This window comes from Triticum urartu, chromosome 3, assembly GCF_003073215.2.
Source record: "Triticum urartu cultivar G1812 chromosome 3, Tu2.1, whole genome shotgun sequence".
NCBI lineage: Eukaryota > Viridiplantae > Streptophyta > Magnoliopsida > Poales > Poaceae > Triticum > Triticum urartu.
In genome coordinates, this window is record NC_053024.1 from 476,041,265 (window position 1) to 476,113,353 (window position 72,089).

Sequence of the window (72,089 nt, forward strand, 5' to 3'; positions counted from 1 at the left end):
GGACTGGTGCAAGCATCTCGGAGTTGGAATATACGCTTTGATAAATTGATCAAAGCATATAGTTTTATACAGACTTCCGGTGAAGCCTGTATTTACAAGAAAGTGAGTGGGAGCACTACAGCATTTCTGATAAGTATATGTGTATGACACATTGTTGATCGGAAATAATGTAGAATTATTCTGCAAAGCATAAAGGAGTGTTTGAAAGGATTTTTTTCAAGAAAGGCCTCGGTGAAGCTGCTTACATATTGAGCATCAAGATCTATAGAGATAGATCAAGACGCTTGATAAGTTTTTTCAATGAGTACATACCTTGACAAGATTTTGAAGTAGTTCAAAATGGAACAGTCAAAGAAAAGAGTTCTTGGCTGTGTTACAAGGTATGAAATTGAGTAAGACTCAAAGCCTGACCACGGCAGAAGATAGAAAGAGAATGAAAGTCATTCCCTATGCCTCAGCCATAGGTTCTATAAAGTATGCCATGATGTGTACCAGATCTATTGTATACCCTACACTGTATTAAGCAAGGGAGTACAATAGTGATCTAAGAGTAGATCACTGGACATTGGTCAAATTATCCTTAGTGGAATAAGGAAATATTTCTCGATTATGGAGGTGACAAAAGGTTCGTCGTAAAAAGTTAAGTCGATGCAAGTTTTGAAACAGATCTGGATGACTCTAAGTCTCGATCTAGATACATATTGAAAGTGGGAGCAATTAGCTAGAGTAGCTCCGTGCAGAGCATTGTAGACATAGAATTCGCAAAATACTTACGGATCTGTATGTGACAGACCCGTTGACTAAAATTATCTCACAAGCAAAACATGATCACACCTTAGTACTCTTTGGGTGTTAATCACATAAATGATGTGAACTAGATTATTGACTCTAGTAAACCCTTTGGGTATAGGTCACATGACGATGTGAACTATGGGTGTTAATCACATGGTGATGTGAACTCTTAGTGTTGAATCACATGGCGATGTGAACTAGATTATTGACTCTAGTGCAAGTGGGAGACTGAAGGAAATATGCCCTAGAGGCAATAATAAAGTTATTATTTATTTCCTTATATCATGATAAATGTTTATTATTCATGCTAGAATTGTATTAACCGGAAACATAATACATGTGTGAATACATAGACAAACAGAGTGTCACTAGTATGCCTCTACTTGACTAGCTCGTTAATCGAAGATGGTTATGTTTCCTAACCATAAACAAAAGAGTTGTTATTTGATTAACGGGATCACATCATTAGGTGAATGATCTGATTGACATGACCCATTCCATTATCTTAGCACCCGATCGTTTAGTATGTTGCTATTGCTTTCTTCATGACTTATACATGTTCCTATGACTATGAGATTATGCAACTCCCGTTTGCCGGAGGAACACTTTGTGTGCTACCAAACGTCACAACGTAACTGGGTGATTATAAAGGAGCTCTACAGGTGTCTCCAAAGGTACATGTTGGGTTGCGTATTTAGAGATTAGGATTTGTCACTCCGATTGTCGGAGAGGTATCTCTGGGCCCTCTCGGTAATGCACATCACATAAGCCTTGCAAGCATTGCAACTAATGAGTTAGTTGTGAGATGATGTATTACGGAACGAGTAAAGGGACTTGCCGGTAACGAGATTGGACTAGGTATTAAGATACCGACGATCGAATCTCGGGCAAGTAACATACCGATGACAAAGGGAACAACGTATGTTGTTATGCGGTCTGACCGATAAAGATCTTCGTAGAATATGTGGGAGCCAATATGAGCATCCAGGTTCCGCTATTGGTTATTGACTGGAGACGTGTCTCGGTCATGTCTACATTGTTCTCAAACTCGTAGGGTCCGCACGCTTAAGGTTTCAATGACAGTTATATTATGAGTTTATGAGTTTTGATGTACCGAAGGAGTTCGGAGTCCCGGATGAGATCGGGGACATGACGAGGAGTCTCGAAATGGTCGAGACGTAAAGATCGATATATTGGACGACTATATTCGGACATCGGAAAGGTTCCGAGTGATTCGGGTATTTTTCGGAGTACCGGAGAGTTACGGGAATACGTATTGGGCCTTATTGGGCCATACGGGAAAGAAGAAAGGGCCTCAAGGGTGGCCGCACCCCTCCCCTTGGTCTGGTCCGAATTGGACTAGGGAAGGGGGGCGCCCCCTTCCTTCCTTCTCCTTTCCTTCCTCTTTTCCTATTCCATATGGGAGGTGGAATCCTACTAGGACTAGGGAGTCCTAGTAGGACTCCACACTTGCGCGCCCCTCCTAGGGCCGGCCTCCTCCCCCTTGCTCCTTTATATACGGGGGCAGGGGGCACCCCTAGACACACAAGTTGATCCACGTGATCATATTCTTAGCCGTGTGCGGTGCCCCCTTCCACCATAATCCTCGATAATATTGTAGCGGTGCTTAGGCGAAGCCCTGCGACGGTAGTACATCAAGATCGTCACCACGCCGTCGTGCTGACGGAACTCTTCCCCGACACTTTGCTGGATCGGAGTCCGGGGATCGTCATCGAGCTGAACGTGTGCTAGAACTCGGAGGTGCCGTAGTTTCGGTGCTTGATCGGTCGGGCCGTGAAGACGTACGACTACATCAACCGCGTTGTGCTAACGCTTCCGCTGTCGGTCTACAAGGGTACGTAGATGACACTCTCCCCTCTCGTTGCTATGCATCACCATGATCTTGCGTGTGCGTAGGAATTTTTTTGAAATTACTACGTTCCCCAACAGTACCGCGTCCCTACGGTAGTGCCGCATGGCCTTGTGTAGTACCGCTGGTCAGGGGCGGTAGTACCGCGTGGCCTTACGGTAGTACCGCTGGTCAGGGGCGAGTACCGCATGTCGCGGCTGTTAGGTGGATAACGGTTGGATTTTGTCCACAGCTATATAAGGGGTATCTTCTTCCTTTACTTGACTACCTCTTCTAACCATAAGCTCCATTGTTGCTCCAAGCTCCATTTCGCCCGATCTCACTCCCTAGCCAATCAAACTTGTTGATTTGCTCGGGAGTGGTTGAGAAGGCCCCGATCTACACTTCCACCAAGAGAAATTTGATTCCCCCCACTAATCCCTTGCGGATCTTGTTACTCTTGGGTGTTTGAGCACCCTAGACGGTTGAGGTCACCGCGGAGCCATAGTCCATTGTGGTGAAGCTTCGTGGTGTCATTGGGAGCCTCTAATTAAGTTGTGGAGATTGCCCGAACCTTGTTTGTAAAGGTTCGGTCGCCTCCTCCAAGGGCACCAATAGTGGAATCACGGCATCTCGCATTGTGTGAGGGCGTGAGGAGAATACGGTGGCCCTAGTGGCTTCTTGGGGAGCATTGTGCCTCCACACCGCTCCAACAGATACGTACTTCCCCTCAAAGGGAAGGAACTTCGGTAACACATCCTCGTCTCCACCGGCTCCACTCTTGGTTATCTCGTGCCTTTACTTGTGCAAGCTTATCTGTGATGTATCTCTTGCTTGCTTGTGTACTTATCTATTGTTGCATCATATAGGTTGCTCACTTAGTTGCATATCTAGACAACCTACTTTGATGCAAAGTTTAAATTGTTAAAGAAAAGCTAAAAATTGTTAGTTGCCTATTCACCCCCCTCTAGTCAACTATATCGATCCTTTCAATTGGTATCAGAGCCTCGTCTCTTTATTAAGGACTTTACCGTCCGAAGAGTATGGTTGACGTCGTAGAAGGTGAGGAGGAGCACTCCGGTGCAAATCCGGTATCTTCTACGGGAGATGGGGGAACCGCGGTCTCTCGTGAGGAGTTCAATGTGGCGTTGGACACATTGAAAACCTCCATGACGACCGAGGTCAAAAGCATGTTTAAATGATTCTTAGAAGAGCTTAAACTTTCCACCGCACCGTTGAAAGTGGGTGATCCCGCCAACAAGGTGACGGATGCTACCTCCGACAAGGGGGAAGCTACTAGCGAGAAAGCCCTTCCTTCTAGTGGAAGTGGCACCGGCATCTTTGCCCATGTGGAACCTCCACTTGTCTATGGTGGACCTCTCCCTTCCACTCATTTGAATCATGCCGGCCCGGCCCCTAAGATTGAGAAGAATGTAGAATTTGATTCTTGGGTCTATCGTTTTAAGCGTCATTTAAATCATGTGAACACTAACCTTTGGAGAATCATTGAAGAAGGTTTCTATCCGCATGACCGAAGCAACTTCACTCCTAGAGAAGCCGTGGATAATCAATTCAATGAGAATGCTCTCTTCATCATTCAAGAAGCAATTCCACCCGAAGACTTCCTCATCTCCGCCCTACTCCTTGGCCAAAGATGCATGGCGCCAAGTGTTTCCTCTCCGGGAAGCGCAAGCATTCAACGCTCCAACTATGAAGTGGTGCAAGATGAAGCGATGAGTTTGCAATGAAAGAAGATGAAGAACCTCGTGAGCTTTATCGGAGGAGTAACCAAACTCGCGTCTCACTCCGAGATCATGGGAGCAAGGACACGGATGACAATTGGATCAAGTGCAAATTCCTCAAGGCAATGATGCCTTACCACAAGGCCATGTCTCTGTCATTTTCAAAGGCCGGACTTCCACACCTTGTCCTCAAGTGAAGTGTTAGATGCGGTCTTCGCGAGATCATGGAAGCAAGGACACAGATGACAATTGGATCAAGCGCAAATTCCTCAAGGCAATGATGCCCTACCACAAAGCCATGTCCTCCGTCATTCGTCAAAGGCCGGACTTCCACACCTTGTCCTCAAGTGATGTGTTGGATGAGTTCGTTGCTAGAGCATCTTGGACAAGACCGCCGACAATGCGGTACTTCGCTCTCAAAGAGTAAAGAAACCCAACCTTGCTCTAAAGGCCAAGGTTAGTATGGAGGAAGAGGACGAAGAGGAAGAAGAGGAGAGCAACCTCGAAGATACGAAGTATGCCTATCATGAACACATGGCCCTTGCTTCAAGGCAATTTTGGAGCAAGAAGAACTCAAGGCCCAACTTCAACAAGAACAATTCAAGTGGCACAAAGGGCAAGCAACGAGTGAGGACTTGTTTCAATTGTGGCAATGTAGCCACTTTGTTGCGGAGTGCCCTTATGAGAAGAGGGAAGACAATGGTGGCAAGCTCATCCGTAAAGGACAAGGCCAAGTCGTTCCCCAACAAGAGCAACTTCACCAAGAAGACTCCTCCCAAGGCATTGGTGGTACAAGAAGAGTACAATGAGGATGATGACGATGATGAAGATGGTGAGTCGGTTGCCATGGCCTCCGTTGCCATTGCGACGACTCCACGGGTGTCTCTCTTTGACTCACCCAATGAGAGCATCACCGCCAAGTGCCTCATGGCTAAAGCCACCAACAAGGTAACCCCCAACATCAAAACTACCATCATTAATCATCCTTCTTCGACGGATAGCATTGATGAACATGAGGGAACTAATGTGGAGGTGAATGAGTTTGAGGCCTTTATGGGTAAACTCAAGGGTAAATCCAAGAAGCACTTTGTTGCTCTCTTGGAACAACTTGGTGAAGCCAATGACATGATCGAGGCTCACGAAGATACCATCTCTAAGATGGAGCATAGTCTGACTATGCCGATGAGATTTCGGATCTTTCCAATGCTCTTGAGGAAGAGCGTGGTCTTCGTTTGGCTCTTGAGGAGTCTCACAACGATGATCATGCTAAATTAAAGAAAGATCTTGATCATGCGCTTGTTGTTTCTCGTGTGCTAAACTCCGAGAAGGCAAAGCTTGGGGTTGATCTTGCTAGACTCAAAGAGGAGTTTGACATATCGACAAGGCTCACAAAGTCTTGAAGGGTGTTCATGCTAGCCTCAAGGAGTCTCATGATCCACTCCAAGTGAAGCTAACCAAGGAGAAAGCCACATTTCCTCATATGGTGTTAATTGATAATGCAAATGCTACTAAACCTTGTTGTGAGCATGTGCATCTTGTTGAGGAGAATGTTAAGTTGAAGGAGCAACTTGAGAAAGGCCTTGTGTCATGCATACAAGGTGAGAAGAACCTAAATGACCTTTTGAGAAATCAAAAGGAAGTTGTGGCCAAGGAGGGGATTGGGTTCGCACCCAAGCCCAAGAACAAGAAGAAGGATAACAAGACCAAACGACCTCCTCCTCTCAAGAAAACTTTTGTGAAGGAGGGAGAGAGTGCTTCCAAGGAGAAGAAGAACAATGCGAAGGGTGGCGGTGTCAAAAAGGGCAATGCCACCCCTCCCAACAAAGCCGGCGACTTTAATCCTTCTTATGTGTTATGTCGTGCTAGTGATGGGCAATGTCTATGCCAAATTTGTTGGTTATCCTCATGAGTACATTGAATGGTCTATTTGGGTTCCTAAGACCCTTGTTACTAACATCAAAGGACCCATTACAAAATGGGTACCTAAAACCAAGCATTGATCTCTTGTAGGTGTTTGCTTCGGGGGATCATGGTTGCTCGATAGTGGAGCTACATCATATGACCGGAAGCAAGGACTTGGTGGTGGACGTGCACAAGATTCCATCTATGCCCACCAATGTCGAGTGGGGTGATGCCTCATCTTCTAAGGTATTGGGACTTGGCAAGGTTGTCATCTCTCATGATCTCACGATCGAGAAGGTCATGCTTGTTGAGTCCCTTGCATACAATTTACTTTCCATTCGTCAACTTGCAATCATGGGCTTTGCCACTTTCTTTGATATTGATACCGTGGCCCTCTTGTGGAGCAAGACTCTTAAAGTAGCCTTTGTTGGGCATGTCGAGAACGGTCTATATGTGATTAACTTTTCGGAGCGACCCACTAAGACCACGACATGCCTAATGGCTAAAGTTGATGTGGGATGGATTTGGCATCGCCGTTTAGCCCATGTCAATATGAGATCTTTGCAAAGTCTTCTCAAGGGGGACCATGTCCGTGGACTAACGAATGTTAGTTTTGCTAAAGATCGTGCTTGCAGTGCTTGTATCAAAGGAAAGCTTCATGAGAAGGCTCATCCCCCACGACTATCATTTACTCAGAGAGGCCTTTGGAGCTCCTTCACTTGGATCTCTTTGGGCCTCCATCCTTTGATAGTCTTGGGGGTAGGAAGTATTGCTTGGTGATTGTGGATGACTACTCAAGATATACTTGGGTGTATTTCTTCAAGAGGAAGAGTGAGACCCAACAAACCGTCATTGACTTTGCAAATGAAGCACAACGTCAACACAATGCAAAGATCTTGACAATAAGAAGTGACAACGCACCGAGTTCAAGAACTACACCTTGGATGAGTTTCTTAGTGATGAGGGATCAAGCATCAATATTCCGCACCTTACACCCCTCAACAAAACGTGTTGTGGAGAGGAAGAACCGGACGTTGATGGATGCGGCAAGGACCATGATGGCGGAGTTCAAGTCTCCGTACAACTTTTGGGCCGAAGCCATCAACACCGCGTGTCATGCATCAAATCGGCTCTACCTCCGCAAGGGTTTGAACAAGACCCATATGAGATACTCACTGGTAACAAGCCCAACCTCAAGTACTTTCGGGTATTCGGGTGTAAGTGTTTCATTCTCAAGAAAGGTGTTCGGTTGTCTAAATTTGAGGCTAGAGCTTATGAGGGCATATTTGTTGGTTATGCTACAAACTCTCATGCTTACCGTGTCCTCAATAAATCCACGAGGACTTATTGAGGAGACGTGTAACGTGGAGTTTGATGAGAATAACGGCTCCCAAGTGGAGCAAAGTGGCACTTGTGATGTAGGTGATGAAATTCCTCCTCAAGCCATAAGAAGAATGGGTGTTGGTTTTATCCTACCCATTGAGGAACCCCTTGTGGCCGAAGGAGAAGGACAATGCTCCACTCAGTGGAGCCATCACCAACCCAAGGCCCACATGCTTCCGAAGAACAAAGTGAAGGCCCTCATCCTCATGAACAAGACCAAGGGCAAGATCATGCTCAAGACGGTGTTGACACACCAAGTGATGCCCAAGGTCAAGTTCTCTCCTCCGAGCAAGTTCAAGATCAAGAACAAGCTCAAGACGTCGCTCAAGATGATCAAGCGACTGCTCCTCAACTCACCACCGAGGAGGATTGGAGCGTCGTGCCGACAAGATTGCTTCCAAGATCTCCACCAAGGGTCATCTCATGAAGAATGTACTTGAAGCATTCAAAAGGGGGTAAGCACTCGTAGACAATGCAAACTGAAAGCACAAGTGCTCCCTAGGTGGTTTTGATAATTGATGACAACATATCTCTTGTTGGACTAACACCTCTATCTAGCATGTTTCAGACAAGTTCAACAATGGAGTGGCATGGACTAAAGGTTGTGGGAACTTCTTAGATGCTAAGGACAAAGGATTGGCTAAAGCTTCAAGCTCAAGACTCTTCATTTTACATTTTAGTGATCCAAGATCACATTGAGTCCATAGGAAAAGCCAATACTATTAAGGAGGGATGAGGTGTTGCTTAATGAGCCTCTTGCTTCATGTGCTTAGTGATATGCTCCAAAACCCTCAACTACTTTCCCATATCCACATTTGACCTAAACCCTAAGCCAAACTCGGTCCTACCGATTCTTCCTATCCGCGCCACGAGTTTCACTTGTTCATTAGCCAATGCAAACTTAGCAATTCGGTTCCACCGATAAGATCTCGGTCTCACCGAGATGGGGGTTGCAAACTCTCTGTTTCCCTTTTCATTTTTTCGAGAATCGGTCCCACCGAGATTGCAATGTAAACTCAGTGTTTCCCCTTTGTAACTTTTCGGTCTCACCGAGTTCCACTCGGTCCCACCGAAAGAGCAAATCGGTCCCACCGAGTTTGCCTGACCAACTCTCTGGTTAGCTAATTACCAAACTTAGTCTCACCGAGTTTGTGTAATCGGTCTCACCGAGATTACGTTATGCCCAAACCCTAACTGAATCGGTCCTACCGAGTTGCATGTCAGTCCCACCGAAATTCCTAACGGTCACTAGGTTTACTATTTCGGTCAGACCGAGTTTATTGATTCGGTCCCACCGAGATTGGAAAACTGTGTAACGGTTTGGATTTTGTGTGGAGCTATATATACCCCTCCACCTCTTTCTCATTTAGTGAGAGAGCCATCAGAACACACACATCATTCCAACTCATTTGTTCTGAGAGAGAACCACCTACTCATGTGTTGAGATCAAGACATCCTATTCCTATCATATGAATCTTGATCTCTAGCCTTCCCAAGTTGCTTTCCACTCAAATCTTCTTTCCACCAAATCCAAATCCTATGAGAGAGAGTTGAGTGTTGGGGAGACTATCATTTGAAGCACAAGAGCAAGGAGTTCATTACCTACACACCATTTGTTACTTCTTGGAGAGTGGTGTCTCCTAGATTGGCTAGGTGTCACTTGGGAGCCTCCGACAAGATTGTGGAGTTGAACCAAGGAGTTTGTAAGGGCAAGGAGATCGCCTACTTCGTGAAGATCTACCGCTAGTGAGGCAAGTCCTTCGTGGGCGATGGCCATGGTGGGATAGACAAGGTTGCTTCTTCGTGGACCCTTTGTGGGTGGTTGCTTCTTCGTGGACCCTTCGTGGGTGGAGCCCTTCGTGGACTCGCGCAACCCTTGCCCTTGGTTGGAGCCCTATTTGGACTCGCGCAACCGTTACCCTTCGTGGGTTGAAGTCTCCATCAACGGATGTAGGATAGCACCACCTATTCCGAACCACGGGAAAAACATCCGTGTCTCAATTGCGTGATCTCTCCAAACCTTCCCGTTACATTCTTGCAAGTTGCATGCTTTACATCCGCTGCTCATACTCATTGCATGCTTGCTTGATATGTATGTGTGTTGAATGGTGCATAAACTCCTAAACCGAAAAAGCTTAAAAATTGCAACTTAGCACTAAGTGTCTAATCACCCCCCCCTCTAGACACATCTACTTCTAGATCCTACAAGTGGTATCAGAGCTTTGGTCTCCATTGCCTTGGTTTAATCACCATTGGACGAAGATGGATGTGTCTACTCTAGGGAGTCTTAGACATAGAGTGCCTATTCTTGATGGAAAGTATTTTCATGAGTGGAAAAATGAGATGCTTGTAATCTTCAATCAATATCATTTGAACAAGTATATTGCTAGCCCTTGTGCACCCCATATTGATCCCTTGCATCCTACCCTAGATGAAGATATTGACATGATTCGCAATCTTAGAACTATTGAGCTCATCATTAGAGGATTGCCCAAAAATTTGATTGCTAGTTTGCCTACTCAAAATTGCGCCTATACTATATGGAAATTTCTTGAGGAAAGGTTTCCCAATCATTCCTTGAAAACTTTGGATGAAATTCTCCATAAATCTATTGCCTTGAGTAAGATGAACTCTAGTGATCCTAGTTTTGGTAAATGTCTTCTTGAACTTGCCAATCTTAAGCATGCTAAAGGAGATGTTGGAATCATTAATGATATCATATTCAAAGCTATAAGAATTCATAAAAGTAACCACTTTGATCATTTATCTAATGAATTGCCCTCTCTAGGAAATGATGAGTCACAAGATCATGATGAACATGAATATTATGATGATGATGATAGTGACTTCGATCTCGATGATGCAATGAGACATTTTGGTCTTATGGCAAATCTTCGGGGATATGAATCAGGAGGAAAGGAATGGGTTCTTGATAGTGGATGTACTGATCATATGACCGGAGATGAAGAGATGTTTCGTGAGCTTGCTGAAAACAACGGCCCTCGAAAATATGTCACCTTTGGTGATAATTCAAAGGGTAAAGTGGTTGGCCTTGGTAAGGTGGCCATCTCACATGATAGTTCCATTCAAAATGTCATGCTCGTTGAATCTCTTGGCTACAACTTACTTTCAGTATCTAGACTTGCTGATTTCGGTTTGAATGTCCTATTTACTAAGGTAGATTGCCAAGTATTTCGTCGAGACAATCATAAAATGGTCTTTACGGGTATGCGTAGAGGTGATCTTTACATTGTCGATTTCTCTAAAAAGGCACAACCTAAAACTTGCTTTGTTGCTAAATCCTCAAAAGGTTGGTTGTGGCATAGACGACTAGGTCACGTTGGCATGAGAAACCTTGACAAGCTTATTAAAGGAAATCATATCCTTGGAGTTAACGATGTCATATTTGATAAGGATAGACTTTGCAGTGCTTGTCAAGCAGGTAAACAGGTTGGAGGAAGACATCCCGTGAAGAACATCATGACCACAAGGAGGCCACTCGAGCTGCTTCACATGGATCTTTTTGGTCCCAATGCCTACAAGAGTCTCGGTGGAAATTCTTTTGGTCTAGTTATAGTTGATGATTTTTCAAGATTTACGTGGGTGTTCTTTCTTAATGACAAGTCGCAGGTCCAGAAGATCTTCAGAAACTTCGCTAGGAAAGCCCAAAATCAGTTTGATGTGAAGATCAAGAAGGTTCGGAGTGACAACGGAACGGAGTTCAAGAACGCAAATGTGGACACCTTTCTTGACGAAGAAGGGATTTCACACGAGTTCTCGGCTACATACACACCTCAACAAAATGGAGTTGTTGAGAGGAAGAACCGGACGCTCATCGAAATGGCAAGAACGATGCTTGATGAATACAAGACGCCAAAGCACTTTTGGGCAGAAGCGGTTGAGACAGCTTGTCACGCAACAAATCGCTTATATCTTCACAAGCTACTCGGCAAGACGGCATACGAGCTCCTCACCGGTAACAAGCCTCAAGTTGGATACTTTCGAGTATTCGGCTCAAAGTGCTACATTCTTGATAAGCATCGTCGTTCAAAGTTTGCTCCTAAATCTCATGAAGGTTTTCTACTTGGTTATGGATCAAACTCTCACACTTACCGTGTCTACAACAATTTCACCTGAAAGGTTGAAGAGACGGTAGATGTGAAGTTTGATGAATCTAATGGCTCGCAAGTAGAGCAACTGCCAATTGATGTAGGAGACAAAGACCCTTCAGAAGCAATTCGAGACTTGTCCATTGGCAAAATTCGTCCAACGGAGGTGAAGGAGAGTACTTCATTCGTCCAAGTGGAAGCTTCTACTTCACGACAAGGTGAACCAAGAATCGACATGGAAGCATCCACAAGTGGGACACATCAAGATGAAGAAAACGAGGAAATACGTCAAGACGAACATCAACAACCTCCTTCTCCACCACGACAAGAGAACGACGACGTCAACAATGAAGAAGGCCAAGAAGAAGAACAGGATGAAGAAGATGTTCAACGAAGACCCAAGCAAAAGCTCTCACGAGTTTGAGCAAGAATTGCCAAAGATCATCCCGTCGAGCAAATCCTCAATGATATACAAACCGAGAGAATCACTCGCTCAAAAACTCATTTAGCTAACTTTTGTGAAAACTATTCATTCATCTCTAGCATTGAACCAATGAAGGTATAAGAAGCATTGGAAGATCCGGATTGGATAAACGCTATGCATGAAGAGCTACATAATTTTGAGAGAAACCAAGTTTGGACATTGGTCGAGAAGCCCGACAACAACCACAACATCATTGGTACCAAATGGGTGTTTCGCAACAAGCAAGATGAAGATGGACAAGTGGTCCGCAACAAAGCACGTCTCGTCGCCCAAGGGTACACACAAGTCGAAGGTATGGACTATGGTGAGACATATGCTCCCGTTGCTAGACTTGAGTCCATTCGCATCTTACTTGCCTATGCTAATCACCATAATATCACCTTGTACCAAATGGACATTAAACGTGCTTTTCTAAATGGAGAAATAGAGGAGGGAGTTTATGTCAAACAACCTCCCGGCTTTGTCAATCCTAAGAAACCAAATCATGTTTACAAACTTCACAAAGCTCTTTATGGTCTTAAACAAGCTCCCAGAGCATGGTATAAATGCTTGACCAAGTTCCTTACTACAAGTGGTTTTGAAATTGGTAAAATTGACTCTACTCTCTTTACTAAAAGGGTTAATGGAGAACTATTTGTATGCCAAATTTATGTTGATGACATCATATTTGGTTCAACTAACCCTCTCTTTAGTGAAAAGTTTGGAAAGCTAATGTCAGAAAAGTTTGAGATGTCTATGATGAGTGAACTCAAATTCTTTCTTGGGTTGCAAATCAAGCAAACTAAGGAAGGTACATTTGTCTCTCAAACAAAGTACACCAAGGACTTATTCAAGAAGTTCAATATGCAAGAATGCAAAGGTATGTCTACACCCATGCCTACTAGTGGACATAATGATTTAACCAAAGATGGTGAACCAGTTGATCAAAAGGTTTATCGCTCTATGATTGGTTCATTGTTATACCTATGTGCTTCACGTCCCGATATTATGCTAAGTGTATGCATGTGTGCTCGATATCAAGCTGCTCCTAAAGACTGTCATCTTAAGGCTGTGAAAAGGATAGTGAGATATTTAATCCATACACCAAATTTTGGCATTTGGTATCCTAAGAGGTCTTCTTTTGATCTTGTTGGCTATTCCGACTCGGATTATGCCGGAGACAAGGTTGATAGAAAGTCCACTTCGGGTACTTGTCAATTTCTTGGTAGATCTCTTGTGTCTTGGTCTTCCAAGAAACAAAACTCGGTATCCTTATCCACCGCCGAAGCTGAATACATTGCCGCTGGTTCATGTTGCGCTCAATTACTTTGGATGACTCAAACTCTTAAAAATTATGGGATTTATGTGAAACATGTTCCACTGCTTTGTGACAATGAAAGTGCTATCAAAATTGGTCATAATCCTGTACAACATTCTCGAACTAAGCATATTGAAGTTCGTCATCATTTCATTCGAGATCATGTTGCTAAGGGTGACATCAATCTTAAGCATGTTCGCACCGATAAGCAATTAGCGGATATATTCACTAAACCGCTTGATGAGAAAGTGTTTTGCAGGTTGAGAGGAGAATTGAACATCATTGATGCTTTGAACTTGGAGTAGAAACTCCATTGGATACATGCAAGACATGAGCTTATGACTAATCCATGATATATCTCTTATGATAACTATCTTATGTCTTGGATATATTTGTACCTTGCATGTTGTCTAACCCATGTAGGTGCTTGGTTGAATCTAATTCCATGAGATTGCGACTCACTCACATCTTGAGCAATCTCTACATCACCAAGACTCTACACAATGGTGGTTGAAGACAAGGAAGCACAAAACCATTCAAACATATCCTTTGACAAATTCTATGTTGAGCTTCATGATTATCATTTTTGGATACACAAGTGCTCTTCCTTGCAAAGAACTAACCCATGTAGGTAGATGAAATCAAACTCCAAGTGGTGCTCCCAACTCTTGATGAGCTACATCAACCTTGAGCACCCACACAAGTTCAACTACATGAGCAAGAACCACACCACCACCCAAGGTATGTTATTCCATCTTAGAGAAGCTTTACTCCAAGACATGAGTCAAAGCAACTTAACAAGATGAGAATACATCAAGATGCTTAAACGAAAAATGGTAACCCCATTTTGAGCTTAAACGATGAGTATGACCTATGATCAAGTGTTCTCACTTGACTCCTAAGTCAATATACTCTAACATAGGTGACTATGTCACCGCCCAATTCTAGGTGAAGTTCTCTTGTGTTCTTTTCTGAGTTATTGCATTTGTTCCTTGCATGTTTGTTTCCTTCTCTCTCAAAACAAAAAAAACTTCATCTAGAAACTTTCACTCTTTTCCTTTTTGCTCTTGTTCTGCATATTTATGCATCAAATTGCTTGCAAATCCTTCAGCTAATTCATTGCAAATCTTTGTGAGATCTTACTTGCCTAGTGAGCTGAGGTGACAAGTGTTTTTCTCTGTGTAAACTCGGTTTCACCGACTTGCAAATTTCGGTCCAACCTAATCTTTTCGGTACCACCGAAATATGCCACTCGGTGCCACCGACTTTGCAATCAGAGAAACAGTTTGCCACTTGTTCTACATTTCTTCTGATCCTGCTCCACTCAATGAATCTTGTCCTCCACAAGCATCACAATTTTATCCTCTGCTTTGTGCTGAATCTCAAGGACCAAACCTATTCGACGGATTCCAGGAAAAACCTTCTTGGAAATTGATGTCAAAGGGGGAGAGAGAGATCACATCAAAGCTTGTAGGAGAGAGAGATCACATCAAGGGAGAGAAACAGTCTCAAGGACCAAACCTACAAGAGAGAAAGTATTAAGGGGGAGAGAGAGACCTCAAGGGGGAGAGAAAGTCTCAAGGATCCCAGATGTTGTTAAGGGGGAGAGAGAGATTTCCAGGGAGAGAAAACACTCGAGGATCCCAAATGCTTGATGCTCAAGAGGAGAGATGCCACATGTCTTTTTGGGGGAAAGACATGTTCATATGAACTCATTTGAATTTAGTTCTACTCAGCTCTGATTTTCTGTTTCCTATCTTCTCCCAATATCCCATGTAAGATTCAGGGGGAGCAAGACACCTAAGGAAAAGAAATCAGTCAAATTCATTGCATATCTTTATTCTTGGGGACATGTTGAATCCAATGTGGTACCTTGTACTCACTCTCTACATGTCATCCCAGTCTTGGTATTCTTGTGGTTTCTTTTCTTTGCTCTGGCTAGTGGACGTACATGTGTTATCTAACCTTGTTTGTGCAGGTTCATTCCATCCTAAGCCAACTCGAGACCACAAGGTAAGTATATGCATCAAAATCATGAGTATGAGGAGTTCTTGCTTATGTACATACTGTTTGCAAGAAGGACTCATGAGCATGAAGGTATTTTCCTTGATAATCTTTTGCTCTGATGCATATGGCCAAGATACATGTAACACATTGCCTACTCTGTCATGTTTATGCCCTCACATGCCTCTATATTTCATATTTACATGAGTGCATACATGTAGGGGGAGCCTATGCTTGCTACATGTTCTTCCAAAGCTTTACTTGTTGTTCTTTATATCCTTATCTAAAGCTTTGATGTATGTTGCCATCAATTACCAAAAAGGGGGAGATTGAAAGCACAAGTGCTCCCTAGGTGGTTTTGATAATTGATGACAACATATCTCTTGTTGGACTAACACTTCTATCTAGCATGTTTCAGATAAGTTCAACAATGGAGTGGCATGGACTAAAGGTTGTGGGAACTCCTTCAAGATGCTAAGGACAAGGGATTGGCTAAAGCTTCAAGCTCAAGACTCTTCACTTTTACATTTTAGTGATCCAAGATCACATTGAGTCCATAGGAAAAGCCAATACTATCAAGGAGGGATGAGGTGTTGCTTAATGAGCCTCTTGCTTCATATGCTTAATGATATGCTCCAAAATCCTCAACTACTTTCCCATATCCACATATGACCTAAACCCTAAGCCAAACTCGGTCCTACCGATTCTTCCTATCCGGCGCCACCGAGTTTCACTTGTCATTAGCCACTGCCAAACCCTAGCAATTCGGTTCTACCGATAAGGATCTCGGTCTCACCGAGATGGGCTTGCAAACTCTCTGTTACCCATTGCAATATTCTCGTGCAATCGGTCCCACCGAGATTGCAATGTAAACTCAGTGTTTCCCCTTTGTAACTTTTCGGTCTCACCGAGTTCCACTCGGTCTCACCGAAAGAGCAAATCGGTCCCACCGAGTTTGCCTGACCAACTCTCTGGTTAGCTAATTACCAAATTCGGTCTCACCGAGTTTGTGTAATCGGTCTCACCGAGATTACGTTATGCCCAAACCCTAACCGAATCGGTCCTACCGAGTTGCATGTCAGTCCCACCGAAATTCCTAACGGTCACTAGGTTTACTACTTCGGTCAGACCGAGTTTATTGATTCGGTCCCACCGAGATTGGAAAACTGTGTAACAGTTGGATTTTGTGTGGAGGCTATATATACCCCTCCACCTTCTTCTCATTTGAGGAGAGAGCCATCAGAACACACACACCATTCCAACTCATATGTTCTGAGAGAGAACCACCTACTCATGTGTTGAGACCAAGACAGTCCATTCCTACCATATGAATCTTGATCTCTAGCCTTCCCAAGTTGCTTTCCACTCAAATCTTCTTTCCACCAAATCCAAATCCTATGAGAGAGAGTTGAGTGTTGGGGAGACTATCATTTGAAGCACAAGAGCAAGGAGTTCATTACCTACACACCATTTGTTACTTCTTGGAGAGTGGTGTCTCCTAGATTGGCTAGGTGTCACTTGGGAGCCTCCGACAAGATTGTGGAGTTGAACCAAGGAGTTTGTAAGGGCAAGGAGATCGCCTACTTCGTGAAGATCTACCGCTAGTGAGGCAAGTCCTTCGTGGGCGATGGCCATGGTGGGATAGACAAGGTTGCTTCTTCGTGGACCCTTTTGTGGGTGGTTGCTTCTTCGTGGACCCTTCGTGGGTGGAGCCCTGTGTGGACTCGCGCAACCGTTGCCCTTGGGTGGAGCCCTGGGTGGACTCGCGCAACCGTTACCCTTCGTGGGTTGAAGTCTCCATCAACGTGGATGTAGGATAGCACCACCTATCCGAACCACGGGAAAAACATCCGTGTCTCCAATTGCGTTTGATCTCTCCAAACCCTTCCCTTTACATTCTCGCAAGTTGCATGCTTTACATTCCGCTGCTCATATACTCTTTGCATGCTTGCTTGATATGTATTGTGTATTGAAATTGTGCCTAAACTCCACTTAAACCGAAAAAGCTTAAAAATTGCAACTTTAGCACTAAGTGTCTAATCACCCCCCCTCTAGACACATCTACTTCTAGATCCTACACAAACTATTGTGAACATCACGCGTTTGTCTCTTGTGTTGAACCCCAAAAGGTATATTAAGCACTCGAAGGTCCGGATTGGCTTAATGCCATGCATGAAGAACTCAACAACTTCGAGTACAACAAGGTGTGGAGATTGGTTCCAAGGCCAACGGGGAACCATAATGTCATTGGAACCAAGTGGATATTTAAGAACAAGCAAGATGCTCATGGGACCATCATTCACAACAAGGCAAGATTGGTGGCACAAAGCTACTCCCAAGTCGAGAGTATCGACTACGGTGAAACCTTTGCTCCCGTTGCTCGCCTTGAATCCATTCGTTTGTTGATTGCTTATGCTTCTCATCACAACTTTAAGTTGCAACAAATGGATGTGAAGAGTGCTTTTCTTAATGGTCCTATTAATGAGTTGGTCTATGTCAAGCAACCCCCCGGGTTCGAGGATCCCTACTTTCCCGATCATGTGTATCAACTCGATAAGGCACTCTATGGGCTTAAACAAGCCCCACGTGCGTGGTATGACCACCTTACCGAGTTGTTACAAGATCGTGGGTTTGAAGTTGGGCTAATCGACCCCACTCTTTTTAGTAAGAAGGTTAAAGGGGAGTTGTTTGTATGCCAACTATATGTTGATGACATTACCTTTGGTTCCCCTAACAAAGCTTTCAATGAGGAATTCACCGCTCTCATGACCTCTTCCATGGGAGAGTTGAAATTCTTTCTAGGGTTCGAAGTGAAGCAAAGAAGAGAAGGAACCTTCGTCAACCAAGCCAAATACACTCAAGACATGCTCAAGAGATTCAAGTTAAGTGATGTCAAGCCGGCTTCCACTCCAATGCCCACCAAGTGCCAACTTGACATCTATCCCAATGGTAAAACGGTGGATCAAAAGGTATATCGCTCCATGATTGGATCCTTGCTTTACCTTTGTGCATCTAGACCGGATATCATGTTGAGTGTGGGAATTTATGCACGGTTTCAAGCCGCACCTAAGGAAAGTCACTTTGTGGCGGTCAAGCGAATCTTTCGATATTTGGCTCATACCCCAAACTTTGGCTTATGGTACCCAAGAGGAGCAAACTTCAAGCTTGTAGGGTATTCGGACTCCGATTGGGCGGGAGACAAAGTGGATAGGAAGTCCACTTCCGGAGGGTGCCAATTCCTTGGTTGCTCTTTGGTAAGTTGGTCTTCCAAAAAGCAAAGTTGTGTGTCTCTCTCGTCCACCGAAGCGGAGTATGTAGCGGCCGGTAGTTGTTGTGCACAACTCTTATGGATGAGGCAAACTTTAAAGGATTACGATGTCATTTGTGACAAAGTGCCTCTTTGGTGTGACAGTGAAAGTGCCATCAAGATTTCTCTCAACCCGGTGCAATACTTCAAGACGAAGCATATTGAGATTCGGTATCACTTCATCCGGGATCACATTAGGCGAGGGGAGATCGAGCTCAACTACGTCAACACTCATGATAACCTTGCAGATATTTTCACGAAGCCATTGGATGAAGCAAGATTTCGCGAGTTAAGGCATGAGCTAAATATCATTGATTCGAGCAATGTTGCTTGAACCCTTGCACACCCCACCATACTCAACTTGCTTTCTTGTTTAGATGTAGGCATGGACATAGGGGGAGTGTTGTTCTCTCAATGAACTCTCCCTCCCCCCCCATTATGCATAAATTGATCAACCCTTCCACATTCGCCATTTTTGATGGTAATTGTGCTTCAAAGACAAGTTTTGGTCATGGGCCCAAGGATAGTTCTTCGCGGTGTCATACCAATTGACTCAAACATAGATGGCTCCGGCCACCGCCCTCTCTTTGGAGAGGTTGTGTGTAACGCCCTCGATACGGCTATATCTCCCACGTGTCGAAGCACGACTTAGAGGCATAACCGCATTGAAAGCAATGTCGCAAGTGAGGTAATCTTCACACAACCCATGTAATATATAAGGGGAAGAGATACATAGTTGGCTTACAATCGCCACTTCACACAAATACATGAATAAAGCATTACAACATCCAAATACAATCAAGGCCCGACTACGGAACCAAAATAAAAGAAGAACCCCAAATGCGACACGGTCCCCGATCGACCCCAACTGGGCTCCACTACTGATCAACTAGAACGAAACAACACAAAGGACAAGATCTTCATCAAGCTCCTTCTGAGCTTGGTTGCGTCATCTGCTCGGTATCCTCGGCACCTGTAAGCTGGTTTTGGAAGTATCTGTGAGTCACGGGGACTCAGCAATCTTACACCCTCGCGATCAAGACTATTTAAGCTTATAGGTAAGGCAAGGTAGTATGTGAAGCTGCAGCAAGCGACTAGCATATATGGTGGCTAAACATACGCAAATGAGAGCGAGAAGAGAAGGCAAAGCACGATCGTGAAACTATGATCAAGAAGTGATCCTAGAACAACCTACATCAAGCATAACTCCAACACCGTGTTCACTTCCCGGACTCCGCCGGAAAGAGACCATCATGGTTACACACGCGATTGATGTATTTTAATTAAGGTCAACTTCAGGTTTTCTACAACCGGACGTTAACAAATTCCCATCTGCCCATAACCGCGGGCACGGCTTTCGAAAGTTCAAATCCCTGCAGGGGAGTCCCAACTTAGCCCATGACAAGCTCTCACGGTCAACGAAGGATATACCTTCTCCCGAGACATTTCGATCAGACTCGGTATCCCGGTTCTACAAGACAACTTCGACAAGTTAAAACAAATCCAGCAACACCGCCCGAATGTGCCGACAAATCCCGATAGGAGCTGCACATATCTCGTTCTCAGGGCACACTCAGATGAACACTACGTACAACTAAAACCAAACCTCGAGTTTCCCCGAGGTGGCGCTGCAAGTGGCTCTGTTAGGACCAACACTCAGAGGAGCACTGGCCCGGGGGGGTTAAATAAGATGACCCTTGAGTCCGCGGAACCCACGGGAAAAAGAGGCTAGGTGGCGAATGGTAAAACCAATGTTGGGCATTGCTGGAAGAGTTTTAATCAAGGCAAACTGTCAAGGGGTTCCCATTATTACCCAACCACGTAAGGAACGCAAAATCCGGGAACATAACACCGATATGACGGAAACTAGGGCGGCAAGAGTGGAACAAAACACTAGGCAAAAGGCCGAGCCTTTCACCCTTTACCAAGTATATAGATGCATTAATTAAATAAGAGATATTGTGATATCCCAACAAGTAAACATGTTCCAACAAGGAACAACATCTCCATGTTCCAACAAGGAACAAACTTCAATCTTCACCTGCAACTAACAATGCTATAAGAGGAGCTGAGCAAAGCGGTAACATAGCCAAACAACGGTTTGCTAGGATAAGGTGGGTTAGAGGCTTGGTTCAACAATATAGGAGGCATGATAATCAAGTGGTAGGTATCGCGGCATAGGCATAGCAAAAGAGCGAGCAACTAGCAAGCAAAGATAGAAGTGATTTCGAGGGTATGGTCATCTTGCCTGAGATCCCGCAAGGAAGAAGAACGAGTCATGAAGAAGACACACGGACGAAGTCGAACGGATCCTCACAACTCCGGAACGGAACCGAAGCTCACGAGAAAGGCAACCCGGAAAGAAGCAAACAACATAGTAAACAACCATCACATAATCATGGCACGATGCACAATCAAGTATGATGCATGTCCGGTTTAAAGAGGCATGGCATGGCAAAGTGCACAAACAAAACTACAAATTAAGTGGAGCTGAATATGCAACGAGTTGCATATTGACGGACACCACAATAATTATTTAGTTCTCTCTCGTTTAGGTACCCAACAATATAAAATGGTGATTAACATGGCAAGAGGTGAGGCATAACAAAACTACACCATCTAAACAATTTAAATGGAGCCGGATATAACAAATAACGAATCCGGTAAATCCCCATATGCATTAGTAATTTAAAAGCAAACAATAATTTTAACCATCTAAATGTTATTATCATGATGCGAATGACATGAACAAGTTTATGCAATTTTTATTAAAAGTTGACATGAGCATAAAGAAGCATTTGTCATCGTGGCGGAAACAAAAGGGGTGCCATGACAATGACAACGGAAATGGTGCCATGGCAACATTCCGGTTCCGATAGCTCACGGAGATACCGGTGCAAAAGGAAAAGTGACGGGAGCGTGACATGCGATAGAAGGTGGGGTGATCCCGGCAACCTGGTTCTCACGAAACGACGGCATGGCAACGGGGAACATGCAAGAAACACGTCGGGCACGGTGCAACCGCGAGCATTTCATACAACATATGCATTCGTCCACGGGCGGTCGTTTCGGGGTTATACCTTCGAAGCGTGCAAACGGGCCGGTTCTCGTTCGGTGCCAAGTAGATGAAGTATACGTTCTCGGGACGTGGTGGAAGTAGGGGGTACACGACGACGGTAGAGGTACTCGCGACGGTAGAGGTACACGTTTTCGTAGAAGGACTTGACGAATCCGAGTCACTTGGGGTCGACGGTAGTCGTTCACGTTTCGAGGAGGAAGTAGGGGTTCTCGCGATCTCGGCGACGGTAGTTGTTCACAGCGGTAGTGAAACTTGACGGATCCGATGCCTCCAGACGTAGTGGTACATGTTCGGTGCGATGTAGGGGTACATGTCAAAGGTTGTCGTGGTACTTGGTGTAACATAGGTCTTCGGGGTCGTCGGGCACACGTTCACATTGTGGTTGTACACGTCGACGGTCTTATCGGAACCTCGTCAACGTTCGAGATCCACCTTGGCGATCCGAAGGGTACTTGGCGTCATGGTACTTGGGTCTTCGGACTTGCCGGTCTCGGTTCTTGTGACGGTAGTGGTACAAGGTCGTCGTGGGACTTGATGGTCTTGACAAAACGAAGGGGTACTCGGCAAAACCATGTTCTTCGAAGGTCGACGGTAGTGGTTCCCGTATCAACATGGTGTGGTTGTACATGATGGGTCCGGTCTTGGCGTGCGAACGAACACGGCACGATGTACAGGTGTAGTGGTGGCCCTGGCATCTCGCAATAGTAGTACATGAAGGCAAGGACGCGGCCGTTGGTGAGGTTGTAGCGGCCTTGGGCGTGAACTCCGGCGACGTGACGAGGGGAACGGCGAGTCCCCAGATGGAGGAGGACGGGGCCAACTGGATCTGGCCGGAGTAGAACGGAGGCGGCGGGGCGAGCTCAACGGAGGCGAAGCCACAGACGCAGGGGCCGTGCGTGTAGAGCAGAGGCGGGTAGCAGGAGCGGCAGGAGGATGGCCGGCGCTGGTCGTGGTGGCCGGCAGCGACCGGACACGATGGCGGGGCTTGGTGGAGCTCGGCGGCCTGGTTCCACGGACGCGGACAAGGACGGCGGCGGGCGGCCGTGAGGGACCTCCTGTCCAAGGCGCAGCAGTGGGAGCTCTGGCCTGGGTAGTCGAGGACGAGGCCAAGGCCCGGGAGGGAGCGGCCGGTGGAGGCCGGAGCCAGAAGTCGAGGCGGCGGCTTCCATGGACGAGGCAGGAGGAGGCGCGAGCGGGAGGAGGAGCAAGGCCCCATGTCGAGGCAGGCGAACGGAAAGGGGAAGGAGGTCGCTCGCGAGGGAGAGGCTGCGATGGGGATCGGGCTCCTCCTTTGGCGGCGCTAGGAGGAAAGAAAGGGAGAGATCGAGGGGAGAGGGGATGGATCGGGCGAGAGAAGGACCGAGAGGGAGATCGAGAGGAGGAGGGGTCGAGCGAGGCCGCAGCGCTCGCTGACTCTGGCGGCGCTAGGGAGAGGGTCCAGATGCGCCTAGGGTTAGGAGGGATACGGGCCTTGGGCCAAAAGGTCAAGTGGTTGGCCTTGTTGTGCTGGGCTAAAGGAAGACTAGGAAGAGAGAAGGAGAGGGCCAGCCTGGAAAGCTAAATTGGGCTCCCAATAAAAAAAATAAAAAAAAGAGAACTTTGGAGAACAGAAAGAGAGAATTAGAAAAGGATTAGACCAACAGGGATATTTTCTTTGGACTAAGAAAATATGAAGGATTTAACAAAAATGGTTGGAAGAGGTTTGGGAAAACTAGGTCCACACTCATTTGAATTTAATTCAAATGGGTTCTAATAGAAAGTGGGTGCTAGGACGGTCCAGAAATGATTGAGAATCTCGGTGGAGCTCTGGAAAAATAGAGAAGGGATATATAGCAAAGTTAGAGGCCAAGAGTTGTGATAACAAAGGCATTGGGATTTTGCAAGTGTGTTAAGGTGAATTCCAAAATAGTGGAATATTTATAATAGCTCCCTAAATATTAGGAGGATATGTTATAAAGAGAAGTCACTCTTCCCTCGATTTAAATGGATCGAAAATCCACACAATTTATTTAGTTGAGATGCAAAAGATTTATGAGATGATGGAATGATGACATGATGCAATGCAAAAATAAAAGGGTAAGCACAAATGAAACACACGGCAAAACCCGGAATATATGGAAGTCTTCTCGAGCATCGGTCTCGGGGCGTCACATTGTGTCTCGAGGTTGTTTCTTGTTATCTCTTGCCTTTCTTTCTTTGTGTTGAGCGTGTTCTTGTGGTGTCTTGTTGGCTTGAAGTTTCGGTGCGAAGACCTATTTTCTTGTTTGAAACGTGCAACTTCTTGAGCCCGCGGTACTACCGCGGCCTGCCACGGTACTACCGCGTATGGAGTGCACGGTACTACCGCACCTAGCGCGGCAGTAATTTTTTACTGCCGCCTGGGAGAGCGGTACTACCGCTCAGGTGCGGAACTTCCGCCGAGCGGTACTACCGCAATGAAGCACGGTACTACCATGCTGACGAGTGCGTGGGGGTTATGACTTGGGCAGGGGAGTTTCAACTCCCCATACCCATTCACTTGTCTCTCTCCCCACCATCTCTCTGTCTCTCGCTCAAGAATGGCGCCGGAGGTCCTCGCCGGATCTCCGTCTCCGGCCACTCTCCTCGGATTCCGACCGGTGGGATCGTTCCCCACCACTTCCTCTTGCCATGGACCAAGGTTTCTCCCCAAACCCCTCTCTTTCTTTGTTGTTCTTTCACTTCTAGGTTTTTGGGGAGATGCATGTTGTTCGTGAGATTTTAGGCCAAATCTTTGCAAGAGTGGGATGTAGGAGAGTCATGTTGCGTAGAAATTATACTTGATATATTGTCCCGTGGTAGATTTGATCAACCGTAGTACTGCCGTGGTTTCATGATTTCTTCTCAGATTCAAAAGTGGTTTGGATCTGACGCGGTGCGGTACTACCGCGCCTCTTGTGCGGTACTACCGTTAGTCCGGTACTACCGCACGTGCTGTGGCACTAAGATCTTACTACCGCTCCAAGCCACGGTACTACTGTGACTTCACACGATACTACCGCGACTAGGAGCAGTACTAAAATTTTAGTACTGCACGCCCTGGCAGTACTACCGTTGGTGTCCAATCTCTCTCGTGGCAATTACCACGTATGCTTTCTACTTGTTTCTCTTGTTTTGCTAAGGTCTTTGCATTGATTCTTCTCGCTCTTTGTGTGTGCTTTCTCTTGTTTCTTAGGTGGTGGCTCTCGTCGTTTCAATCCCAGTCGTGACACTGGCTCCAAGCGACTGCGCAATCATCAAGATGAAGCACCAGAGGGCTCCAGTGCCCCCAAGCACAATGTCAAGACCACCGCTAGCAAGAACAAGGAACCCGCTAAGGGCATGGACGAGATTCCCCTTGCTGAGTACATCGAACGCCGGAAGATCAACCCTTATGTGAATGCTCGTGCTATCCTCAGAGGCAGTGAATTGTTTTGGACCAAGCAGCAGCCTCTTGTTTATCTGGATGTAATCAAGAACAAGCAAAATACCTACGTGGATGTCAAGTGGATAGACATGAATCACTTGAGGAAGGACAAGTTTCGTGAGTACTTTGGAGAAGCTCTGGATTTGGTGGAGCAGTTCGGTATTGAACATGTGATCTCTTTCCACCTTGACTATGACCCTGAGCTTATCTGTCAGTTCTTTGCCTCAGTTTACTTTCACCCCGGGGAGGAGCGGAGGATGACCTGGATGACCAATGGTCGTAAGTTGACTGCTATCTAGAAGGAGTTCATGGATCTGCTCCAAGTTTCTGATGACGGGCTCACCACACCCGTTGGTGTTCGCCCCCATGCCAATCCTGAGTCTGCTACCAAGAACAAGTTACAGCCGTTCTATGTTGAGAAGGTGCTTCCCAGTGGCAAGTCGACATGGGTGCTGAACTCCTTTCTGGATATCATGCATCGCATCTTCCGCAACTCTCTGTTCCCTCGCATTGGCGACAAGGACAGAGTTCATGCCTATCTGGTGGATATGATGCTCCTGTGCGAGGAGGCACGTGTGTCTCAGACTCAGCCACTTGATGTCTCACACATCATGTGGTGTGAGCTTCGGTTTGCAGTGTTCACCTGCAAGGTTCCTATCTATGGACCATACCTATTTCTGTTGATCTCCATGACTTGGGAGAAGCTGTACCCTGGTGATGAGTTCCTTGCTCCAAACTGGATTCGGCATGAGCCCATCAGTCTCCGTGTCAAGCCCAACTGGGCCAACACTACTACTCGTGCTGAGGCGTCTGCTGCTGGGAGGGCTGTTAATGAGGAGGAGGCTGGAGCAGAGGATGTTGCAGAGGACCATGCTGCTAGGTCTTCCCATCCTTCCTCTGAGCCCTCGTGGGCCAAGAAGTTGAAGGACAAGATGAAGACTTTTTTCTGCATGCAAGCAAAGGGGCAGTACAGGACTCATGTGGCATCCAAGGAGAGTCGCCGCCGCGACAAGAAGATTATGAGGGTCTTTGGAGAGGACGTCTCTGGCGGTTCTGAGGAGGTCATCACGCCAGAGGCTGCATGGATGGCGAAGCAAGGCTACAACTGGACTGATTCTGAGGAGGACATCGAGAAGACCGTCCCCGCCGCTGAGTCTGATGAGGAGCACGAGGAGAGTTGGGATGATTTCTCTGCCTGAGCCACCCCTTGAGTGTACGTGTCCTCTCTGCGTTTTTGGCATCTCGATGCCAAAGGGGGAGAGAGTGTAGGGATTTGCGTGCTTGCGAGTCGTGTGTCGTGTTTGGTGTGTTTGTTTTGTCATTTGGACCTCGTTTGCTTTGGTTTGGTTTGCGCCTTTGAGACTTATCCTTCATATGGTGTAAGACATATGCACTCTATCCTATCTTAGTGAGCTTATGATTGTGCTACTTATGTTATGCTCGTATTTGCTATCTTGTCTAGTGTTAGCCTTACTATTGCAAGATATGCCTTGTCTCTAAAATATAGGGGGAGTTTTGATCCTAGTATGTGTGCCGTGCGGTCCAAAGCACCCATCTAGTTTGCACACATCTAGGGGGAGCCCGTCTATATTCTAGAGAGGAGGGGTTTGCGTTTGCTCAATATTATTTCCCTTTGTGCAAATCCCATATTGTCATCAATCCACCAAAAAGGGGGAGATTGTAAGGGCATATTTATCCCTAAGGTATTTTGGTGATTGATGACAATGCTTTTGCGGATTAATCGTGTGCCTTGAGTTTCCCAAACGTTTCATCGCTAGGCACAAGACGGTTTGGTGCCCCTCGAAGACTATTGAAGACGGCGTTTTTCTACGTTTCTTTTTGGTGGATTTGAATCGTAGGAAAGCCGTACTATTAAGAGGGGGTCCGCGTCGGAAAGGTTCAGGTGGAATCATCACGTACACGTTTTCTTCCTTGTCTCCTCCTTTCCCATTCGCACTGGAGCATCCTCCGTTTTTCCTCTTTGTTTTGTCATGGTTGCTGATAATGGGCTTGCGGTAGTACTGCTCCCTGGAGCGGTAGTACCACAGGCACCTGTGGTAGTACCGTACTTCGGCACGGTAGTACCGCAGGAGCCCACGGTAGTACCGCTCCCCCTGAGCCGTAGTACCGTGGCCCCTAGGCCAAGTGCCGCTTCATCACGATAGTAGGGGCGGATGTAATTTTTTACATCCGCGCCTCCGTGGTAGTACCGCACCCAGTGCGCGGTAGTACCGCGCGCGGCCTGGGTCAGCTGCCAGGCGGTAGTACCGCTCCTCTGCGGTAGTACTGTGTCGGATTTTTGCTTCGTCTGTTTTCCAGCGGAAGTAGGCACGGATGTATTTTTATTCATCCACGCTCTTCCCAGGCTAGGAGTTTCCTTCCTTGCGGTAGTACCGCAAGAGGGAGCGGTAGTACCGCGCCTGTGGCAGTACCGCCCTCAGCCCTTGTGCTACAGGTCTGCCCTAGCTCCTGCTGCTGTTGCGGTAGTACCGCAGTCCCTCACGGTAGTGCCGCATGGCCTTGCGGTAGTACCGCTGGTCAGGGGCAGTAGTACCACGTGACCTTATGGTAGTACCGCTGGTCAGGGGCGGTAGTACCGCATGTCGCGGGCTGGTTAGGTGGATAACGGTTGGATTTTGTCCACAACTATATAAGGGGTGTCTTCTTCCTCTAGTTGACTACCTCTTCTAACCTGAGCTCCATTGTTGCTCCAAGCTCCATTTTCGCCCGATCTCACTCCCTAGCCAATCAAACTGGTTGATTTGCTCGGGAATGGTTGACAAGGCCCCGATCTACACTTCCACCAAGAGAAATTTGATTCCCCCACTAATCCCTTGCGGATCTTGTTACTCTTGGGTGTTTGAGCACCCTAGACGGTTGAGGTCACCGCGGAGCCATAGTCCATTGTGGTGGAACTTCGTGGTGTCGTTGGGAGCCTCCAATTAAGTTGTGGAGATTTCCCCAACCTTGTTTATAAAGGTTCGGTCGCCTCCTTCAAGGGCATCAATAGTGGAATCACGGCATCTCGCATTGTGTGAGGGCGTGAGGAGAATACGGTGGCCCTAGTGGCTTCTTGGGGAGCATTGTGCCTCCACACCGCTCCAACAGAGACATACTTCCCTTCAAAGGGAAGGAACTTCGGTAACACATCCTCGTCTCCACCGGCTCCACTCTTGGTTATCTCGTGCCTTTACTTGTGCAAGCTTATTTGTGATATATCTCTTACTTGCTTGTGTACTTATAATTGATGCATCATATAGGTTGCTCACTTAATTACACATCTCGACAACCTTCTTTGATGCAAAGTTTAAATTGTTAAAGAAAAGCTAAAAATTGTTAGTTGCCTATTCACCCCCCCCTCTAGTCAACTATATCGATCCTTTCAGAGCGGCGGTGGGAAACGGTTTGCTCCCCGGCAGTAAGACGGCGGTGGAGGGGGCGACGGGGGGAGTGAGCGGCGTTGCTGGGCGGATGTGGAGGCGGTGGCAGCTGACAGAGTCGCCGGCGAAAAAGAGTGACGACGTCAGTGACGAAGGAGGCGGGTGAGGATTGCTGTTGGCTGGGGTTAGGGGGAGACCAATGAGCCACCGACCAGCGGGCCCGGGGAAAGGAGAAGGCGAGTGAGCGCGCGTCCGTCGCGTGTCTGCGCTGACGCAAATCCGACTCAAAAATGGGCCGGAAATGGGTCACCCGTGGACAAAAAGCGGACGCGCGTCCGTTTGGTTCGGCGCGTTGGGCCGACTTTTCTGTCCGCGCCAACCCAAACGGATAGCGGCGGACGAAATGGTCGCTCCATTGGAGTTGCTCTTATGCATGAGTTATGATATGAAATTCGCAGAGTATATTCACATAACATGCCCTTTATGCCTGTGTGTATGTATATATTTACATAGCATGGACAAACCTAAAAGTTGCTTATTACTAAAGTAACAAATTATTTTTCATAAAAAAGCGATGACAAATCATCGATGCACTTTTCCCCTTTATAAATGATGATGGATTTTCTCGACTCAAAATGAAGCATCAAGGGGATACAAACAAAATACACACATCCCCCTCTTCATGACTAGGATCTACACAATCAACACCAACGCAGACACACAATTAATCACACCAGCAAAGTGCAAAGTCAATACCGGAGGCATGCGTAGGTGGAGCAAAAAGAACTCTCAAGCAATCAAACACATGTTTGACAAACTAGTGCAATGACCATCAACATCAACAATCGCCTCTTGACATAACAAGGACAATGAGAAGGGGTATTTGATAACAATGTCTCTAAGAAGAGAGCGATGCTCAAGCGCTGTTGTTGTAGGATCCAACCATTAAAGGCCATATCATGGGTTTTCACCTTGAAGATCAAGTCTGAGTAAACTTCAGTGACTCCTTCAAGAAGGCAACGACGTGAAAACGTCACCATTGCAAAGTGTAACCCAACTAGGGTCAGACCTAGGGTTTTTATCAAACTGAAATAATATTGTGTTGTCGCCTCAACTTTCCACAATACCAAGAATTACATGCATGCATGGTCCTCGTGTGAGATCCGATGAAATCATTGGTGAGAGAGGAAGGTCATCGGCAAAGCCAAATTCCTAATATAGGATTATCTGGCACCGCTTCATCGACCTCATTACTGGTAGTCGGTGCTAGATCTATAGAAGACAACACCAGCATGCGCCACCGCCCTTGCCAGCAACCCAATACCACGCGACAGATGTGTTACCGAGCTGAAGACATCCTCACACGGACGTAGATGGCGGTCATCTTGACCTGCCACTTTGTCTTTTGTCGCTGGATGTTGTCGTACTACCAAGATCCATCGTCGAGCAGTTTGGAGTCACATCGTCTGGTTGGGTTAATTGGGGTCACCTTGGCAGGCTCAGTTAAGGAGGGCCATAGCGACCGCCGGAGGTCACGTAAACCACCCACCATGGCTACATGCACTGTTAGGGAAACCAAATCGCACCACCATAACAACCCAAGGCCCAGTTTTTTTGGTCGATTCTCCCATAATCTTGAGAATCAATCCTTCACCTAGCTTCTCCCAGAATCTTGAACGAGTATTTATTTATAATCCTAGCTAGTTAGGATGAGAACAACTAGGATTGTAAAAAAAAATATGGATACAAGATTCTGAGAGAAGTTGGGTGAAGGGTCGATTCTCAAGATTATGGGAGAATCGTCCAAAAGAACTGGCCTCAAGAGGAGCGCCCAACAGGCTGGATGTGGGGATCGCCGGCCACCGACCACTCATCTAGGATTTTTCTTAGTTGATCGTTATAGATTATTTGATGTATCATCCTCTACCTTTTAGGGAAATTCATTGTTACTTAATTTTTTACATTCCACAATCTAAAATAAAGTAAGTCCTTTATTTGAGGGTTTACGATCGTTGCGGAAATCTCATTCTCACTACCGGAATTATCTTATCCGAAGAAAAAAGAAATACGTCAACCAGAAACACCATTCCTTTTGGTTCGCACAACCAAAAAATTGTTCCGCAGGTCTGCAAGAAGGTAAAAAGTAAGGGATTGTATCAAGAACTATATAAAAAAGAATAGGAAAATGGACTTACTTTATTTTAGAATTGCACAATGAAATACTTAATTTTTTAGCAATTATACTACTCCAATCCGAAATAAAAAAGAACCCTCAAATTATTTTTAGAACATTTATCAAATTCAAAGTGTAATCGCCCTTGGGAACGCTCATTCTAAGGTGTCTTTATTTATTATGTATTTTTTTATAACTATTTATTATGTATTAAGAAGAATCCTTCCATTTTCTTTTTCTTTAGTTGCGCGGACTGCCGCGTCGCCTGTATCTGGTGGTCATCGGTGAGCCTCTGCTGCATACTGCCTCTGGGGCACACTTAGCCAGAGCTAAGCCATGCGCATACATCATCAGGTGTCATGTGGTTGCTGCCGTGTGATTCGTATGATCACAACTGAATGCAACGCGTCGCGGCCGGTGATCCCAGATCGTCACCATGCCGCTGCGCTTCTTGTCGCCGTTGCGCGATTCGTAAGATCGATGTTGAGCGCAACGTGTCGCTCAGCTGCTCCGGGATCGTCGCCATGCCGTTCCTATTCTTGTCACTACTATTGTTCTCTTTGAGTCACTGCCGAGGATGACCGTGTGGAACCATTCAGGGCCGTGCCGCCAGTGACGGATCCAGGAATTAAACTTAGCCAGGGTGAAACATTTGAGATACAAATTTTTTTATTAAGAAATGCAAGTGCGCTGAATCAAATCTTATAAAATTCAAATATGAAGCTAGATGCAATCAAAAATTAACATAACCAATGATTTAGAACAGTTCAAGATTCTCAACAACTAAGTAATGTAACCACCAAAAATCACAAAATCTGACATGAACGTTATAGAGAACTACTAACATGCAGAGGGCCATCTCCTCCACGTTGATGTTCGACCCGTCGGATTTTGAACCGGATCCGCCGCTGGTTCCATCGCTGGCCATCGGATCAGAGGGAGGGGATTGGAAGTGGAGTGGACGGGCTATGAGACGGGTTTAAAACGCCTAGTTATAGATGCTCTTAGTCTCTCTAGACGCTGGCTACCTGGCTCGATTTGAGGATTTCCTTTTTTTAGGTGTATTTGGGGATTTCCTGGGACTGCCTGGGATTGCGGGTGTGGCCGGACTCACTAGATTGGAGATATGGGCTGCTACCAGGCTTGTGTTTGACGTGCAAATCCCCACATGTACCAGCCCATGTATAAAACAAATCGTATTTTTCATATAGTGGATTTCGGCTACCGGGGCGGCCGACCATAGTCGTCCTTACCGTGCCGCCACCATGGGTTGTTCAGGCTTTGCCCGACGACAACTTTTGGTAACGGCGAGGAGAGAAAGATCGGACGGGAAGGACCAAAAAAACTTGGATCATGATCGCCTGATGTGTCGCCCGTCTGGATTACGCCGGCCAATTTCCATTTTCAGTTCCGTGGAGAATGGGAAATCTCGTCGATGCATCTAACTCGGGGTTGTATAGCTAAGTTCATCAGCTTACAGCTACATAACTGTATGCGCGTATGTTTTATACGCAAGCACGATGATTTGCCTGCAATTGTATTATTGTTGATGTGATTACTTACAAAAAATGAACTTTGGTTGTCAATAAATTAATATTTGTTAACTTATCAAAGAAAACTTTTTTTTGTAAGCAAGGTGTGGGTCATCAGTGGGGGGGGGGGGGGGGGGGGTGGGGGCATAACTGGAAACATAGAAGGTGGGGTGGGAAGGGATTATGAAAGAAAGAAATAAAGATGGAACTTTACCTAACTTTTAAGTAGGAGCTGAATGGGTGGAAAAAGAAGGGAAAAAGGACGTCAGAAGACAAAGTTATAGACATTGATATCTGGATTTGCTCCTTTGATAACTTGCAAATATTAGCATAAACACTCCATTGTGTTGGCTTACCGATGATGAGAAAACAAGGACTGCAATAGCTAGCAAACGTTCACCGCTAGACATGACATTTGCGAACTTTTTTTATGCGAATAACGTTGTGGGAGGGTAGCAATTTCTTCGGAAACACAGCAATTTCTAGCAAATCAAGGATTTGTTGTAAAAGTCGTGCTCACTTGAAGAAATTGTCATGCTCTGCACAATATAATTGCCATGAAAAACATTCGTTTTGCCATGCTCTCCCAGCAAACGTTCGCTGACATTACCCATAAACAAACATATTCATTTTGTACTTCACAGTGTAAACACTCCAATTGGAGTGGTGACTGTTGAGAATTGTATAAAACTAAAATCTACGGATAACTTCAGACAAAATTAGTTGATCTTGTGATACCCACTTACCCAGTATTCGGTCCACAAGAAAAGCACATACACACCCCATGCATCGAACATCCTAAAGAGCCAACAGATCAGCTCTTTTTTTTTTTCAGTTTATTCAATTCCAGACCGACAAATCAGACAATTTCTCTGCAGTTCATCAGCTGAAGCAGTTTAACCCCTAAACTAAAGATAACCTCTGCAGATGTATAAACTGGCTCCAGGTAGATCAATTTACAGTGAGGAGGCTATATTCATTGACTACTTTAATTGCTGTGCTATGAGCCTATGAGTCAAGGATCTGGAATGTCTGAAGAGGGAAGAAACCTCATCAGAAAGCTCGAGAGTGACCATACACAGATAACGCCAAGAATTTGAAGAACAGTCAGTAGTGCCCCTAAGGAGTTCATGATAGACAAAGTTTGATTTGTTGCCTCAGTTCCTCTAACAGAAAAGGTGAGTGCTGTCACCAGTTGAGCTGCCCTGTTCAGTTGGTGAAGCCTGTAGACCTGGAAGGAAGGGGAAATGAGACATGCTAAGAACTACCAAAATATTTCACTCAAGAAGAACGTCAGCTAAGATGTAGTCACATGATTTGCTGGAATGAACATGAGCAAAGTAAATGGCACAACAGCAGTAGTCATAGTCAGGAAAGTAGGCAGCTATAGTGTATGGTGTAAGTAGGCAATCCTTTAATAACAGGCACAGACAGCCAGGCATTACTAAGCTATACTATACTTACCAATGAAATGAAACAAACAGTTATCACATGAGGGAACAGGTTGCTAACAGCCTAGAACCAAATACTGACGTGTGCCTAGTGATCACTACAAGGAAACTAGGCTGTGTATTATCAATGATGTGTTTTTTTAGCTTGTATTACAAATGATGTGTTGTGTGACGTGTGCCTAAAATCCTCAACCAGATCAAAATTAAACATGAACCATGTAATATATTGGGTTGTCAGCATATTGTTTACGGAAATATCAGGACATTTGCCTCATTGATACAAAGTTATCATTTCTGAAGGATGGAAAGTTAGACCCCCCCCCCTTCTGAACTTCAATGTTCCCAAACTCAGTTGCTACTTTATTATTTGCATGCTATGCACAAGGCAGCCAGCCCTTGCATCCAAGAATATCCAACCACATATGGATAAGGATCATACTGTTAGGAAAGTAATGATTAATTGATTGCTACTCCCTCTGTCCCATAATATAAGAGCGTTTTTTACACTAGTGTAGTGTCAAAAACGCTCTTATATTGAGAGAAGTGCATATTTCAACCCTGAACTCTTGCCCTAGTCTAATTTACAACCCTGAACTTTAATACCGTCTAAATTACAACCCCCAAGTCTCAAAACCGGTCAGGATTCAACCCTCCCCTCCCTGTTGACCGGTTTTGACCTGGGGTGACCAGTTTTGACTAGTCAACGGGTCCAATCAGCATGCCATGTCAGATTTTTTTTTCAAAATTTCAAGAAAAAGTAAATAAAAATCTATAAGATCAGGGAAAAAATATAAAAAGGCAAAATTCCGAAAAAATTGTTCGCGAAAAAGCTAGGGAAAATAAAAAATGATTTTTTTCTGGAATTTGAGTTTTTGGGTTTTTTCTGGAAATTCGTTTTTTTATTTTCCGTGTTTTTCGGAAATTGAATTTCTTATTTCTTTTCCTGGATTTTCTTCGATTTTACAGGTTGTTTCCTTGGAAATTTTGCATTTTTTGCTGATGTGGCATGCTGACTGGACCTGTTGACTGGTCAAAACCGGTCAACAGAGAGGGGAGGGTTGAATCTTGGCCAGTTTTGAGAGTTCAGGGTTGTAATTTAGATGGTATTGAAGTTCGGGGTTGTAAATTAGACTAGGGCAAAAGTTGAGGGTTGAAATATGCACTTCTCTCTCTTATATTATGGGACAGAGGGAGTATTTGTTAGGGATTTCATCTCTTTCATCTTAAATATTGCTTGGGAGGAGGTCCGCATATAGGAAAGACTACCATCATGTCCATTGTAACCAAGCAATCAATAAACCTTATACAGTCCCTTTTATATCTCCTGTTTCCCCCTCTCCTTCGTATATCACAAGTTCTTTTCGTATATACCCTCCTTGTACCTTTTGTGATTAACAGATTATACGGTCATGCCTTTCATATGGTTATCAGTTAAAGAAAAACAATCAATAAGCCAGATTGTTTTCATATTTGTCAGAATTGTTAGTCAAGTTGTCCCATAAAATCTAGTATCAGAGCTTCATTTCTCATGTTTGTGCAAGCTTTCCCAACATCTCCACAACATGGGGCTACAAAGGGTTGCAGACATGGCGCCACTTCAGCTCGAGGATGAGCTGCCAGTCGAGGACCAGCGATGATATGTGCACGCTATGCACAAAGCAGTTGGCCCGCATCGAAGTGAATAAGGATACCCAACCACAAGTGGATACGAATCATATTGATAGGAAAGCAGGGGTAAATTGCTACTCCCTCTGTTGACAAATAAAGATGTTCTAACTTTTTGTCGAATTGGATGTACTCCCTCCGTTCCATAATGTAGTGCGTATATATGTTTTGAAAAGTCAAACCTCACAAACTTTGACCAAGTTTGTGGAGAAAAATATTTACATCTAGAATGTCAAACATATATCATTAGATTCATCATAAGATGTAGTTTCATGTTTTATATATTTGGTATTGTACATATAAATAGTTTTCTCTAAACTTGATTGAAATTTGCAAAGTTTGACTTTTCAAAAAATCTATATGCACTATATTATGGAACAGAGGGAGTATATAGACATGTTTTAGTGTGTTTGTTCACTCATTTCAGTCTGCATGTAGTCCATATTGAAATATCCAAAACATCTTATATTTGTGAACGGAGAGAGTATTTGTTAAGGATTAAAGATTATTTTCCATATTGCTGGGGAGTAGTTCCACGACCTATAAATGGGCCTACCATGTATGTATAACAACAACTTAGATTCTGCAAATGGCTCCACATTATAATTAAGCAATTGCAAAATACAAACTGGACTGATAAACAAAAAACTCCGAAACATGAGTTCACCACGAATGACTACCATCTTAACAATGACATAAAGATTTCCACCCGATCACACTTGATTATAACCCAAAAGGGTAACTTCAGGATCCAAATAACACCAGGATAAAGTAAGAACCACATTACCTTAAAGATAATAGGGATAACTGGCCAAGAAGGTGATTTCCGATGCCGTGCATACTGCTCGAATACGAATTGTACAACAAGACCTACCAGATAAGGTGCAAGAGTAGCTGAAGCTGCTGGACCAGTCCAGGGCCAAACCATGCCCATTGTCAGAAGCGGTATTATCAGGCTTAGAACCATCGTTGTTACTGAAGAAATTCGGAAAAACCTAGCTTTTGACCAGATGTAGCTCTTAGGTGCTACCTGCTGCAAAGGTCTCCAGACTTTATCAATTAACAGGACAAAAATCCCGACTCCTCCGTAAAACAGAGCCTCAGTGAAGAATAGTATAAGGAAATCTGCATAGAACAATAAAACTCTATCAGTAATGCAGCTATGGCTAGTTTTCATCCCAATGAGGAATGGTACATGTAGTGTCTTTGGAGTAGATGTGTAAATATATTCCAAGAACGAATTATGTGCATCAGTGTTCATTTAAGGGTTAGAAAATTGTTACAATGTGTTCGGGGGATGATCAGATGTAAAGCAATGAAATTACCTATTTTCAATCACCAATTACTTACATGCCTTTTAATGGAATAAATGCTACTAACAGGAACAGATATATGATTGTGTTAAATGGTAACCAACATAACTGATTTCCCTCAGCTAATAAAAGGTGGGACTGGGAGGTAAAGGAATGAGATAAAAGACACTATCAGAGTTGTTGAGGATGAAACGAACAAATTTCTGAATTATCACAGAAAGGATACCTGTCAACAGGGAATCCTCAAACACGGCTGAGAGTACTCTGCGCAGGTAAAGCGATGGAAGAACCAAGAATGCCACAAGAATAGTTGGACCAACAAACCATACTAATCTAGATGCTTCCTTGCCAGGATGTGGCACACCCTCCACACTTAACGTTTGAGAGCTGCCGCCATGAAATGAGATGAATCCCGGTTTTCCAGCACTCCTCTCAGTAAAATCGGAGCCCAAAGATGCAGAGGAATCTGCAGTATTACTATTGGTATCTTCTAAGACCGGTGTGTCCGAGGTAAGCGAAGCAATTGGCTCCTGTTTGTCGCTAGCAGTGCAGGAAACAATTCGCTTACTATGTCCATCATGGTTGCTGGAGCTCCTTAGAACTTGTTCTGTTAACACGTGGTAAAATCAACGTAAAGGGCTATGTGTATTCAATAAAGATCTTTTCAGAAAGTAAGGGAAATTACCTTTTGGAGTGCCCAAGTACTGCATCCTACTTCCATTTACCCTCTGAACTGCAAATGATCCTGCAAGCTGAGAGATAACCCCGTGTCATTACGCTGGTACTGCTAAACCAGACAATTCACTGCAATTTTCATGTTCATAGCATCCAGGATCGCAGAAGTATATGGAGCATAGAGTAGGTACATGTAAGTATGTAACAGTGAAAATTTAAGAGGTACCCGTATTTCAGTAAAAAAGTCTAGCAAAAAATGACTGAAACTCATTGGCACGTTGACATCGCACCCAATAGAGGGAATAAAATCATCCTTTTCGAATTATCCATACGGGCGATTAAGACTTCCACCAGCAACTAATTAAAACTCACCTAATCGCTAACCAAGCACGAAAGAGGAGGTCATACAGGTAGAGGAAAAATGCTCTAGGCGTTTGAGCACGAGGAGGAGGGGATTGCCTTGGGATAGGAGCAGGCTACGGAGCTGAGGCGGCAGCGAGGAGGGGCGGAGATGGCCGGCGCGGACAGGGAGGCGGCCCTGGGGCGGAGCCGGAGGACGGTGGGGCCTGCCACGGCGGCCATGGTCCGTTGCGCTATCTGGCAGCAGCAAGGGGAAGAGGACGGTGGGACGGACGGACGGGCGCCCCGGCCGCTTGGCCCGGTGAGGTTTGTTTGGTGTGGTGGTGGTCGTCAGACTGCCGCACGAGAACTGTGGCGTCGGGGCCCAGATGTCACTTTTTTTTCTTTTTTCTGAGAAGAATGTAGTAGTTTTTTTTTTTGTAAAGAACAGGCATGTGTACGGACGGGCCTAGTATGTACAACTGGGCTGCAATTTCACGGGGAAAACACGGCCGGCCAGCCCATTGTATTTCCATGAGCGGTGTTATTGACGATCAATAAAATAGAGCGTATTTTGGCCTAAAAGCACGATGTAAAAGGGAGTGTTGATGGGGCGATTTCAGTGGAGCAAAGGAAGAGCTTTCAGTGGGGCGGCCGGCGGCAATTTTTCACTAAAAAAATGAGCTTTCTTGGGGGCCTTCGTTCTGGTTATTGACACTTGACAGAGTCATGGATCGCTGGTCTGTTGAAGCAATTGCATATAGGAAAGCTTTATGCCTCGCTCACGGTCAAGGATTAAGCTCGCAGTCTATTGCTTCTTGCTATTCTGGTGTTATTTGTAGCATCCAGGACTGGGCGTTTGGGGTAAATGCGATGATCATTAGAGAAGTTATATAGATGCAGAATGCCATGGAAGGTATTCCCTCCGTCCGAAATTACTTGTCGCTCAAAAGGATGTATTCAACACTAAAATACGTTTAGATACATCCATTTCAGCGACAACTAATTCCATACGAAGATAGTATAATTTTTAAGCATGACGGTAGATGATGCAATGGAGATGCCCATAATAATGCTAGCAATTCATTGCAACTTGTTTCAAGTTGTCATGTTTGGCTTTTGCAGCCTTCGGGTTATGTACAAATGATTACCAATGGTTAATAAAGTATTTTTGCTAAAAAAGGCATTACTCGTTATTGAAAAAAAACACTTGCATTTTAAATTCATTAGTTAAAAATAGTTTGTTTTCTCACTTTGTTTTTCAAATTTTGGCTGAGTATATTATTTTAATGAATTTTTAAAAAAATAGAAAATTGAAAAAATGTACATGAATCTAAAAACATCTTAAATTACAAAATGTTTGTGATTTTGGAAAAAGTTCACGAATTTTTAAAATGTTCGTGTTGTTTACTACTTTCAAAATATGTTCATGAATTTGAAAAAAAAGTTTGTAAATTCAAAAAGCATTCACGGTTTTCAAAGAGAAATCATGAATTTTATAAATGTTTGTGAATTTGGAAAGGAAAAAGAGAAAAATAATAGGAAAAAAATAAAAAAGCAGTGAAAAGAAGGAAAAGAAAAAAGACCTTCTGAAACCTTCCCAAAACCGGGTGGAAGCTTCGAGAAGCTTCCTAAAACTAGTCGAGACCTTGTTCGCGTCCTTTGCTAATTGGCCGACCAAACACTACCGTTTAGTGAGCATTTGTTTGGTGATATGTATTACTATACATATCATTGGATGCATGCCGTAGGAGAATCAAGTGCAAGTCCATCATAGAAGATCACAATAGTCGTGCAAGTCCTTGCTTTATGGATGTTCGTCCAATGCCATCGATGACTATGTTCGCATTGACGAAGACCTCATCCTCGAGTGTGTGAGACGATTCAACAAAGCTGCGATCAAGATCTATGGAATGGAGTACTAGGGCGCTCCCACTAATGAAAATACCGAGATGCCTATGGTAGAAAGTGAATAAAAAGGTCATCCAATGATGTTTGGATCCATTGACTTCATACATTGGACATGAAATAATTGTCCGGTAGCATGGCAATATGAGTACAAAGGCATTGTCATGATTGAAACATCATTCTTGACGCAGTAGCATCACATGATCTGTGAATTTGGCACTCATACTTTGGGATGCCTGACTCTCACAATGACCTCAAATGTTCTCGAGTGATTTACTCTTTTTGCAAGGCTTGTTACCGGTGGCTCTCCACCTTGTAATTATGCTGTCAATTGCCATGAGTACAACATTGGATAGTACCTTCTCGGTGGTATCTATCCTTCACGGGGCATATTTATGAAGACAATCCAACATCCTTGACACAACAAGAGATCTCATTTTGCAGTGTGCCGAGAATCTGCTAGAAAGAATGTTGAGATAGCTTTTGGTGTGCTTCAAAAATGCTTTGTGATTATCCATGCACCAGCTAAGTATTGGAAGCCTCGGACCTTGGCAGATCATGACAACATGTGTTATCTTGCACGACATGATCACTGAGGATGAGAGAGGACCCAAAGGACTTGCAATTTCACTATAATGGTGTCATGGTGGTGCTGGAACGTCACCCAAACATGATCCAAGCATTCCTCCAAGCACACTAAAGGATCGACAACCAAGAAACTAATAACCAACTTCAATAAGATCTTGTTGGGCATCGCTGGCAACTTCATAATACTTGATCCTTATGCTTTTATCATATTTATAGTCAATTGGATTGTATGTCATGTTTGAGATGGAATGATTAAATTTGATATGTATTTGAATCGTGTGTACTTCAATTCTCAAGTTTGGAATTAATATCTTACAAAAATATATGTTTAAAGGATTTTTGTATGCAAATATTTCCATGAGTTGACAAAAAATCATTTTGGGAAATAAGTTTTGGGTATCGTTAGATAAAAAGGTTTAATTTTTGGTAATATTACCCGGCTGGGAGAGGAGGGGGGGGGGGCAAGCGAACGTCATTTGATGACAGTTTAGTTGTGAGCAAAGATCAAACGACGACAATTTTTAAATGAAAGCTGCCTTCTTGAGAAGAAAATGGCACCCCTCGCCATTTCCTGCCACGAAGTCGTTCGTATATGCCACCCTCTCCGGCGAACATCAGCTGGGAGGGGGGGGGGGGAGGGTCGCAAGCGAACGTCATTTGATGACAGTTTAGTTGTGAGGAAAGATCAAACGATGACAATTTTTAAACGAAAACTGGCTTTTCAGGAAGAAAATGCCACGCCTCGCCACTTCCTGCCATGAAGTCGTTCGCATATGCCACCCTCCCTGGCGAACGTCAGCCAGATAAGAGGGTCCTTAACTAAATAGAAAATTAAAGAACGGAGGATAAAAGGAATTATGAGGAATCGACTGAGATGCTCTAATAAGCTTAAGTCCGTAACTTTTGCGTAGCATTGCTATCAAGTAAGATAGATCTCTGTTGTAGACGTGACACGAGAACCTGGATCCCTGCTGGATGCTGTGTGAACTGTGAACATGGTGCCTGCTGACTGCCGTAGAAAGAAGAGGACAGTGACGCTGCCGTTTGACTCCAACAACATCGATATTTCACGTCTCTCACAAAAATTGAAAAAAAAACTGTATTTCACAAGGGACCATAAAACAGCAACATGCGGATTATCACAAATAGGCGAGCAAACCAAACCCCAAATGTACGTACTAGAAGCAGCACAAAGCCGGCGTGCGTGCGTGCGTTCGTAGCACGTACGTACGTGCACGGAACACGCCCAAAACACACGGGCGGCCGTGCGACGCGATCGTATCACCCGTTGTACACGTGGAGCACGTAGTACGTGCACCGTTGAGACTTCACACGTCTGCCGGCGACCCGTCGACGGGGACGGTGTGCCTTGACTGGCTGCCCGACGCCGCCCTCCGCCCGCCCTCACGCACGCTGTTCTCCGCGAAACGCTCGGTCGCGGCGCTGTACCCCTTGGCCCGCTCCTCCTCGGTCCACTCCTGGCTGTAGTACTCCTCCGCCGTCGCCCCCTTCCGCGGCCCGGCGAACATGCCGCCCCACTGCGGGAAGTAGATGAGCGTGATGGGCAGCGTGCACGCCAGGATCATCAGCCCCATGTACATGATCCCCGTCTCCGTCTTGTACTTGGTGCCGCGGAAGAAGATGACCTGCGTCAGCACGGCCCCCACGTTGCCGCCCCCGCCGGTCATCCCGGAGATGAGCCCCAGCGACCGCCGCGACACGAACGGCACGATGCCGAACGTGAGCCCGCACGCGGCCTGCACGAAGAAGGAGAAGAGTATCATGACGGCCACCGACGCGCCGAACGAGTAGTCGACGACGCCGAGCACCACGCAGAGGACGCCGCCGATGGTCTGCACGACCCACAGCCCCCACAGCCTGCCGCGCATGCCGAACCGGTCGGACAGCCAGTCGGACATGAGCCCGCCGCCGGGGCGGGAGATGATGTTGGCCATCCCGAAGCTGGCGGCGATGAGCCCGGCCGTGTGGAGGTTCACGTCGAAGCGGTCGTAGAAGTACTGCGCCACGATGTTGTCGACGGCGAGCTCGACGCCGAAGCAGTAGCCGTAGGTGAGCGCCAGGATCCAGGCGCGGTAGTTGGTGACCGCGTGGCGCAGCACGTTGCCGAAGCTGTCCTTGTGCATCTCCCCGCTCTTGTGCAGCTTACGGTAGTTGCCGTCCGGCATGTCCTGCCCGAACGCCAGCACGGCGATGGCCGAGAACGTCTGCATGATGCCCGGGATGAAGAAGGCGATGCGCCACGCGACGAAGTCCGTGCTGCCGATCTTGCGGACGATCTCGTACACGAGCGGCATGATGAACTGCACGGCGCCCCCGCCGAGGTTGCCCCAGCCTCCCGCGACGCCGTTGGCCAGCCCCACCTTGGGCGACGAGAACATGGAGCTCATCCAGAACTGCGTGGACACGAAGGAGGCGAGCGAGAAGCCCGTGAAGAAGCGCACGAGCAGGAAGGACGACGCGGAGTCGATGATGGCCGAGCAGTACACCGCGGGGGTGGTGAGCAGTATGATGGCCGCGGACGCCAGGCGGGGCCCGACCAGGTCGCAGGCCGTGCCCATGGCGAGACGCGCGAACACGGCGCCGGACACGGACGCGATCCCGGCGTTGCCGATGTCCTTGCCCGTGAGGCCAAGGTTGTCCCGGATGAGCGGCAGGAGCGGCGGCGCCGCGAAGGTGGAGACGAAGCAGCAGAAGAAGGAGAACCACGAGAGGTGGAAGGCGCTCATGTGCGGCCTCGCGAACGAGAAGAGCCAGAACTCGGTGGCCTTGTTGTCCGAGTCCACCGGCATCCTGAACTTGCCCTTGGGCGCCGCCTGCACCCCCATCGCCGCCGGCTTCGACTCCCCCTCCATCTCACCAGCTAGCTAGCTACCTTGCTGCTGCTGCTACACCTGTGTAGTGTTAGCAACTTGGTGTGTAATGCAGATGCAGTACAGTCTCAGCGGCGCGGCGAGTATATATAGAGCAGCCGGAGCCGGAGCGGCGCTCGATCGGTGCGCGCGGCGTAGCGCAACGGTTGGGGACGGCGAGAGGGCAACGGGGGATGAATAAAGATTGCGGTGGTGATCGAACGGGGTCAGTGGAAGGCCGGCACCGCTGTGGATGGAGCGCTCCCTCGCGTCGCGGTTCTCCGAGGAAGATACGCGGGGTTTTGTTCGCGAGCTGGTAATCTGCTAGTAGTTTTTCTTCTTTTCTTTTTGAAACGGCGTACGTAATCTGGTAGTAGTAGTATTGCTGTCGCTGTAAGGGTAGAGGAGATCGTGTGAGCTCTGACTTTGGAGGCCAAAGTCGATGAGTTCCTCGGGTAGTGGAACTGCCTCAGCTCCCCCCTCCCCTGCTCCGCATCTGTGAAATACTGTAGTATCATTGGCGAATGGCGATGAATGCTTTCGGGATTTCGGCGTGCTCCCGGACAACGCAGCAGCTACTAACTCCGTACGGGAGTGCCGCCGCACGGGAAGCATGTACTGCTAGTTTGCTTTTGTTTCCTACCAGGACTGGCTAGCATACGCCATCCTCTGTCATGTTTTTTTCAAGATCATAGCCTGTTCTGCTATTTCAAGATTATTATGCTCTGATCTCCACCCGCAAAAAAAAAGAAGCTCTGATCTGGGCCTTTTCTCCATTAGATGCGACTTGCAAGTTGCACCATCGTGCCGTAATTCTCCTTGAGTTTGTTAACCTTGGAGAATGAAAGAAACGCCACGGCTGTAATATAAGCCTGGAACCAAAATGTAAACTTCCGACTACTACTTGTTCCCTTGTTTTCTGATTGTCAAACAGTGGTTCTGCCGCTAGCCGCCGTTTTGCTACAAACAACTCGCGTCAGCGGATGAACAAATCAAGATATTAACCAAATCAACAATGCATTTGAAAAGATCATCAGTGACCTACCACAGCTAAGCTCACAGAAAAAACCATGGTGCGGCATCAAGGACCTATCACAACTAAGATTACAGCCAAACGACACCGGCATATTTATCGTTTCCAAAGACAGGCAAACAAAACGCTCCTATAGGAGTATTCGGCAGGACTATCGTTTCAGGGAAATAATATTCCTCCGACTGATTGGAGATCCTCCATTACTGGGTTGGGAACTGCGCCTATAGTTGCACCAACGGACAAACAGCTAGGAAACATTCAGGTTTTGGATTTACACATAGAACTTAGTCCAGGTACGTAGGTGCAATGTGACAAATATGACGGAGACAATAAAACAAAATAACGCGGCACTCGTACATATCCAATTGCACGGTTTGATGTCTATGTTGTCTATGATAGTGTGACGTCACCCGTTTGAGACGCTTATACATATTTTAGACCGTTGCTTAAAGCATCTCTAATAGCTGCCCTATTTTAGGGCATACAAAATTGCTCGGGATAAAATTTAGGACACAGAAAAGTGTATTTTAGGGCATGAGAAATTGAGGGTCTCCAACAATTTCCCTAAAATAGAACACCACTGCTCTATGCTTTTCTTCTTCACAATTGCTTCCACTGAAAAAATGCATTGCAATCTTTGGTACTATACAGAAATAGATCAACTGAGCATGAACAGATAACTCCATACAATTGTATCTATCTGCTGCAACATAAGCATGAACAAATAGTTTTATACCTGAACTAAACTCAACTTGAGCAGTACTATACTGAACTTAACATTGCTGAACTAACTGTGCATCTGTCTACCATTCTCAATGATGAGAAAAACAAGATGTTTATCTGCTGACAAAATCAACACTGAACCGCAAGAACGGCCTCCCACTAATCGGTTTGCCTATTCGTGAGTGGGGAGCAAAGGATTGGTGGGGTTGTGTGTGTGTCGTCGACGAGTTGTGGCGGAGGCTCGCGATGAGGAAGCTGGATGTTGACCAAAGGGAGCAAGACCCGGTCCTGGGCAATGACGACAAGATCCAGCAGAGCGTGATGAGTGCTTGTGCCCAGCCTGTCGCGCATCTGATGGCCTGGAAGTGCGCAGGGTTTAATTGTAGCCTTTTCGAAGTAAGATTATCGATCCCACGGGGAGCACAAGAATTAAGGGTTGCCTCTTGTAGTGAATTATGGATTCATGCCCATAGTTTCACATAGCGGAGATAGTGTGTGCCATTGCGTCCACAATAGCTTCCGCTATTGCTCAAATTAAATATCATTATTTTTTTAATAATCTAGAAATATAGACAATGATCTAGTGTTTTTAAAAATCTGCTATGCGGATATAGCGCCCGCTATCTGCATTCCATTATGCGGACCCCAATCCGCTACCAGCCCGCCATCCTCTATCTGAAACCATATTTGTGCCTGCAAGTAATAGTAGACACCAGACAAAGTGAGGGCAGAAATAAATAATTATTTTGATGTAGAGCAAGATGAAAGTAAATAACATAAAAGTAATAAGAAAACAACAACACGAATAACAACTGAAAATGACAGAGGAGTAAGGCGGTCTCAGAGAGTCTGGAATCCCCATTGGTATGTTCCTAAGGCAACCTACACAACCGCATAGTATGCTCTGAATACTCGAGCCTCTCTTGATGATTATGTTCGGCAGAGCGAGGTATAGAACACATTCTATCATAGGTAGACTTCGTGCCATGCACACCACTACCGTAGTCTCCCCCTGCAGGTTACGACTAAGGTAATTAAGGGTCATCCCGTGGGCGCAACCTCTCTAAGGGTTCTCCATAAATCCCCTATCAATTCCAAAAGCTAGGAGGAAAGGCTTTTAATGTTACCTCGAATTACCTTCACATCCTAACCTTTACCATGACAATTATACACTTTGTGGCCTTTCGACGGTAATGCTAAGTGAGGCCCCTTCACAACATTCACGAAGTTTATTAAACTAAGCATTCAACAGAGGATCTCATATCTAGTATAACGTTACAAATCATATACATACCAAAGTTTATCCGTATCCTTGAGAACTAGGGGTCTACTCACACATGAAGACAACAAACATCATGAGGGTGGTGGTGGTAAACATGAATGGATCACACACGTAACACACAAGATGATCCACTAGGGTTCCTAAAGTTACAATGAGATGGATGATGATGACGATGGTGACGATGTTGACGTCCCCTTGCACTTGATGGTGAAGACGACGATCTCCTCCTTGCCAATCCCTCCTCCGGATCGCTCCATAGATTAGGGTTTTGCCTTCTGGATGTGTCTCTGGTGTGCGTGTTCGTCCCATTCCCGACCCAACTTCACCGAGTGGAAATAGTGGACAACGTGGCGACGCTGGCACCTCATACGACCGCTCATACGAGCGGGCACACTTGTATGAAAGGTCGTCTGTGGCTCTGGAAGCGCCGCGGGAACACCCTTGGTCCCCTTGCTTCATTCTTTTATGGTAGTTGATTATCACATTAAGTAATGTGATTCCACCATCAATTCCAGGGATTCCTTCCATAAAACTTTATTTGCTCCAAAAGACGTTGCATGCGGAATACAGGCAAAAAGTAGTGCGCAGACGCGATAAAATTCCACGAAGCCAACCATGTAGACACAAAATAACTATACAAATCATCACATAAATTGGACTCATCAGCATCCACGCGCTTGTTGCCGATAGTGGAGTCATGCTCCCATCGCAGCTTCGGTTACGTAAGAGAGAAATCCGGTGAGATGCTCACGGGCGGTAGGAGAGGAGCTTGTCGCCTACGTCGGGGTTGAGGCGCTTCTTGTTGGCGGGCAGGGTGGCCTGGGTGCATTGCGTCACGACGCTGCTCGTTAGCCTTGGTGCGCGGTGATACGTCTCCAACGTATCTATAATTCATGAAGTATCCATGCTGATATATTATCATTCTTGGATGTTTTATAATCATTTTATAGCAATTTTATATCATTTTTTGGGGCTAACCTATTGACCCAGTGCCCAATGCCAGTTGCTGTTTTTTGCTTGTTTTTTACATTGTAGGAAATCAATATCGAACGGAGTCCAGACACCGCGAAACTTTTTGGAGATTTTTTATGGACCAGAACACCCAGGATGGGCCAGAGCAGCACATGGGGGTGCCTCAAGGGGGCCACAACCCACCAGGGCGCGCCTGGGGGCCCAGGCGCGCCCAGGTGGGTTGTTCCCACCTTGGTGGCCTCCCACACCCCCTCTTTACCCTATAAATTCACAAATATTCCGAAAACCCTCGGGGTTAACCTACATCAGAAGTTTTGCCGCCGCAAGGCTCTGTAGCCACCGAAAACCAATCTAGACCCTTTCCGGCACCCTGCCGGAGGGGGAAGTCATCTCCAGTGGCCATCTTCATCATCCTGGCGGCCACCACGATGAGGAGCGAGTAGTCCACCCTTGGGGCTGAGGGTTTGTACTAGTAGCTATGTGTTTAATCTCTCTCTCTCTCTCTCGTGTTCTTGAGATGTCACGATCTTGATGTATCGCGGGCTTTGTTAATATAGTCGGATCATATGGTGTTTTCCCCTCTCTATCTTGTTGTGATGAATTGAGTTTTTTCCTTTAAGATTTCATTGTAATCGGATTGAATACTTTTATGGATTTGAGAACACTTGATATATGTCTTGCAATTGAATACTCGTGGTGACAATGGGGTATCGTATTGATTCACTTGATATATGTTTTGCACTCAACTTGCGGATTCCCGAGGTGACATTGGGGTAATCCATGCATAGGGGTTGATGCATGTTCTTGTCTTTGTTTCTCCGGTAGAAATCTTGGGGCACTCTTTGAAGTTCTTTGTGTTGGATTGAATATTATGAATCTGAATTTGCTTTGGTGTTATTTTAGTATGAACTCTTGGTTAGATCGATCGGAAAGAATAGCTTCGTGTTATTTTAGTAAGAACTCTAGGATAGATTGATCGAAAAGAATAGCTTTGAGGTGGTTTCGTACCCTACAAACAATTCCGTCTTATGTTCTCCGCTGGATAGGAACTTTGGAGTGATTCTACGTTGCACGTTGAGGGACGGTTATATAATCCAATTATATTAGCACTATTGAGAGATTGCACTAGTGAAAGTACGGACACTAGGCCTCATTTTCAAGCATTGCAATACCGTTTTTGTGCCCGTTTACTATTTGCTACCTTGCTGTTTTTTTATTGTTCTTATTACAAAAATCAATATCTACTATCCATATTACACTTGTATCACCATCTCTTCGCCGAACTAGTGCACCTATACAATTTGCCATTGTATTGAGTGTGTTGGGGACACAAGAGATTTCTTGTATTTGGTTGCAGAGATTTCTTGTATTGCCATGGTGTTATTTATGTGCAGAAACAAAAGTTCTCAGAATGACCTGAAACTCCACGGAGAGTATTTTTGGAAATAATAAAAAATACTGGCAAAGAATCAAGGCCAGGGGGGCCCACACCCTAGCCACGAGGATGGGGGGCGCGCCTGCCCCCCTGGGCGTGCCCCCACCTCGTGGGCCCCCTAGAGCTCCACCGACCTCAACCTTGATTCCATATATTCGTGTTCGGGGAGAAAAAAATAAAGGAGAAGGATTCATCATGTTTTACGATACGGAACCGCCGCCAAGCCCTAAACTCTCTTGGGAGGGCTGATCTGGAGTCCGTTCGGGGTTCCGGAGAGGGGAATCCGTCGCCGTCGTCATCATCAACCATCCTCCATCACCAATTTCATGATGCTCACTGCCGTGCGTGAGTAATTCCATCATAGGCTTGCTGGATGGTGATGGGTTGGATGCGATTTATCATGTAATCGAGTTAGTTTTGTTAGGGTTTGATCCCTAGTATCCACTATGTTCTGAGATTGATGTTGCTATGACTTTGCTATGCTTAATGCTTGTCACTAGGGCCCGAGTGTCATGATTTCAGATCTGAACCTATTATGTTTTCATGAATATATGTGAGTTCTTGATCCTATCTTGCAAGTCTACAGTCACCTACTATGTGTTATGATCCGGCAACCCCGAAGTGACAATAATTGGGACCACTCCCGGTGATGACCGCAGTTTGAGGAGTTCATGTATTCACTATGTGTTAATGCTTTGGTCCGGTACTCTATTAAAAGGAGGCCTTAATATCCCTTAGTTTCCGCTAGGACCCCGCTGCCACGGGAGGGTAGGACAAAAGATGTCATGCAAGTTCTTTTCCATAAGCACGTATGACTATATTCGGAATACATGCCTACATTACATCGATGAATTGGAGCTAGTTCTGTGTCACCCTAGGTTATGACCGTTACATGATGAACCACATCCGGCATAATTCTCTATCACCGATCCATTGCCTATGAGCTTTTCATGTATTGTTCTTCGCTTATTTACTTTTCCGTTGCTATTGCTATCATCACTACAAAACACCAAAAATATTACTTTTGCTATCGTTACCTTTTGCTACCGTTACCACTACTATCATATTACTTTTCTACTAAACACTTTGCTGCAGATACTAAGTTTCTAAGTGTGGTTGAATTGACAACTCAGCTGCTAATACTTGAGAATATTCTTTGGCTCCCCTTGTGTCGAATCAATAAATTTGGGTTGAATACTCTACCCTCGAAAACTGTTGCGATCCCCTATACTTGTGGGTTATCACAGGGTTGTTTGAGAGAGACCATCTTCATCCTACACCTCCCATGGATTGATAAACTTTAGGTCATCCACTTGAGAGAAAATTAGTACTGTCCTACAAAACTCTGCGCTTGGAGGCCCAACACGAGTCTACAAGAATAAAGTTGCATAGTAGACATCACGCAGTGGGGAGGAGCGTTGCTCGTCGAGCCGGAGTTTGAGCATGGTGGTTGGAGGTGGATATGAGGGATGAAGACGCAGCAGGCGGTCGATTCGCGACCGAATCGACCAGATCTAGAGAGGAGATGACGAATTCCAGGGGCGGCGACGGTGGAAGGAGCTGCAACACGCATCGGCCATGGCAAGGAGGGCGGCGAGCATCACGGGGTGTGCTGCGGCGTCAGAGGAGCTGGCCATGGCGACGTGGTGGCCGACAAAGGCGGGGCAGTGATCGCACGCGGGAAGGAATGACTGGCAGTTGGTGCGTCATAGGCGAGTCGTTCGGTTTTATGGCAACCACTCAAGTGTTGTATATTTACAACACTTAGTGTTGCACATTTTTGGGCTGCCCAAAAAAATTGGCTAAAATTCTATGATTGGGTAGCTATAGGAGTTGCTTTCCCCCCTCAAATGCCCTAACAAGTAGGCCTGGGCATTCGATATTAACCGAAACTTCGGTTAGCAAATTTCAGTATTTTTATGATTTCGGTTGTCAGAATTGCTAGCCGGAAAATGACACCTAAAAATCAGAAACCGAATATTCAGTTAACCGTAACTTCGGTTCAGTATTTGGTTTACTGCCGAAGAATGAATACCTGCTATACACTACACACCCCTCCTCTTATATAGCTGAGCTCCCCGACTCTTTGTGCAGCCAAGCGAGGTGGGACTAATCAAGAATGTCAAAAGTCAAAATGGTGCATTGTTACGGCTATACGCTTCAGCAAATAGCCCATGTAAGTTTCGGCCTTGCACCATTTTTAAAGGCCCTTGCACTCATTGCATGCACGTGGTTGCCTAGGCCCTAGGCCCATGTGCCTGTCGCGTAGCGCAGGCTAGTGCCACTGTGGAAGGACCTGGGCACGGCGCTGGCTGCCTAGTTTCGGGTTGTGTGTTCACAAGTTCAGTTTAATCGGTTTTTGTTCGGCTAACCGATACTGAAATTGGACTTAACGAACTGAGTTTGGTTAGTGGATGTACAAATGAATTTTCCTGTGCTAATGAAAAAACAAAAAATTCGGTTTATTCAGTTTCGGTACCGGTTCGGTCTTAGGTTCATCGGTTTTTATGCCCACCTCTACTAACAAGCATAATGCCCTAAAATAAGGTAGTTGCTGGAGATGCTCTTAATGGGGTCTCGGTCGCCCCTCTCACACATCATTCGACCTTCGGCGGGGTGACCCCTTTCCTGTTGTTGGTTATTGCCATCGACCCCCCCCCCCCCCCCCAAAAAATGTTGAAATGTGTCACTTAGCAAGGTCAATTTCAACGTTTGATAGGGAGAAGGTGAAAAATCGAGGATGTCGCCTAGAGGGGGGGGGGGGTGAATAGGCGCTTTAAAATAATTACGGTTCAGGCTTGAACAAATGCGGAATAAACCTGCCGGTTAATTTGTCAAGCACAAAACCTAAAACGACTAGGCTCACCTATGTGCACCAACAACTTATGCTAAGTAAGATAAACAACTATGTGATAGCAAGATAATATGACAAGGAACAATATGGCTATCACAAAGTAAAGTGCATAAGTAAAGAGCTCGGGTAAGAGATAACCAAGGCATGCGGAGACGATGATGTATCCCGAAGTTCACACCCTTGCGGATGCTAATCTCCTTTTGGAGCGGTGTGGAGGCACAATGCTCCCCAAGAAGCCACTAGGGCCACCGTAATCTCCTCACGCCCTCGCACAATGCAAGATGTCGTGATTCCACTAAGGGACCCTTGAGGGCGGTCACCGAACCCGTACAAATGGCAACCCTTGGGGGCGGTCACCGAACCCGTACACTTTGGAAACCCTTGGGGGCGGTCACCGGACCCGTCAAATTGCTCGGGGAGATCTCCACAACCTAATTGGAGATCCCGACGCTTGGCCGGAGCTTTACACCACAATGATTGAGCTCCAAACACCACCAACCATCTAGGGTGCCCAAGCACCCAAGAGGAACAAGCTCAATGATACCAAGCACCCAAGAGTAATAAACTTCTCAACTTGTAACTTCCACGTATCACCATGGAGAACTCAAACCGATGCACAAATGCAATGGCAAGGGCACACCGAGTGACCAAGTCCTTCTCTCTCAAATCCCACCAAAGCAACTAATGCTAGGGAGGAAAGTGAGAGGAAGAATAAGAAGGAGAACACCAAGAACTCCAAGATCTAGATCCAAGGGGTTCCCCTCACATAGAGAAGAAAGTGATTGGTGGAAGTGTGGATCTAGATCTCCTCTCTCTTTTCCCTCAAAAACTAGCAAGAATCCATGGAGGGATTGAGAGTTAGCAAGCTCGAAGAAGGTCAACAATGGGGGAATTGTAGGGGAAGTAGTAATTTCAAAATATTTCCTACGCACACACAAGATCATGGTGATGCATAGCAACAAGAGGGGAGAGTGTGTCCACGTACCCTCGTAGACCGAAAGCGGAAGCGTTAGCACAACGTGGTTGATGTAGTCATACGTCTTCACGATTCGACCGATCCAAGTAGCGAACGCACGACACCTCCGAGTTCTGCACACGTTCAACTCGATGACGTCCCGCGAGCTCCGATCCAGCAAAGCTTCACATGAGAGTTTTGTCAGCACGACGGCATGGTGATGGTGATGATGATGCTACCAACGCATGGCTTCACCAAAGCACCACTATGATATGATCACGGTGGATTATGGTGGAGGGGGGCACTGCACACGGCTAAGAGATCAATGATCAATTGTTGTGTCTATGGGGTTCCCCCTGCCCCCGTAAATAAAGGAGCAAGGGGGGAGGCGGCCGGCCAGGGAGAGGCGCGCCAAGGGGGAGTCATACTACCACTAGGAATAGGACTCCTCCTTTTCCTAGTAGGAGTAGGAGAGGGGGAAGGAAAGGGAGAGGAGGAGAAGGAAAGAGGGGGCCGACCACTTTGCCCTAAACCAATTCGGTTTGGGCCTTGGGGGGCGCGCCCCACACTCCCCTTGCTGCCCTCTATTTCCACTAAGGCCCATGTAGGCCCATTAAGCCCCCCCGGGGGGTCCGGTAACCCCCTGGTACTCCGATATATGTCCAAAACCTTTACGTCTAGACCATTTCGAGACTCCTCGTCATGTCTGTGATCATCTCCCGGACTCCGAACTACCTTCGGTACATCAAAACACAAAAACTCATAATACCGACCGTCACCGAACTTTAAGCGTGCAGACCCTACGGGTTCGAGAACTATGTAGACATGACCGAGACCTAGATGTTCATATTGGCTCCCACATATTCTACAAAATCTTTATTAGTCAAACCGCATAACAACATACGTTGTTCCCTTTGTCATTGGTATGTTACTTGCCCGAGATTCGATCGTCGGTATCTTAATACCTAGTTCAATCTCATTACCGGCAAGTCTCTTTACTCGTTCCGTAATACATCATCCCACAACTAACTCATTAGTTACAATGCTTGCAAGGCTTATAGTGATGTGCATTACCGAGTGGGCCCAGAGATACCTCTCCGACAATCGGAGTGATAAATCCTAATCTCGAAATACGCCAACTCAACAAGTATCTTCGGAGACACCTGTAGAGCACCTTTATAATCACCCAGTTACGTTGTGACGTTTGGTAGCACACAAAGTGTTCCTCCGGTAAACGGGAGTTGCATAATCTCATAGTCATAGGAACGTGTATAAGTCATGAAGAAAGCAATAGCAACATACTAAATGATCAAGTGCTAAGCTAATGGAATGGGTCAAGTCAATCACATCATTATCCTAATGATGTGATCCCATTAATAAAATGACAACTCATGTCTATGGCTAGGAAACATAACCATCTTTGATCAATGAGCTAGTCAAGTAGAGACATACTAGTGACACTCTGTTTGTCTATGTATTCACACATGTATCATGTTTCCGGTTAATACAATTCTAGCATGAATAATAAACATTTATCATGATATAAGGAAATAAATAATAACTTTATTATTGCCTCTAGGGCATATTTCCTTCAGTCTCCCACTTGCACTAGAGTCAATAATCTATATTACACAGTAATGATTCTAACACCCATGGAGCCTTGGTGCTGATCATGTTTTGCTCGTGGAAGAGGCTTAGTCAATGGGTCTGCAACGTTTAGATCCGTATGTATCTTGCAAATCTCTATGTCTCCCACCTGGACTTGATCCCGGATGGAGTTGAAGTGTCTCTTGATGTGCTTGGTTCTCTTGTGAAATCTGAATTCCTTTGCCAAGGCAATTGCACCAGTATTGTCACAAAAGATTTTCATTGGACCTGATGCACTAGGTATGACACCTAGATCGGATATGAACTCCTTCATCCAAACTCCTTCATTTGCTGCTTCCGAAGCAGCAATGTACTCCGCTTCACTCCCGCCACGACGCTTTGTTTAGAACTGCTCCAACTGACAGCTCCACCGTTCAATATAAACACGTATCCGGTTTGCGATTTAGAATCGTCCGGATTAGTGTCAAAGCTTGCATCAATGTAACCATTTACGATGAGCTCTTTGTCACCTCCATAAACGAGAAACATATCCTTAGTCCTTTTCAGGTACTTCAGGATGTTCTTGACCGCTGTCCAGTGATCCACTCCTGGATTACTTTGGTACCTCCCTGCTAAACTAATAGCAAGGCACACATCAGGTCTGGTAGACAGCATTGCATACATGATAGAGCCTATGGCTGAAGCATAGGGAACATCTTCCATTTTCTCTCTATCTTCTGCAGTGGTCGGGCATCGAGTCTTACTCAACTTCACATCTTGTAACACAGGCAAGAACCCTTTCTTTGCCTGATCCATTTTGAAATTCTTCAAAACTTTTGTCAAGGTATGTGCTTTGTGAAAGTCCAATTAAGCGTCTTGATCTATCTCTATAGATCTTGATGCCCAGTATGTAAGCAGCTTCACCGAGGTCTTTCAATGAAAAACTCTTATTCAAGTATCCTTTTATGCTATCCAAAACTCTATATCATTTCCAATCAACAATATGTCATCCACATATAATATTAGAAATGCTACAGAGCTCCCACTCACTTTATTCTAAATACAGGCTTCTCCAAAAGTCTGTATAAAACCATATGCTTTGATCACACTATCAAAACGTTTATTCCAACTTCGAGAGGCTTGCACCAGTGCATAAATGGATCGCTGGAGCTTGCATACTTTGTTAGCACCTTTTGTGATGAGGACATGACTACCTTGGATACGACCAAAAATATTGCATACATGCATATTTGTTAGGTGATTTCTAATGCAAACTATTCAATAATCTATTTATGTTATCCAGAACAAAAATACTTCACACACTTTTGTGTTTTGTCTAATTGTAGGTGTATGGGACATTTGTACAATCCACATATGAGATAAGGGAAAAGGAGAAGTTTAGGTTGTGTTCAAAAAGTCCTCTCACGTCACTTTTGGGCCAAGAGAAGATAGAGTCCAAGTCTCTCACGTTCTGGATTCAGATTCGGACTGCACAGACATACCTGACTCAAAACGCCAACAACTTTTTCATACGGACTCCGAATTGGGTGATTCTTTTTTTTTGGAAACTAGATTTCGTGATCTTTCCAACCCAATTGGATTCACCTTCAAATTCGTCCGGAGCGTTGAGTTACGGACGAAACAATCTGACATTGCAGCAGAATCCGAGTCAAACTACAAGCCCAAAGGTGTTGCATCACCTCCACTTGGGCCCATGAGCCTTGTACGACCTAGGGTTAGTTTTAGGCTGCCTTGGGACGTCCTCCCACCTCCTTGGCCGCCACCCCTTGCTCCTATATAAGTAGATCCATCTAGTAGCTTTTTTGGTTGGGATTTGTTTAGTTAAAAGTTAGCCATTGCAACTTCGTGTACTTCGTTTGTGTCCAACGACCATACCAAGACCGCTTACAGATCCCCACCATTATCAATACTTCATATATATTTGCAATATTCAGATTGCTTTATCATATTCTTGCTCGTTCTTCGATTGCTTGCAGGAATAGACCTTCGTGGTCAGGTTGATCGTGCTCCAGCGTGGTCAATAACCTCTCGGAGTTGGTTTAGCGATTGCTAAGGCGCAACGTCGTGTACGTTTGTAGTCGGATCGTCAAAGTCGTCTCCACCAAATCGATAGTTATCATCTCATCGAAAGATCGGGACCCTCGCCTCTATCAAGTGGTATTAGTTTTCAGGTTGCTCGGTGAGAATTTCCAGTTTTCCTAGATTAGATTTATTTTCTTACCTATTGTCCAAGAAAAATCCACAAAAAAGAGTTAGATCTATTCATCCTTGGTCCAAGCCAGTCTGAGCCTTTGCAATTTTCTTTTCATTGCTTGCATAGTTGAATTATCGGTTGCATCGTCGTGTCGAGTTGCTGGTCTTAGTGTCTAGTTCGTTTAGAGTTTCGAGTTCTGTTCACATTAGTCACGCCACCGCTGCATCATTATCTCTTCCGCTGTCCACCACCCATCCATCAATTTCCACCACGTGCTACCCACCATTCATTGTCATAATAATAGTTGAGATTGTTCACATCTTCACTTGATCCAATTTGCATCTTATCTAGTTTGTTTTGGAAAGAGGGAGAAAAAAAGAGAGAAAAAAAACGAGAGAAAAAAAAGGAGAAAAAAAAGTCAGAGAAAAAAAGGAGAGGAAGAAAAAAAAGTGTGAGGAAAAAAAAAGAGAGAAGAAAAAAAACAAAAAAATCGGCACAAAATTTTTCAGAGGAAAGTTGGAGACAAAGTTGTTGATATATCCTGCTTGGCTGTTGTTTCACCTCATTATCTTTACTGCCGTTGTGATCTTCACTTATATCTTGCTGTCCAGAGCTACTTAGTATCCTTCATTGATGCTAGTTGTGCTACGACGTGACCTCATTAGTGTTCTAGGCTCGCGTCTCTAGTTCGGTCTAGCCTAGGACCAGCACAGTACCGTCGTTGAGCGTTTATTCAACATTGCATCTCTGAATTGATTATTGCTAATCTTTTGCTACCATATATAGCCAACCCAGCTCCACATATTTCTACACCGTGTATACGTACGTTCCCCTGGCAATCGTTTTACACAATCTTCGGAGTTATTTGACACCGCTGGTTGCCTGTCACCACCTGCCGCATGGTAAGAACTTGTAAGATATTGATATTTGCTTTACTGTGAGCACTTTACAACCACATCCTAGTAGTTCATAGGAACATTATTCTCGAATTTTGGTTCTTGTTTCTACTAATCATGACAGGTTCCAGAGATAGAAGTTCTTGGATGACGGACACATCTTCACCATCACGAGAGTTGGGACAACACACACAAGCATATGGTCAGGTTATCTCTTTACCATCATTTGAGGGTAGATTTAATCCTGCTATTTATCTAGCTTGGGAGCTTGAAGTAGAACAAGTTTTTAGTCACCATGATTTTTCTGAACTTGAGAGAGTACGAGCTACCATTAGAGCATTTACTGGTTTTGCTTCTGTTTGGTGGAGTGTACATTGTAAGAAACACATTGATAACCAACCCACAACTTGGAAAGTTTTGAAAGCTGTAATGAGACAACAATTTTTTCCTCCTTACTATCGTCGTGAATTGCGTCGCAAATTAGAGCAATTAAAACAAGGCAGTAACACTGTTCATGCTTACTACCAAGAGTTCAAATCTTATATGCATCATTGTGACATAGAAGAATCTGAGGATGATACAATGAATAGATTTTTTGGTGGTTTGAACCATGATATTCAGGCAAGATTTCAGTATATTCCTCGTTGCATTACTGGTATGTATGTCCGTGCTTGTACCTTTGAGAGACAAATACAGGAGGATGCATTGGGTGACTACAAAAACTACTATTCCAGTTCATGCTCACCACCGCCGGTTGGTTACTCCACTATTGCACCTACTAGAGCAGCCCCACCTCGGATTGTGAGCGTGATATCATCTCAAGAGTATGGTACATTGTCAACGTCCGTACCTACATTAGCTACATCTCTGCGAGGTAACAGTAAAGGTCTTGATGATATAACTTCACATGAGAATGAAGCATGCCTAGTTAACTTGAATGCATCATGTGTTGAGTTACCTGTTGATTTGAGCACACCACCTATTTTAGAGACTCTTGTTACTGTCATGAATGCGTCATGTGATCAAACAACTGAAATATCAACAATTTTGAGTGCACCCATTGAATTAACTGTTGATGCAAAAGAACCAATGTTTAATCATTTTGATATGACCTCTAATCTTGATGATGATTCTGTGTCCAATGACATATTGCATGTTTGCTTATTTAAGCATGTTGTAGCATGTAAATTTGATGCAAGTAAGGTTTATTCATCGAAGTTAGGATGGTTTAATGATGAACATTGCCAATCTTTTGAAGTGAATAAGAGCTTCACTTATATGTGCAAACTGAGTTGCAATATTTTCATGCCTTCTACTTCTTGTGATAATTTTTTGGCTGTAGATTTTATGAACAATGAAAGTTACTCATGTATACATGTGACATATGTGCAAAAATCAAGGGAAGTTAAACTGGATGACATATACATATATCACATGTACACCTTGTCTCTTTTGTTAGCCACATTTCAGATTAAGCAACGCCGAGGACGGCTTTGTTTTCAAAAAGGGGAGGATGATGAGGACATGACTACCTTGGATACGACCAAAAATATTGCATACATGCATATTTGTCAGGTGATTTCTAATGCAAACTATTCAATAATCTATTTATGTTATCCAGAACAAAAATACTTCACACACTTTTGTGTTTTGTCTAATTGTAGGTGTATGGGACATTTGTACAATCCACATATGAAGATAAGGGAAAAGGAGAAGTTTATGTTGTGTTCAAAAAGTCCTCTCACGTCACTTTTGGGCCAAGAGAAGATAGAGTCCAAGTCTCTCACGTTCTGGATTCAGATTCGGACTGCACAGACATACCTGACTCAAAACGTCAACAACTTTTTCATACGGACTCCGAATTGGGTGATTCTTTTTTTGTTGGAAACTAGATTTCGTGCTCTTTCCAACCCAATTGGATTCACCTTCAAATTCGTCCGGAGCGTTGAGTTACGGACGAAACAATCTGACGTTGCAGCAGAATCCGAGTCAAACTACAAGCCCAAAGGTGTTGCATCACCTCCACTTGGGCCCATGAGCCTTGTACGACCTAGGGTTAGTTTTAGGCTGCCTTGGGACGTCCTCCCACCTCCTTGGCCGCCACCCCTTGCTCCTATATAAGTAGATCCATCTAGTAGCTTTTTTGGTTGGGATTTGTTTAGTTAAAAGTTAGCCATTGCAACTTCGTGTACTTCGTTTGTGTCCAACGACCAGACCAAGACCGCTTACGGATCCCCACCATTATCAATACTTCATATATATTTGCAATATTCAGATTGCTTTATCATATTCTTGCTCGTTCTTCGATTGCTTGCAGGAATAGACCTTCGTGGTCAGGTTGATCGTGCTCCAGCGTGGTCAATAACCTCTCGGAGTTGGTTTAGCGATTGCTAAGGCGCAACGTCGTGTACGTTTGTAGTCGGATCGTCAAAGTCGTCTCCACCAAATCGATAGTTATCATCTCATCGAAAGATCGGGACCCTCACCTCTATCATTTTGGATCGATAAAACCTTCAGGTTGCATCATATACAACTCTTCTTCCAGGAAATCCATTCAGGAATGCAGTCTTTACATCCACTTGCCAAATTTCATAATCATAAAATGCGGCAATAGCTAACATGATTCGGACGGACTTAAGCATCGCTATGGGTGAGAAGGTCTCATCGTAGTCAACTCCTTGAACTTGTCAAAAACCTTTTGCAACAAGTCGAGCTTTGTAGACAGTAACATTGCCCTCAGCGTATGTTTTCTTCTTGAAGATCCATTTATTCTCGATGGCTTGCCGATCATCGGGCAAGTCAACCAAAGTCCACAATTTGTTCTCATACATGGATCCCATCTCAGATTTCATGGCCTGAAGCCATTTTACGGAATCTGGGCTCATCATCGCTTCCTCATAGTTCGTAGGTTCGTCATGGTCTAGCAACATGACCTCCAGAATAGGATTACTGTACCACTCTGGTGAGGATCTTACTCTGGTAGACCTACGAGGTTCAGTAGTAACTTGATATGAAGTTTCATGATCATCATCATTAGCTTCCTCACTAATTGGTGTAGATGTCACAGGAACCGATTTCTGTGATGAACTACTTTCCAATAAGGGGGCAGGTACAGTTACCTCATCAAGTTCTACTTTCCTCCCACTCACTTCTTTCGAGAGAAACTCCTTCTATAGAAAGGATCCATTCTTAGCAACGAATGTCTTGCCTTCGGATCTGTGATAGAAGGTGTACCCAACAGTTTCCTTTGGGTATCCTATGAAGACACATTTCTCCGATTTGGATTCAAGCTTATCAGGTTGAAACTTTTTCACATAAGCATCGCAGCCCCAAACTTTAAGAAACGACAATTTTGGTTTTTTGCCAAACCATAGTTCATAAGGCGTCGTCTCAACGAATTTATATGGTGCCCCATTTAACGTGAATGCAACCGTCTCTAAAGCATAACCCCAAAACGGTAGCGGTAAATCAGTAAGAGACATCATAGATCGCACCATATCTAGTAAAGTACGATTACGACGTTCGGACACACCATTACGCTGTGGTGTTCCGGGTGGCGTGAGTTGCAAAACTATTCCGCATTGTTTCAAATGTAGACCAAACTCGTAACTCAAATATTCTCCTCCACGATCAGACAGTAGAAACTTTATTTTCTTGTTACGATGATTTTCCACTTCACTCTGAAATTCTTTGAACTTTTCAAATGTTTCAGACTGATGTTTCATTAAGTAGATATACCCATATCTGCTCAAATCATCTGTGAAGGTGAGAAATTAACGATACCCACGGTGAGCCTCAATATTCATTGGACCACATACATCAGTATGTATGATTTCCAACAAATCTGTTGCTCGCTCCATTGTTCCGGAGAACGGCGTTTTAGTCATCTTGCCCATGAGGCATGGTTCGCACGTACCAAGTGATTCATAATCAAGTGATTCCAAAAGTCCATCAGTATGGAGTTTCTTCATGCGCTTTACACCAATATGACCCAAACGGCAGTGCCACAAATAAGTTGCACTATCATTATCAACTCTGCATCTTTTGGCTTCAACATTATGAATATGTGTGTCACTACTATCGAGATTTAACACAAATAGACCACTTTTCAAGGGTGCATGACCATAAAAGATATTACTCATATAAATAGAACAACCATTATTCTCAGATTTAATGAATAACCGTCTCGCATCAAACAAGATCCAGATATAATGTTGATGCTCAACGCTGGCACCAAATAACAATTATTCAGGTCTAAAACTAATCCCGATGGTATATGTAGAGGTAGCGTGCCGAAGGCGATCACATCGACTTTGGAACCATTTCTCACGCGCATCGTCACCTCGTCCTTAGCTAGTCTTCGCTTAATCCGTAGTCCCTGTTTCGAGTTGCAAATATTAGCAACAGAACCAATATCAAATACCCAGGTGCTACCGCGAGCTTTGGTAAGGTACACATCAATAACATGTATATCACATATAACTTTGTTCACCTTGCCATCCTTCTTATCCGCCAAATACTTGGGGCAGTTCCGCTTCCAGTGACCCGTCTGTTTGCAGTAGAAGCACTTAGTCTTAGGCTTACGTCCAAACTTGGGTTTCTTCTCCTGAGCAGCAACTTGCTTGCCGTTCTTCTTGAAGTTCCCCTTGTTCTCCCCTTTACCCTTTTTCTTGAAACTGGTGGTTTTGTTAACCATCAACACTTGATACTCCTTTTTGATTTCTACCTCTGCTGCCTTTAGCATTGCGAAGAGCTCGGGAATTGTCTCATTCATCCCTTGCATATTATAGTTCATCACGAAGCTTTTGTAGCTTGGTGGCAGTGATTGAAGAACTCTGTCAATGACACTATCAACAGGAAGATTAACTCCCAGTTGAGTCAAGTGATTATGATACCCAGACATTTTGAGTATATGTTCACTGACAGAACTATTCTCCTCCATCTTGCAGCTATAGAATTTATTGGAGACTTCATATCTCTCAATCAGGGCATTTGCTTGAAATATTAACTTCAACTCCTGGAACATCTCATATGCTCCATGATGTTCAAAACGTCGTTGAAGTCCCGGTTCTAAGCCGTAAAGCATGGCACACTGAACTATTGAGTAGTCATTAGCTTTACTCTGCCAGACGTTCTTAACGTCATCAGCAGCATCTGCAGCAGGCCTGGCACCCAGTGGTGCTTCCAGGACGTAATTCTTCTGTGCAACAATGAGTATAATCCTCAAGTTATGGACCCAGTCCGTGTAATTGCTACCATCATCTTTCAACTTTGCTTTCTCAAGGAACGTATTAAAATTCAACGGAACAACAACACGGGCCATCTATATACAATAACATAGACAAGCAATATACTATTAGGTACTAAGTTCTTGATAAATTTAAGTTCAATTAATCATATTACTTAAGAACTCCCACTTAGATAGACATCCCTCTAATCATCTAAGTGATCACATGATCCATATCAACTAAACCATAACCGATCATCACATGAAATGGAGTAGTTTTCAATGGTGAACATCACTATGTTGATCATATCTACTATATGATTCACGCTCGACCTTTCGGTCTCAGTGTTCCGAGGCCATATCTGCATATGCTAGGCTCGTCAAGTTTAACCCGAGTATTCTGCGTGTGTAAAACTGTCTTACACCCGTTGTAGATGAACATTGAGCTTATCACACACGATCATCACGTGGTGTCTCAGCACGACGAACTTTGGCAATGGTGCATACTCAGGGAGAACACTTTTACCTTGAAATTTAGTGAGAGATCATCTTACAATGCTAACGTCAAACGAAGCAGAATAAGATGCATAAAGGATAAACATCACATGCAATCAATATAAGTGATATGATATGGCCATCATCATCTTGTGCTTGTGATCTCCATCTCCGAAGCACCGTCATGATCACCATCGTCACCGGCGCGACACCTTGATCTCCATCGTAGCATCGTTGTCGTCTCGCCAATTATTGCTTCTACGACTATCGCTACCACTTAGTGATAAAGTAAAGCAATTACAGGGCGATTGCATTGCATACAATAAAGCGACAACCATATGGCTCCTGCCAGTTGATACGTCTCCAATGTATCTATACTTTTTGATTGCTCCATGCTATATTATCTACTGTTTTGGACTATATTGGGATTTATTTTCCACTTTTATATTATTTTTGGGACTAACCTATTAACCGGAGGCCCAGCCCAGAATTGATGTTTTTGCCTGTCTTAGGGTTTTAAAGAGAAGGAATATCAAACGGATTCCAAATGGAATGAAACCTTCAGGAACGTGATTTTCTCACCGAATACAACTCAGGAGACTTGGACCCTACGTCAAGACAATTAACAGGAAGTCACAAGGTAGGGGGGCGCGCCTGCCCCCCCCCCCCCCCCCCCCCCCAAGCGCTCCCCCACCCTCGTGGGCCCCCTGTTGCTCCACCGACGTACTTCTTCCTCCCATATATATCCACGTACCCCCAAACGATCAGAAACGGAGCCAAAAACCTAATTCCACCGCTACAACTTTCTGTATCCACGATATCCCATCTTGGGGCCTGTTCTGGAGCTCCGTCGGAGGGGGCATCGATCACGGAGGGCTTCTACATCATCATCCAAGCCCCTCCGATGAAGTGTGAGTAGTTTACTTCAGACCTACGGGTCCATAGTTAGTAGCTAGATGGCTTCTTCTCTCTTTTTGGATCTCAATACAATGTTCTCCCCCTCTCTTGTGGAGATCTATTCGATGTAATCTTCTTTTTGCGGTGTGTTTGTTGAGACCGATGAATTGTGGGTTTATGATCAAGTCTATCTATGAATAATATTTGAATCTTCTCTGAATTCTTTTATGTATTGGTTATCTTTGCAAGTCTCTTCAAATTATCAGTTTGGTTTAGCCTACTAGATTGGTTGTTCTTGCCATGGGAGAAGTGCTTAGCTTTGGGTTCGATCTTGCAGTGTCCTTTCCCAGTGACAGAAGGGGCAGCAAGGCACATATTGTATGGTTGCCATCGAGGATAACAAGATGGGGTTTTTATCATATTGCATGAAACTATCCCTCTACACCATGTCATCTTGCTTAAGGCGTTACTCTGTTTTTAACTTAATACTCTAGATGCATGCTGGATAGCGGTTGATGAGTGGAGTAATATTAGTAGATGCAGAATCGTTTCGGTCTACTTGTCTCGGACGTGATGCCTATGTACATGATCATACCTAGATATTCTCATAACTATGCTCAATTCTGTCAATTGCTCAACAGTAATTTGTTCACCCACCGTAGAATACTTATGCTCTTGAGAGAAGCCACTAGTGAAACCTATGGCCCCCGGGTCTCTTTCTCATCATATTAATCTCCATCACTTTATTATTACTTTGCTTTTACTTTGCCTTTTACTTTTCACTTTGCATCTCTATACCAAAAATACCAAAAATATTATTTATCATCTCTATCAGATCTCACTTTCGTAAGTGACCGTGAAGGGATTGACAACCCCTAAGCGCGTTGGTTGCATTGAGCTATTGTTTTTGTGTAGGTACAAGGGACTCGAGCGTAGCCTCCTACTGGATTGAAACCTTGGTTCTCAAAAACTGAGGGAAATACTTACGCTACTTTGCTGCATCATCCTCTCCTCTTCGGGGAAATCCAATGAAGTGCTCAAGAGGTAGCAAGAAGAATTTCTGGCGCCGTTGCCAGGGAGTCTGCGCAAAAGTCAACATACCAAGTACCCATCACAATCCCTATCTCCCGCATTACATTATTTGCCATTTGCCTCTCGTTTCCCTCTCCCCCACTTCACCTTTGCCGTTTTATTCGCCCTCTCTCTCTCTCTATCCTCCCTCCTATTTGCCTCTTTTCCCGTTTGTTTGCTTGTGTGTTGGATTGCTTGTTTGTCACGATGGCTCCAAGATAATACTAAATTGTGTGACTTCACCAATACCAACAACAATGATTTTATTAGCACTCCGATTGCTCCTCTTACCGATGCTGAATCTTGTGAAATTAAATGCTTTGCTGAATCTTGTCATGAAAGATCCGTTTTCTGGCCTTCCTAGTGAAGATGCCGCTACCCATCTAATAGCTTTCGTTGATTTGTGTGATATGCAAAAGAAGAAAGATGTGGATAATGATATTGTTAAATTGAAGCTATTTCCTTTTTCGCTTAGAGATCGTGCTAAAGCTTGGTTTTCGTCTTTGCCTAAAAATAGTATTGATTCATGGAATAAGTGCAAAGATGCTTTTATCTCTAAGTATTTTCCTCCCGCTAAGATCATCTCTCTTAGAAACGATATTATGAATTAAGCAACTTGATCATGAACATGTTGCACAAGCTTGGGAGAGGAAAATTAATGATACGTAATTGCCCTACTCATGGTTTGAAATTTGTGGATGATTATACAAAAAATTTATGCCGGATTGAATTTTGCTTCTAGAAATCTTTTAGATTCGGCGGGAGGCACTTTTATGGAAATCACTTTAGGAGAAGCTACTAAACTCCTAGATAATATTATGGTTAATTATTCTCAATGGCATACTGAAAGATCTACTAATAAAAAAGGTGCATGCGATAGAAGAAATTAATGTTTTGAGTGGAAAGATGGATGAACTTATGAAATTATTTGCTAATAAGAGTGTTTCTTCTGATCCTAATGATATGCCCTTGTCTACTTTGATTGAGAATAATAATGAATCTATGGATGTGAATTTTGTTGGTAGGAACAATTTTGGTAACAACGCGTATAGAGGAAATTTTAATCCTAGGCCTTATCCTAGTAATCCCTCTAATAATTATGGTAATTCCTACAACAATTCTTATGGAAATTTATAATAAGATGCCCTCTAATTTTGAATCTAATATTAAAGAATTTATTACTTCGTAAAAGAATTTTAATGCTTTGATTGAAGAAAAATTGCTTAAGATTGATGAGTTGGCTAGGAACGTTGATAGAATTTCTCTTGATGTTGATTCTTTGAAACTTAGATCTATTCCACCTAAGCATGATATCAATGAGTCTCTCAAAGCCATGAGAATTTCCATTGATGAGTGCAAAGAAAGAACCGCTAGGATGCGTGCTAAGAAAGATGCCTTTATAAGAGCGTGTTCTTCTAGTTTCATGAAAATAAAGATGAAGATCTAAAAGTTATTGATGTGTCCCCTATTAAATCTTTGTTTGCAATATGAATCTTGATAATGATGGGACTGAATATGATCCACCTTTACCTAGAAGGCGTTCCAAGAAATTCAGGAAGTTTTTAGATCTTGATGCTAAAATTGATAAAAGTGGGATTGAAGAAATTAAAACCCTAGATGTTGCTAAACCCACTATTTTGGATTTCAAGGAATTTAATTATGAAAATTGCTCTTTGATTGATTGTATTTCCTTGTTGCAATCCGTGCTAAATTCTCCTCATGCTTATAGTCAAAATAAAGCGTTTACTAAACATATCGTTGATGCCTTGATGCAATCTTATGAAAAAAAACTTGAATTGGAAGTTTCTATCCCTAGAAAACTTTATGATGAGTGGGAACCAACTATTAAAATTAAAATTAAAGATCATGAATGCTATGCTTTATGTGATTTGGGTGCTAGTGTTTCCACGATTCCAAAGACTTTGTGTGATTTGTTAGGTTTCCGTGATTTTGATGATTGCTCTCTTAACTTGCACCTTGCGGATTCCACTATTAAGAAACCTATGGGAAGAATTAATGATGTTCTTATTGTTGCAATATAGGAATGATTGAAGAAATATGCCCTAGAGGCAATAATAAAGTTATTATTTATTTCCTTATATCATGATAAATGTTTATTATTCATGCTAGAATTGTATTAACCGGAAACATAATACATGTGTGAATACATAGACAAACAAGTGTCACTAGTATGCCTCTACTTGACTAGCTCGTTAATCAAAGATGGTTATGTTTCCTAACCATAGACATGTGTGTCATTTGATTAACGGGATCACATCATTAGGAGAATGATGTGATTGACATGACCCATTCCATTAGCTTAGCACCCGATCGTTTAGTATGTTGCTATTGCTTTCTTCATGACTTATACATGTTCCTATGACTATGAGATTATGCAACTCCCGTTTACCGGAGGAACACTTTGTGTGCTACCAAACATCACAACGTAACTGGGTGATTATAAAGGAGCTCTACAGGTGTCTCCAAAGGTAATGTTGGGTTGGCGTATTTCGAGATTAGGATTTGTCACTCCGATTGTCGGAGAGGTATCTCTGGGCCCTCTCGGTAATGCACATCACATAAGCCTTGCAAGCATTGCAACTAATGAGTTAGTTGCAGATGATGTATTATGAACGAGTAAAGAGACTTGCCGGTAACGAGATTGAACTAGGTATTGATTACCGACGATCGAATCTCGGGCAAGTAACATACCGGTGACAAAGGGAACAACGTATGTTGTTATGCGGTCTGACCGATAAAAGATCTTCGTAGAATATGTAGGAGCCAATATGAGCATCCAGGTTCCGCTATTGGTTATTGACCGGAGATGTCTCGGTCATGTCTACATTGTTCTCGAACCCGTAGGGTCCGCACGTTAAGGTTTCGATGACAGTTATATTATGAGTTTATGAGCATTTTGATGTACCGAAGTTTGTTCGGAGTCCCGGATGTGATCACGGACATGAAGGAGTCTCGAAATGGTCGAGACATAAAGATTGATATATTGGAAGCCTATATTTGGATATCGGAAGTGTTCCGGGTGAAATCGGGATTTTACCGGAGTACCGGGAGGTTACCGGAACCCCCCGGGAGGTATATGGGCCTTAGTGGGCTTTAGTGGAAGAGAGGAGAGGTGGCCAGGGCTGGGCCGCGCGCCCCTCCCCCCTAGTCCGAATAGGACAAGGAGAGGGGGGCGGCGCCCCCCCTTCCTTCTCTCTCTCCTCTTTCCCCCTCCCGAATCCTATTCCAACTAGGAAAGGGGGGGAATCCTACTCCCGGTGGGAGTAGGACTCCTCCTGGCGCGCCCTCCTCCTGGCCGGCCGCACCCCCTTGCTCCTTTATATACGGGGGCAGGGGGCACCCCTAGACACACAAGTTGATCCACGTGATCATATTCTTAGCCGTGTGCGGTGCCCCCCTCCACCATAAGTCCTCGATAATATTGTAGCGGTGCTTAGGCGAAGCCCTGCGACGGTAGAACATCAAGATCGTCACCACGCCGTCGTGCTGACGGAACTCTCCCGACACTTTGCTGGATCGGAGTCCGGGGATCGTCATCGAGCTGAACGTGTGCTAGAACTCGGAGGTGTAGTTTCGGTGCTTGATCGGTCGGGCCATGATGAAGACGTACGACTACATCAACCGCGTTGTGCTAACGCTTCCGCTTCCGGTCTACGAGGGTACATAGACAACACTCTCCCCTCTCGTTGCTATGCCATCACCATGATCTTGCGTGTGCGTAGGAAATTTTGAAATTACTACGTTCCCCAACAGTGGCATCCGAGCCTATGTTTATTGTTTGATGTTATATGACATAGTAGAAACTACAAGTGAGTTGTGGGCGATTATAAGTTTCAGAAACTTTGTTTACCCAGCCATGTCATACTTTTGTTTCAGGCTTGTATTGTGTGGGGGAACGAATGCGGCCCGGACCGGGACCATACGCGTTTTAATTACGGCTTACCCGAAGACCGTTTTCTTCCGAACGTGGGTTTGGCCACCAAAGTGTGAGCGTAATGATGGACAAGTTTCTCCCAAATTATGTAACCGAGTGTGGCCTTACGCCCTTGGTCCTTGCGGGAAGGTTTAAAAAACAAGTTCGACCAAACTTGGGATAACAAAAATACTTATCTTTGTGTTTAAGTTTTGATGCGTAGGTAAGATTGGTTCTTGCTTAAAGCCCGTAGCAGCCACGTAAAACTTGCAACAACAAAGTAGAGGACGTCTAACTTGTTTTTGCAGGGCATGTTGTGATGTGATATGGTCAAGACATGATGCTAAATTTTATTGTATGAGATGATCATGTTTTGTAACCGAGTTATCGGCAACTGGCAGGAGCCATATGGTTGTCGCTTTATTGTATGCAATGCAATCGCGCTGTAATGCTTTACTTTATCACTAAGCGGTAGCGATAGTCGTGGAAGCATAAGATTGGTGAGACGACAACGATGCTACGATGGAGATCAAGGTGTCACGCCGGTGACGATGGTGATCACGACGGTGCTTCGAAGATGGAGATCACAAGCACAAGATGATGATGACCATATCATATCACTTATATTGATTGCATGTGATGTTTATCTTTTATGCATCTTATCTTGCTTTGATTGACGGTAGCATTATAAGATGATCTCTCACTAATTATCAAGAAGTGTTCTCCCTGAGTATGCACCGTTGCGAAAGTTCTTCGTGCTGAGACACAACGTGATGATCGGGTGTGATAGGCTCTACGTTCAAATACAACGGGTGCAAAACAGTTGCACACGCGGAATACTCAGGTTATACTTGACAAGCCAAGCATATACAGATATGGCCTCGGAACACGGAGACCGAAAGGTCGAGCGTGAATCATATAGTAGATATGATCAACATAGTGATGTTCACCAATGAAACTACTCCATCTCACGTGATGATCGGACATGGTTTAGTTGATTTGGATCACGTAATCACTTAGAGGATTAGAGGGATGTTTATCTAAGTGGGAGTTCTTTAAGTAATATGATTAATTGAACCTAAATTTATCATGAACTTAGTACCTGATAGTATCTTGCTTATTTATGTTTGATTGTAGATAGATGGCCCGTGCTGTTGTTCCGTTAAATTTTAATGCGTTCCTTGAGAAAGCAAAGTTGAAAGATGATGGTAGCAATTACACGGACTGGGTTCGTAACTTGAGGATTATCCTCATTGCTGCATAGAAGAATTACGTCCTGGAAGCACCGCTAGGTGCCAAGCCTGCTGCTGGAGCAACACCAGATGTTATGAATGTCTGGCAGAGCAAAGCTGATGACTACTCGATAGTTTAGTGTGGCATGCTTTATGGCTTAGAATCGGGACTTCAACGACGTTTTGAACGTCATGGAGCGTATGAGATGTTCCAGGAGTTGAAGTTAATATTTCAAGCAAATGCCCGGAATGAGAGATATGAAGTCTCCAATAAGTTCTATAGCTGCAAGATGGAGAAGAACAGTTCTGTCAGTGAGCATATACTTAAAATGTCTGGGCATAATAATCACTTGACTCAATTGGGAGTTAATCTCCCAGATGATTGCGTCATTGACAGAATTCTCCAATCACTGCCACCAAGCTACAAGAGCTTCGTGATGAACTATAATATGCAAGGGATGAATAAGACTATGCCCGAGCTCTTCGCAATGCTGAAAGCTGCGGAGGTAGAAATCAAGAAGGAGCATCAAGTGTTGATGGTCAACAAGACCACTAGTTTCAAGAAAAAGGGAAAAGGGAAGAAGAAGGGGAACTTCAAAAAGAACAGCAAGCAAGTTGCTACTCAAGAGAAGAAACCCAAACCTGGACCTAAGCCTGAAACTGAGTACTTCTACTGCAAGCAGACTGGTCACTGGAAGCGAAACTTCCCCAAGTATTTGGCGGATAAGAAGGATGGCAAGGTGAACAAAGGTATATGTGATATACATGTTATTGATGTGTACCTTACTAATGCTCGCAGTAGCACCTGGGTATTTGATACTGGTTCTGTTGCTAATATTTGCAACTCGAAATAGGGACTACGGATTAAGCGAAGATTGGCTAAGGACGAGGTGACGATGCGCGTGGGAAATGGTTCCAAAGTCGATGTGATCGTAGTCGGCACGCTACCTCTACATCTACCTTCGGGATTAGTATTAGACCTAAATAATTGTTATTTGGTGCCAGCGTTAAGCATGAACATTATATCTGGATCTTGTTTGATGCGAGACGGTTATTCATTTAAATCATAGAATAATGGTTGTTCTATTTACATGAGTAATATCTTTTATGGTCATGCACCCTTAAGGAGTGGTCTATTCTTATTAAATCTCGATAGTAGTGACACACATATTCATAGTGTTGAAGCCAAAAGATGCAGAGTTGATAATGATAGTGCAACTTATTTGTGGCACTGCCGTTTGGGTCATATCGGTATAAAGCGCATGAAGAAACTCCATACTGATGGGCTTTTGGAACCACTTGATTATGAATCACTTGGTACTTGCGAACCGTGCCTTATGGGTAAGATGACAAAAATACCATTCTCCGGTACTATGGAGAGAGCAACAGATTTGTTGGAAATCATACATACAGAAGTATGTGGTCCGATGAATGTTGAGGCTCGTGGCGGATGTGGCGGATATGTTATTTTCTCACCTTCACAGATGACTTAAGCAGATATGGGTATATCTACTTAATGAAACATAAGTCTGAAACATTTGAAAAGTTCAAAGAATTTCAGAGTGAAGTTGAAAATCATCGTAACAAGAAAATAAAGTTTCTACGATCTGATCGTGGAGGAGAATATTTGAGTTACGAGTTTGGTGTACATTTGAAACAATGCGGAATAGTTTCGCAACTCACGCCACCCGGAACACCACAGCGTAATGGTGTGTCCGAACGTCGTAATCGTACTTTACTAGATATGGTGCGATCTATGATGTCTCTTACTGATTTACCGCTATCGTTTTGGGGTTATGCTTTAGAGACGGCCGCATTCACGTTAAATAGGGCACCATCAAAATCCGTTGAGACGACGCCTTATGAACTATGGTTTGGCAAGAAACCAAAGTTGTCATTTCTGAAAGTTTGGGGCTGCGATGCTTATGTGAAAAAGCTTCAACCTGATAAGCTCGAACCCAAATCGGAGAAATGTGTCTTCATAGGATATCCAAAGGAGACTATTGGATACACCT

General features: G+C 44.6%; 2 protein-coding genes across 3 annotated transcripts; both read right to left on the reverse strand.

The window, feature by feature from the left end:
• Positions 1-33,242: 33,242 nt before the first annotated feature.
• LOC125544450 lies at positions 33,243-38,284 on the reverse strand. 2 transcript variants are annotated; one of them, XM_048708150.1, is made up of 5 exons: positions 38,021-38,284; positions 37,572-37,638; positions 37,113-37,493; positions 36,361-36,698; positions 33,243-33,688 (listed from the first exon to the last, which is right to left on the reverse strand). In XM_048708150.1, exons 1-5 carry the CDS (start codon positions 38,141-38,143, stop codon positions 33,473-33,475), a joined length of 1,125 nt encoding a protein of 374 aa, XP_048564107.1. In that variant the 5' UTR covers positions 38,144-38,284; the 3' UTR covers positions 33,243-33,472. The 2 variants fall into 2 exon arrangements, with proteins under 2 accessions (XP_048564107.1, XP_048564108.1); XM_048708151.1 differs by having other exon boundaries at positions 37,934-38,218.
• A 3,164-nt stretch (positions 38,285-41,448) lies between these two features.
• LOC125548510 (high-affinity nitrate transporter 2.3) lies at positions 41,449-43,592 on the reverse strand. Its single transcript, XM_048712095.1, has one exon. It carries the CDS (start codon positions 43,267-43,269, stop codon positions 41,725-41,727), a length of 1,545 nt encoding a protein of 514 aa, XP_048568052.1. The 5' UTR covers positions 43,270-43,592; the 3' UTR covers positions 41,449-41,724.
• Between the last annotated feature and the right edge of the window lie 28,497 nt (positions 43,593-72,089).

Coding starts and splice junctions, on each gene's coding strand:
- LOC125544450 (XM_048708150.1), bottom strand. CDS start 38,143: ATGGCCGCCGTGGCAGGCCCCACCGTCCTCCGGCTCCGCCCCAGGGCC. Junction 37,494..37,571: donor GTACTTGGGCACTCCAAAAG/GTAATTTCCCTT, acceptor ACGTGTTAACAG/AACAAGTTCTAAGGAGCTCC. Junction 36,699..37,112: donor TGAGGATTCCCTGTTGACAG/GTATCCTTTCTG, acceptor TGTTCTATGCAG/ATTTCCTTATACTATTCTTC.
- LOC125548510 (XM_048712095.1), bottom strand. CDS start 43,269: ATGGAGGGGGAGTCGAAGCCGGCGGCGATGGGGGTGCAGGCGGCGCCC.